The sequence below is a fragment of the Cottoperca gobio genome, chromosome 5, assembly GCF_900634415.1.
Source record: "Cottoperca gobio chromosome 5, fCotGob3.1, whole genome shotgun sequence".
Classification (NCBI taxonomy): Eukaryota; Metazoa; Chordata; class Actinopteri; order Perciformes; family Bovichtidae; genus Cottoperca; species Cottoperca gobio.
In genome coordinates, this window is record NC_041359.1 from 27055578 (window position 1) to 27127666 (window position 72089).

Sequence of the window (72089 nt, forward strand, 5' to 3'; positions counted from 1 at the left end):
TGAGAGCCATGGCCTCAGATTTGGAGGTGCTGATCCTCATCCCAACCGCTGCACACTCGGCTGCGAACCGATCCAGTGACTGTTGAAGGTCACAGACCGATGATGCCATAAGGACCACATCATCTGCAAAGAGCAGCGATGAGATCCTCAAGTCACCGAACTGCAACCCCTCTCCTCCACGACTACGCCTCGATATCCTATCCATGAAAATCACGAACAGGATTGGTGATAAAGCGCAGCCCTGGCGGAGGCCACCATTCACGGGAAACGAGTCCGACTTACTGCCGAGTATCCGGACACAACTCTCACTTTGGGCGTACAGGGATTGGATGGCCCTCAAAAGTGACCCCCTCACCCCATACTCCCGCAGCACCTCCCACAGTATCACCCGGGGGACCCGGTCATACGCCTTCTCCAGATCCACAAAACACATGTAGACCGGATGGGCGTACTCCCAGGCCCCCTCCAGGATCCTTGCGAGAGTAAAGAGTTGGTCTGTTGTTCCACGACCAGGACGGAATCCGCATTGTTCCTCTTCAATCAGAGGTTCGACTACCGGCCGAACCCTCCTTTCCAGTACCTTGGAGTAGACTTTACCAGGGAGGCTGAGAAGTGTGATACCCCTGTAGTTGGCACACACTCTCTGGTCCCCCTTTTTAAATAGGGGAACCACCACCCCGGTCTGCCAACCCCGAGGCACTGTCTCAGACTTCCACGCAATGTTGACGAGGCGTGTCAACCAAGACAGCCCCTCAACACCCAAAACCTTCAGCATTTCTGGACGGATCTCATCAACCCCTGCGGCTTTGCCACTGTGGAGTTGTTTGACTACCTCAGTGACTTCCATCAGGGAAATTTGAAGATGATCCCCCATCAGCTTCCAGCTCTACCTCAACCATAGAGGGCGTGTTAGTCGGATTCAGGAGTTCATCAAAGTGCTCCTTCCAGCGGCCGATAACCTTCTCAGTTGAAGTCAGCAGGGTCCCACCCTTGCTGTACACAGCTTGGATGGTTCTTCACTTCCCCCTCCTGAGGTGCCGGATGGTTTTCCAGAAGCACCTTGGTGCCGACCGAAAGTCCTTCTCCATAGCTTCTCCGAACTTCTCCCACACCCGCTGCTTTGCCTCTGACACGGCAGAAGCTGCCGCCCTTCTAGTCCTTTGATACCCTGCAACTGTTTCCGGAGTCCTCCCGGATAACATAACCCGGAAGGACTCCTTCTTCAGTCGGACGGCTTCCCTGACCACCGGGGTCCACCACGGTGTTCGAGGGTTACCGCCCCTTGAGGCACCTAAGACCTTGAGACCACAGCTCATCACCACAGCTTCAGCAATAGAGGTTTTGAACATCGCCCACTCAGGTTCAATGCCCCCAACCTCCACAGGGATGACTGAAAAGCTCCACCGGAGGTGTGAGTTAAAGATCCCCAGGACAGGAGCTTCCTCCAGACGTTCCCAGTTCACCTGCACTACCCGTTTGGGTTTACCAGGTCTGTCCAGAGTCTTCCCCCACCCCTTGATCCAACTCACCACCAGATGGTGATCAGTCGAAAGCTCCGCCCCTCTCTTCACCCGAGTGTCCAAAACATGCGGCCTCAGATCAGATGATTACGATTACGAAATCGATCATTGACCTTTGGCCTAGGGTGCTCTGGTACCACGTGCACTTATGAGCATCCTTATGTTCGAACATGGTGTTTGTTATGGCCATTCCATGACTAGCACAGAAGTCCAACAACAAACAACCGTTCGGGTTTAGATCAGGGAGGCCCTTCCTCCCAATCACGCCTCTCCAGGTGTCTCCATCGTTTCCCACGTGTGCGTTGAAGTCTCCCAGAAAGACTACGGAGTCCCCTACTGGAGCCCCCTGCAGGGTTCCATTCAGGGTCTCCAAGAAGGCCGAATACTCAGAACTGCGGTTTGGGGCATAGGCACAAACAACAGTTAGAGTTTTCCCCCCCATAACCCGAAGGCGTAGGGAGGCGACCCTCTCGTCCACCGGGATAAACTTCAACGTAGCGGCGCTCAGCCGGGGGCTAGTGAGTATCCCCACCCCGGCCCGACGCCTCACACCTTGTGCAACTCCGGAGAAGAATAGAGTCCAACCCCTATCCAGGAGTACGGTTCCAGAGCCAAGACTGTGCGTGGAGGTAAGCCCCACCAGATCCAACTGGTAGCGATCCATCTCCCACACTAGTTCCGGCTCCTTCCCCCACAGAGAGGTGACGTTCCACGTCCCCAGAGCCAGCCTCTGCTGCCCGGGTCTGGCCCGTCGAGGTCCCTGACTATCACTGCCACCCGTGTGACAGCGCACCCGACCCCAGCGGTTTTTCCCATGAGTGGTGGGCCCACAGGATGGATGGATGGGAGGCACCACGTAGCTTCTTCGGGCTGTGCCCGACCGGGCTCCGTGGCAAACCCGGCCACCAGGCGCTCGCTGTCGGGCCCTCCCTCTGGGCCTGGCTCCAGACGGGGGTCCCGGGCTTCCTCCGGGCAGGGTCTCTCCTTTCCTTTCCCTTTCTTTCATGAAGTCGTTTTTGAACCATTCTTAGTCTGGCCCCTCACCTGAGACCAATTTGCCTTGGGAGACCCTACCAGGAGCACTAGGCTCCAGACAACACAGCTCTCAGGTTCATAGGGACACACAAACCTCTCCACCACGATAAGGTGATGGTTCCCAGAGAGTGTGTTCTAATGTAAGTATTTCAGCCTCAATGTATGTATTTGTTCTTCTGTCCACTTTTTTTTCCTACCAGTCTGTTAAATAAAATGATTAATTTTATGTGTAGCCTATATATACTGTTCTGTACATTCTGCTGACTTAATGATCCCCAAGAGTTTACTGTTACATAACCGGATCAACAGACACACACACACACACACACACACACACACACACACACACACACACACACACACACACACACACACTGACACACACTCACAAGAGCAACAGTAACATGTGAAAAAGAAGTTAAAGTTCTAAGGGCCCACTATATATGTACATTTACACACACAAACTCACACACAAGTATTCACACTTCCACCAAGCAGTTCCACTAATGTGCAAACAAACAAGCCAACCTTGAAACAGATAAAGATGCCTCTGGCATGTACTACAAGTCTTCATCATCACCAGCAGGAGCACATGCTCTAAACTAGTAAAGGCATTTTAACTACATGCTGGGCTCAGTGTGAGCATGCCTGCAGTGAGCCCAGAGGCTTCCCTCATTATGGAGTGGTGGAAAGTAACTGAAGCTGTGGAAATACCTGAAAATCAGCTGAAACCTAACCTCAAACTTGTTTTTGACATTTTTACTGCGTACTAAACTATGGCTTTTTAGTTGTAAAACACTGACTGTTTTATGACATTTTTATGAAACATAATCTGACATTTTTTATTATACACTTTACTACGACCTTTTATTTGTATTGCATACTATTCTCTTGACATACTATAATATGACTTTATATATGACAGTTAGTATGGCATATATACTATACTATCAATTGTATATAACATTGTTATATGCAAACAATACTATGACTGTGTAAATATAATTATTGCATACTATAGCATGACTGTTTCATGGAATACTATATTTTATATATACTAAGACTTTTTTATGACATAATATACTAAGACTTTATTATGACATACTATACTAAGACTTTATTATGACATAATATACTATGACTTTAGTATGACATACTAGGACTTTATTATGTCATACTATACTATGACTTTATTATGACATAATATACTAAGACTTTATTATGACGTACTAGGACTTTATTATGACATAATATACTAAGACTTTATTATGACATAATATACTAAGACTTTATTATGACATACTATACTAAGACTTTATTATGACATAATATAATAAGACTTTATTATGACATACTATACTATGACTTTATTATGACATACTATACTAAGACTTTATTATGATACACTATACTAAGACTTTATTATGACCTACTATACTAAGACTTTATTATGACCTACTATACTAAGACTTTATTATGACATACTATACTAAGACTTGTTTATGACATACTATACTGACTTTTCATAACATGTTTTATGACATACGTACTAAGACTTTATTATGACATAATATACTATGACTTTATTATGACATACTATACTAAGACTTTATTATGGCATGATATACTAAGACTTTATTATGACATACAATACTATGACTTTATTATGACATAATATACTAAGACTTTATTATGACATACTATACTAAGACTTTATTATGACATAATATAATAAGACTTTATTATGACATACTATACTATGACTTTATTATGACATACTATACTAAGACTTTATTATGACATAATATACTATGACTTTATTATGACATAATATACTATGACTTTATTTGACATACTAAGACTTTATTATGATACACTATACTAAGACTTTATTATGACATAATATACTAAGACTTTATTATGACATAATATACTATGACTTTATTATGACATACTATACTATGACTTTTTCATGACATACTATACTAAGACTTTTCATAACATGTTTTATGACATACGTACTAAGACTTTATTATGACATACTACACTATGACTTTATTATGACATAATATACTATCACTTTGTTATGACTTTATATGGAACATACTCTGAAATTTTTGATGATATACTTTACTACAACTTTTTATTTGTATTTATCATGACTTTTTTCAAAGCATTTTCATGGCATACTGTACCATGTCTTGTTAATGGAATTTTTCATGACATACTATAATATGACTTTTAATATGACATACTATACTATCAATTGTATATAACGTTGTTTAAATATTGTTATTGCATACTATACTTTGACTTTTTATGACATTTTCTATGACTTTTTTGATTACATACTTAACTATTATTCTTTTTTTTTGTATGTATTGCATACAATCTCATGAATATTTTTTATGACATACTATACTTTGACTTTTGTGCGAGCAGGAAGTGGACATGCCAAATGGAAGTAAACGGGGGAAATATCTGCACAAGCACATGGAAAAAAGCACATATTTGGTGTCCCTGTGGCCGGCACCAAGTAACCATAACATCCTGGGATCAAAACTGGCCATTTTTTTCACATCATCCCTCACTTGCCTTACCCTTCCATTTCCTGTTCTATTTGTGACGGTAGAAAAAAAGACGAAAGTACCGAGAAACACTCGTCTTAAAAACAAGCAGATATGTTTTTGCTTTTTGCTCTGTGCGATGGCCAAAGAACTGTCATGAAGATGAAATGGAAAAATAAATTCTCAGCAGCGAAGTCTATTCTCGGAGTTGGCAGGCGGAGAATGGAAATGTCAGCGTTGTGTTTCTTTCTCTGGAGTGCTAGTTATTTAAAGCTCAGTCTGCTGCATACAACAGCAAAATTAACATTAGGCTATTCAACATCAGTTTCAAACACCCTCAGTGTTCCTGCTGAGCAAAGGGACTGGTGAGGGCTCACATGGGAGCAATAATAATTAATTTCATGGGGGTATTTGGGTCCCATTCTCATGGGTAAAATGATAAATCAAGAAAAAATAAGGAACAAAGACTTGCAACTGGATTATACTCGACCTGAAAGAGCTTTCTGTCTTCACTGACAACTTACTGTTTGGCATAAACAGTTCTTAAATTAAATTAGTATTTTATGTAGCACTCATGTAAATACTTTCATGGGAGTCAGTTGTTTTGATTTGAGGAGGAAAAAAAATGTGACCGCAGCCATTGAGGGAAAATTACAGTCTGGGAAAATTAGCTGTGTTCAGTACCCAGCTTGTATTAATCACCAGCACGTCTGAGCCTTTGTTTCCCTGTTGTGAAACGGATGTTTGGATCAAAATATTCCGTAAACTGCAGCTGTTTACAGAGCCGCTTACTGCCATTATGTCACAACATGCAGCTAAATTTGGGAGTGGAGGGAAGTTGTTTGTACTTTAGTTCTCCTGATTTCTGTCGTAAGTTTAGGTAGTGATGATGTTTGTCTTGGTTTATTTTCGTTTTGTTACGTAAGCACGTGTTGAATTGATTTAGCTCACGTTTTGTGGGTTGTCGTGCCACCATGAAGCCAAAACTAATCCCGGGGGGCTGCCTTATATCCTCAAAGGCTGGCATGGAGAACCAATCACCAACCACCTGGGCAACCATTCAGCCAATAAAAGCAGCTCACCTGCAGCTCATCAGACAAACAGCAGGTCCACAGGAAGAACCAATACACACGGCGAACTATACACAACGTTTATATGTTAAGTTTGGGTTTTAACAGTGAATAAATTATGAATTTAATTGAAGTGTCATCTGTAGAACATTGTTTTGTTTGCGTATATTTAAAAAAGTTTTTTTGTTGTTGGATGCAGAGTGCTATCTCAAATACAGTTATAGTTCAAATTAAAGTATTGCAATTATATTTCTGAGAATCTTTACACGTCTGTCTAAAAGTCAGCATAACCTTCTGGCTGCGTAGAAATTTTTTGTCTCATCTACAGAAGCAGCACATGTACAGTAATGTGGTGTTGTGTTGCAATTAAATATATTGAAATGTCCATCCATCCATCCATCGTCCACCGCTTATCCGGGATCGGGTCGCGGGGGCAGCAGCTCCAGTAAGGAACCCCAATCTTCCCTTCTCCGGGCCACATCCTCCAGCTCCGACTGGGGGATCCTGAGGCGTTCCCAGGCCAGTGAGGAGATATAATCTCTCCACCGAGTCCTGGGTCTTCCCCGGGGTCTCCTCCCAGCTGGACGTGCCTGGAACACCTCCCTAGGGAGGCGCCCAGGTGGCATCCTTACTAGATGCCCGAACCACCTCAACTGGCTCCTTTCAACGTAAAGGAGCAGCGGCTCTACTCCGAGTCTCTCACGGATGGCTGAGCTTCTCACCCTATCTCTAAGGGAGACGCCAGCCACCCATCTGAGAAAACCCATTTCGGCCGCTTGTACCCGTGATCTCGTTCTTTCGGTCATGACCCAGCCTTCATGACCATAGGTGAGGGTAGGAACGAAGATCGACCGGTATATTGAGAGCTTTGCCTTCTGGCTCAGCTCTCTTTTCGTCACAACGGTGCGGTAAGAGTAAAGAGTTGGTCTGTTGTTCCACGACCAGGACGGAATCCGCATTGTTCCTCTTCAATCAGAGGTTCGACTACCGGCCGAACCCTCCTTTCCAGTACCTTGGAGTAGACTTTACCAGGGAGGCTGAGAAGTGTGATACCCCTGTAGTTGGCACACACTCTCTGGTCCCCCTTTTTAAATAGGGGAACCACCACCCCGGTCTGCCAACCCCTAGGCACTGTCCCAGACTTCCACGCAATGTTGACGAGGCGTGTCAACCAAGACAGCCCCTCAACACCCAAAGCCTTCAGCATTTCTGGACGGATCTCATCAACCCCTGCGGCTTTGCCACTGTGGAGTTGTTTGACTACCTCAGTGACTTCCATCAGGGAAATTGACGATGATCCCCCATCAGCTTCCAGCTCTGCCTCAACCATAGAGGGCGTGTTAGTCGGATTCAGGAGTTCCTCAAAGTGCTCCTTCCAGCGGCCGATAACCTTCTCAGTTGAAGTCAGCAGGGTCCCACCCTTGCTGTACACAGCTTGGATGGTTCTTCACTTCCCCCTCCTGAGGTGCCGGATGGTTTTCCAGAAGCACCTTGGTGCCGACCGAAAGTCCTTCTCCATAGCTTCTCCGAACTTCTCCCACACCCGCTGCTTTGCCTCTGACACGGCAGAAGCTGCCGCCCTTCTAGTCCTTCGATACCCTGCAACTGTTTCCGGAGTCCTCCCGGATAACATAACCCGGAAGGACTCCTTCTTCAGTCGGACGGCTTCCCTGACCACCGGGGTCCACCACGGTGTTCGAGGGTTACCGCCCCTTGAGGCACCTAAGACCTTGAGACCACAGCTCATCACCGCAGCTTCAGCAATAGAGGTTTTGAACATCGCCCACTCAGGTTCAATGCCCCCAACCTCCACAGGGATGGCTGAAAAGCTCCGCTGGAGGTGTGAGTTAAAGATCCCCAGGACAGGGGCTTCCTCCAGACGTTCCCAGTTCACCCGCACTACCCGTTTGGGTTTACCAGGTCTGTCCAGAGTCTTCCCCCACCCCTTGATCCAACTCACCACCAGATGGTGATCAGTCGACAGCTCCGCCCCTCTCTTCACCCGAGTGTCCAAAACATGCGGCCTCAGATCAGATGATACGATTACGAAATCGATCATTGACCTTTGGCCTAGGGTGCTCTGGTACCACGTGCACTTATGAGCATCCTTATGTTCGAACATGGTGTTTGTTATGGCCATTCCGTGACTAGCACAGAAGTCCAACAACAAACGACCGTTCGGGTTTAGATCAGGGAGGCCCTTCCTCCCAATCACGCCTCTCCAGGTGTCTCCATCGTTTCCCACGTGTGCGTTGAAGTCTCCCAGCAAGACTACGGAGTCCCCTACTGGAGCCTCCTGCAGGGCTCCATTCAGGGTCTCCAAGAAGGCCGAATACTCAGAACTGCGGTTTGGGGCATAGGCACAAACAACAGTCAGAGTTTTCCCCCCCATAACCCGAAGGCGTAGGGAGGCGACCCTCTCGTCCACCGGGATAAACTCCAACGTAGCGGCGCTCAGCCAGGGGCTAGTGAGTATCCCCACCCCGGCCCGACGCCTCACACCTTGGGCAACTCCGGAGAAGAATAGAGTCCAACCCCTATCCAGGAGTACGGTTCCAGAGCCAAGACTGTGCGTGGAGGTAAGCCCCACCAGATCCAACTGGTAGCGATCCACCTCCCGCACTAGTTCCGGCTCCTTCCCCCACAGAGAGGTGACGTTCCACGTCCCCAGAGCCAGCCTCTGCTGCCCGGGTCTGGTCCGTCGAGGTCCCTGACTATCACTGCCACCCGTGTGACAGCGCACCCGACCCCAGCGGTTTTTCCCATGAGTGGTGGGCCCACAGGATGGATAGATGGGAGGCACCATGTAGCTTCTTCGGGCTGTGCCCGACCGGGCTCCGTGGCAAACCCGGCCACCAGGCGCTCACTGTCAGGCCCTCCCTCTGGGCCCGGCTCCAGACGGGGGCCCCGGGCTTCCTCCGGGCAGGGTCTCTCCTTTCCTTTCCCTTTCTTTCATGAAGTTGTTTTTGAACCATTCTTAGTCTGGCCCCTCACCTGAGACCAATTTGCCTTGGGAGACCCTACCAGGAGCACTAGGCTCCAGACAACACAGCTCTCAGGTTCATAGGGACACACAAACCTCTCCACCACGATAAGGTGATGGTTCCCAGAGAGGATATTGAAATGTGTTTCTATTTAATCCCATTTACAGAGGAAGACCAGGGTCCAGCACTGAATTGGAGATTTTTCACCGTAAAAAGACATGTAGATTGAATCTGTTTTCATGGGTCATTCCAGAATTGGAGGACACTTTTGAAAAATGAACCTTTTATTTTATAATTTATTAATTTATGTATTTAGGAAAAACAGATAAACAAAAATCTTATTTGCATACATGTTACAGTTGTCTAAGTTCCAAAAAGCAGTTTCCAACCCCATTTGACTATTTTCACATTTAAAAAGGAGAACTGGCAGCAATGAATGAGCTTGAATGCAGCCTCCTGCGTTGGCTTGAATACCTTAAATCTTGTATTACAGGATTTGTAGGATTAGAGTTTATTATGCTGTCGAGGGGATTTAGTTACGTAAATCCCACGAGTTGGGAAATTGAACTTGAATGGAACGATCTTTGTGTGTGTAAACGTGTCAGCCGTGGATGTCCGTGTAGAAAATGTTGAGCAAGACACATAAAAACACAAGAAATCATTTTCTGAAGACAAATTTTTTATTAAGAAATAAAAAAAGTTTTACACCTTTGTAAAACCTGTTCAAACACATATTAATTCTTTCTTTTTTTTATTTCTTTTTTTTACCTAGCTTACAGGTTGGCCATAGAAATAAAAAATAAAACCTTTCAAATTCTTTTAAAAATGTTTTTTTCTTCACCAAGAATTAAAAAACATTTTATCATGTACATTCTCAAAAAGGAAGGGCTGGCATACAGTATAATGCAGGAAAGACAGAGGCATTGTCATTGGAGACCATGATCAGAATCAGTCTGGGGACAGAGGGAAGGGGAGGGTGAGCGGGACTCCATTTCCCAGAGGACTTAGCGCTGAGATTACCAGCGTTTAAGTGAAAGGAGGAAAGATGATTTTACAGCCTTTTGTGTCATCGTTAGCATCTTGTCCTCACAAATCAAAACTTGAATCAAAGCTAAAAATGCCAAACATGTAATTAGGTTAGATAATAACTATGGTTCTCTGAGTAAGGATGACATCTTTTCAAAGCTTGAAACCAAAGAACGAAGATGATCTTTGCTTTAAGGAAATTAAACCCCATTTGTCTTTCTTCGCGGTCACGCAGTCGGGGCGACGTCAATGATAAAACATATCGTGTGTCACCTCTGCACAGCCCGAAGATCACATCATCATCATCACAGAAACAGCCGAGCAGACTATGAATCCTGCAGATATGGTGTTTACATACCAGTAATGAACATGATGTAGAGCACACAGGATTTAAATAAATCATGTCATCTGTTCCTGTGTAGATGTAGTTTGGTTTTTCACTTTCTTTGATAAAGCACTAAGGTTGCAGGGTTTGGCGAAGTGGAGTTGGATTTAGAAATGTCTGAATAAGCAGAATGAAGAACTTGCATACGAGATTTTAAAAGAAAAGCCCACGTTTGATATGGTGTCATTTGTATATTTATTTGATTTACTGCTTATGTTGCTAAAGGGGGGGGCAGGCCTCCTAGAAGCACCCACAACTACTCCAAGGTATTTGTTCCATCACAAGCAAATTAGACTTACAAACCTTACAGGGTACTGGCTAGATTTTGCAGATATCGCACAACAGTGGAATGGTGAACTTTGCTGGCGGCGTGCTTTTGGAAAGCTGCCTGATTTTTTAGCAACACAGCAGTACTGAGATAAACATAGGCAAGTAGTAAGATGGTGGACTTAGTGGCAGTGTTACTGTGTTTCATACCCCTTACAAACTCACAACTTAGCAGTCTGTCACGAAAATAAAAAATAGCATTTTGTCACTTAAATTGAGTTTGATGTGACAAAAGGTTTTTGTCTCAGTGCATTTCAAACCACAAGATATTTGATGGAATAGTGGTTCAGTTTGGTTTGGTTCCACACTGCATGTTGTGGCAGCTTTTTAATTTAACTGGACCCTGAAGATTCAAATTTACTCCAAGGATTTACAGGCTGTTGTCTGACTTCAGAGGTTAGTACCATCTCTTGGAAAAATGGCAAGAAAAATAATCTACAAAGTATTGCACGTAACAAATCGTAGCTTCTTTTTTTTTTTGATTGTTTCTTTGATTGACGGTTGTACATGTTACTCCAATGACAGAAGTTCAAATACACTATATTTGGAATACAAAAGGCAAATGTGACAGACACACAATCAAAAATCAAAACAAGAAACAGCTGAATTCAATAAAAATAAAAAGATACTAATTCTTTTTTTTTTACCCTAAAAAATAGATCTTCAGAAACTTTTACATTCACCCTCAGGTGACTTTCACATTTCAACATTCGGCGGTAAAAACTTGTGCATCGCTAATGCTTCAATTCTCTAGCAAATTCATTATTTCTGATAAAAAATGGTTAGCTTAGGTTAACATAAGGTTTACATACGCTAACTGAAGGGGAGTGTAAGAAGGCAGAGAGGGACATACTGTAAATATACACAGAATAGAGGCAGAATAAACCAATAAATGACTGCATTAGTTATTATTTCTGGCCCATGCTTCCCCAGAAACCAGGATCTGAGCACGAGGGAAAGGTTTTAGTAACTTTTAAGCCATAATAAAGTGTTTTTACTCTTTGCAACACATTTTTAAAACATCGCTTTTGGATGCTATTTCTTAAAATCTTGACAATATTTAATATTTATTTCAATTTTGTGCATTTTAGAAAATTATTAATCCAGAAATGTAGACATTTCATAGATGATCCAAAGCTGAAAAATTAAAAAAGGTAAGATTTAATTTAACGGTCCATATATACTTATATGCTATAACTAATGTATTTTTACTTAACGGTTTCTGATCTTTTTTTTCCAAACCTTAGTGCAAAGATCCTTCAGGGGAATCGAGAACCAGATCTGTACAAAAGTTTTAGAATAAAATGAACCCTTGTATCTGTATTAAAATGGGAGATCTGCAATGGGAGCTTAGCTGTACAAAGAAGACTTATATAGGAAACGTTTGTTACTGTATGAAAATAGATGTCTGCTGTGGATTTGGTTTCACAAATCCCTTTTAAATGATATGAACTACTTTATTCTATTTGAAGAAAATTAAATAAAACGGACAAAAACAATAATCAAAGCTTAGATGACACACAAAATGAGGCCATGGTCTCAAGATCACTTCTGATATGATGTTGTTGGTCAAATTCCTGCAATGCATGTGTACTGTATATTTGATGTGAATGAATAGTTTATTAACATTTTTGATCTATTTTAATAAGTCTGCTTTTTGGGAGAAAAAGAAGCACTTAAAGCTAAAAGCTTAAGGGTTTCCAGAGATTCTTTTTTTAGGGACCCTGAATAACAAGATGGCAGTGTTTTGTTTTTTTTGGACTCATTTGATATGAAGTCCAAATTATACAAATAAGGTGCAATAAAAAGTCACTTTGACTCACTCCTTCTGCCTTCGATTGTAAATAACAGCCAGTTAAGATGTATGATGTTCCATTCTGTGTGGCAAAGAACTGATCCAATGGCCTTTTCAAGATGAACAAAAACATCAATTTTTTGATTGCTACCATTAAATGCCGGCTCATTATCGCCCACAGTCAGAAGTCAAATGTTTTGGATGCTGGGTTAATGCAGCTATAGAGATGCTCCTGTGTGGATGGTCGCTGGTGACACACACACACACACACACACACACACACACACACACACACACACACACACACACACACACACACACACACACACACACACACACGGGAAACCCCTTGTTACACAGACAACTTAAAGTGAATGCAACAGTAAATGTCATACTTCTCAGATAGTCTGCCTTCAGCTGTTAACGGCTCACAGCGACAGGATTCTGGACGTCTAAAGTTCAGGCTCTAAATGCATTAACATATGTAAAGTACAGGTTCTGGGGGTGTCAGACTTCCCAGGTTCATCTTCTCATATAGTGCCCAATTTCACAGCTTTCATTTACTATATTCGATTCAAAGTTAAATTTTACTTCTCTTCATTTTTGGTTAGGCTTAATTTGAATTCCATGCAGCATTTTTAAGAGCTTACAAAGTGTGACTTCACACAACATTTCAAGTTCTTGAATGTTGCAAATAAGGTCTTATTTACTGCAAATGAGGTCTTATTTACTGTCACTATGCAACACAACTAATTCTGATAACCCTAAATGATGATACACAACCAATTCCCGCTAACTTGTAGGGAAGTTTCAATAGTCAGGTACCGTTTACCCGCTCTTTAGAACAGTTGGAGTTCCTCATTTGAAATTAAGCTCTTCAGCTCTCATTTTAAAAAGAGACATGAAGCAACACAGTAACTGTGGAAAAACACGGGACAAAACTATGTCATTCACTGGCTCTGATTTGTCTGCAGCCAGCTGCCACATTTCACAGTGTCTGGAAAGGAGTTTGACACTCAGATGAGTCGACAGACTGACGCTGGCTGTTTTGTCACCCAACCAATAGGTTTTTTTGAGTCACTGAGTTGGTGACATGTTTCACCGTTGGCTTCATTGCCCTGTCTGGCTGAATTTATCCAATTTAAATACTGTCCCCTAGTATTTACAGGAAAAGCTATAAACCCCCAACACCTACGAACTTACAGATGGAGCCATTGTAGAATTCCCATTTTTTTTTTACTGTACATTGAACTGCTTGCTGAATGTTTGACCCACACCACCACAAGAGAAAATATTTGGGAAAATCAGTTGCATTGTTTGGTTGTTTGATGATAAAAGACAAATGTTGGCAGGACCTACGCTTAGGGAACTTAAATGATGAGGATTATATCTACAATGGCGGCCACTGTAAATGTACAATTTGTATAATAGCTTAGTATGTTCACCCGATGAAAGAAGTGTTCCTTCCTCTATGAAAAACTACAGCAATTATCATCAATAGTGAATAGCAATAACATTATAGTCTTAATAAAAAAAATCTAAACATTGACAGAGGAAAAACTAATAACAATGTAACTTCCTCTGTAGAAAGTAAAATAAATCCAATCCAAAATTGTAAGCCAAGAGTGCCTAGTGCAGTTACTAAATGTACTGTAAACTGGTCTAGGACAGAGAAAGATAGATAGAGAGATAGATATAGATAGACTGATTAGCTACTACTGTACAGTACGCCACAGACAACACACTCAAGGGTTCAACCTCCACACTTCAAATCCTTTCAGATACCTCTCTCTTTGTGCAGGAGCGGGTTTCCCGGATGCAGTCTCAGTGCTAGTTGTCTCTTTGACCTATAGTTTATGGCTATGGAAGATGGGGATTTGTGCTAAGGTGCATTTAAAAACCAGGATCCTGGTTTGATTAGGGTCATTGGCTATCATGGCTGTGGCAATTCTACATTTATTTTATTTTTAGCTGCATCGGGCAACATTGTGTAGCAGTAGCAGCTCGAATTAAGAAAACAGAAGAAAAACCATCCATCTACAGGATGCAACGTTTGTGGGATTGAGACAATTTACCTGTCCCAGCCACATTTTGAGATTCAGGTTGCTGAGTTTGGTCATATTTCTGGGGTTTTTCAGAATTGCTGATTACTTTAAGTAGGCATGTGACTTTATACCCGTCTATATTTAATTAAAGATGCTGTACCTGCAGTGACTCGAGCCATTTCATCTCAACTGGGCCTCTACTGAACACAGTGGAACAGAATAAACCAGAATAACCCAATAGCACATGCCCTCAGATAAGCGCACCCAGTTCATAGTATCACAAACACAGTTGTTATATATTCCAAGAACAGCTAAAAAGAAAAAATATTTTGATGATCTGTAATCAATTTTGTGGCTACAAAAGGATGTTTGATTCCATGACTCAATAACCACTTCCGTCCATTTTTAGAACAATGGCTGGTTTTCTGCAAAAGTAGCTTGTGGAACAAACATAAATGTACCAGCGTATGACCAGAGGCTGGTGCTAATTTGCCACTGTGTCTATAAACAAGAAAATAGCGGGACATGTAGTCACATGGATATTACAAATAGGAAAAAAAGGACCAGCACCAGTAATTGTGAGTAATTCAGAAATAGATTTGAAATGTGATTGCTACCCTCTTAAGAAAATCCACCAAGAGCAAACTACTTCCAAAGTATTCCTACAAGATTTGAAATCAGGATTCTTTTTTCCTTAAAACCCTTATCAGTCCACCAGACAGACAGATAGACAGATAGACAGAAAACTAGCTAGTTTTAGAAGCATTTTAGAGGACAGAAGAGGAAAGGAGAGCGATCTCATGGAGAGCCTCCGCCTCATTCCTTTACATCATGGTTTCTACGATGGTGTGGGTGGGGGCCTTCATCAGTAGGCCCTTGTTCCCGTTAGGGTCCAGAGGGTAGGAGAGCTCCTTGAGGCCACGGTGGTCTGCGGGACGAGAGCTGGCTCCGCCGCGAACCGGGGCTGCCACCGCTTTGATCCTCTGCAGGAAAGAAGGAAGGAAGGAGGGAGGGAGGAGAGGAAATATAGACATGAAAGAGAAGTGACAAACAGAAGGAATGGAGTGAGCAATAATAGAGCGGGGAGATGTGATAGAAAAACATGGAGAAAAAAAAGATAAGATGGTGTACGCTTAATCATTTGACCAAAAACTAATTGCATACAAGCAAAATGAACCAGCCTTAAAAACAAAACAGAACCTTTTGAGAGCATATCATATGGCTACTCCACCCACCTCAATGAGCGGCCCATCAGACCGGAGGATCTTGATGACGACCACCATGGGGATACAGATCATGGAGGTCAAGGCAAGAGTCCAACCTATTCCAACAGCCCAGTCAGGATACTCGTAGACCTTGTTGTACGTCAATGGCTTGTATTTGACCAAGGAGAAGATAAAGCAGCCCTGGAGAAGGAAGAGGAACAAGTGTTTGAATATAAATGTCAGCCTTTCAAGGGATAGTTTTACATTAACTATGTCTGTATGTGAATGTCCGATCTACTCTTATTCTATGCATTTAATAATTCAACTGCGCTTGGGACGAATGATTTCTTGTAGACATTTTTGGTGGCTCGTGGCTGCTCCTTACTGAGGGAAGCAAGGAGGAAAGCATTGCCATCACAAGATGAGTCAACTTTGTTCGGCTCATTTTCTGTAACCAGCGTAGCATGAAAGCATGGCAGAATAAGTAAGCTAGCTAACTAGGCAGTGGTAAGATAGTCGCTAGCTAGCCAGCTAACCAGACAGCTAACTAGCCAGTAGTAAGACAGTAGCTAACTAGCCAGCTAACCAGTAGTAAGATAGTCGTTAGCTAGCTCGCCAGCTTGTTACTTCTGCTATGCTTTAATGCTATAGGGCCTACTGGTTACAGAAAATGAGCCGAACAGTGGGCTTACGTGTGTCGTCACCAAAGCAACTTACAACAATCGCCATTTTCATTGGAACTTTTCAAATGACCATGGAAAACAGTTCAATGTCCGTTTTACTCCTATTATATTTCTATGGTTGAGGGTGTATTAACGTGCAAGTACACCATACTATAGTGACAAGGTCTTAAGGGTGTCAATGTAGCATAGCCTATAGGCTATAGGCCTATAATTATTTGATTATGTTTGGAGGACATTTTTGTTTCACCTGCTGTAGAGACATTTATGGAAGGTTGAAGGCAAATACTGTAGGCTACATTGAATTTCAAGTAAATTTACCAATTTGAAATGACGAAATGTCTCTTTAAGAAACATGCGAGCATCCTGATGACACTAACACAAGTTAAAGAAAGCAGAATAATTATTGTGATAAAAGAGGAAGAAGAAGTTGAGCTCTAGTCTTTTTGATCATCATCTGAAAAATGAAATCAGGTGATGATTATGGCTGTTTATTACAATAAAAGCATGCTCTTACCATGCACAGTGTAGGAGTGATAAAACTCCAGCTCCATTTCATCCAAGGATTTGGTCTGTACCCAAGCATGTCCTCAAGTGCATCATAGAAATTATCAGCGCCTGTGGAGACAGTAAAATACCTTTCGATTAATTTTTGCAGGTAAACTCTTTACTCAGTAACAGAATGCACCAGGACTACTTATTAGAACACTTTATAGTCAAGGCAAGATTATTCTTTATAGCACATTTCAAGCACAGAGGCAATTCAAAATGCTTTACACAGGGCATACAAATGACAGAGTGAAGAGGGAACTATACCCTGTATCCCAGGGTACATCTATAATGTAAAAACCTATAGTATAAATGTATATGTACAGTATTAGCATTTGGTAAGTGGTCTGATACGATAGATTTGCAGTTTCTAATTGGACATATATGCTCTCTGAGAGACAACCAGACGTCCCACTCAGTGCATGGAGACATTACAAGACGATACATTAGAAGCAATAATTTCCTGTGCACTTAAGTCGGCGAGTAAGTTATTAAGTACACATCATACAGGCTCACAATATGTTATTATATTTCAAAGGATGGTACTCACCATAAACCCAGGCAACAGCTATACATTCAAAGAATGCCACCCACAGAAGGCACACACCACTAGCTGCATAGTAATCAAACAGCTGGAAAACATACATGCCACCCTGCGGAGGAGAAACACAGACAGGATTTAAAATCACATTTCTTTCCGCCAGGTACAGTTAGGCAATACTTTATATTATTCATCTCACTTTAAATAGAAACACTTATGCAGAGCCAAGTCATTGTGCCTTACAGTGCTTACACTTTAAATACAGTTTTATTTTTGCCTTCCTAACGTAACCAAACTTGAGCAGCCGACACGTCCACACGTGAGACTGCTACTGCGTGTGCGTACATGATTGTGTGTTCTCGTGTGTGTGTCCAGTGTGAAAAACTGTTTTAACAATCATGGGAATCCTAAACTTGAACCAGGCCACCGCAGCCATAAAAAGATGTTGTCAAGGGAATAACGTCGGCAGAGAGAGAGAGGGAGGCAGTTGGGGTAGAAAATAGAATGACAGTGAGAAGGTCGGACGTTGTGTGCGACCATGGAGTGCGAAATTAAGCGGAGGAATTGGAGACATTGGATGGACACAAACACTAAAAATATGCAAATCAACATTTAAAAGTCTCATTTGCTTTAATGCACCACAACTGAATCAAACTATAGGTATTTAATCTAATCAATTCCTATTTTTAAGTATGTTTTTCACTGGAAAAAAGCCTGTAGCTCAGCGGAAATTGGGTATTTGTAGATGCCAACTGCATTGTGTAACCCAGCAGTTCCAGTCAAGACAGTTACCCAATATTCATGTTATTCTGTCAAACGTTATTTTAAGATGTTTGTGCGCCGTGCAATGAATCTGGTAAAACCGGTGTAATCTTTTATGAACTTGAAGGGATGATATAGCGTCCCAACGTGCTCCAGTACGAGTCACCTTGATTGGTGAAATGTAGTTTGGCTGTGATTCAAGCTAAAGTTTTGTCTAAAGTCACAGAGGCACTAGGTGTGACAAAATGGCGGTGGCTTCTGCCTTTGAGACAGAAGATGGGCAAAATCAAACGATGCCATTGGTACGATGTTGACCAAAACCGTTTTATGAAACTGGATTCTGTCTCCTCTAATTTAACTAATATTTATTTCACTAAAAAGGTCATAACATCAGACTTTAAGCAACATCAATACTTCCTCACGTCACAACTGTGCTATGCTGGGACCTGCCATGAAAAGTTCAGATGTAACAAGTAACAGGGGAATTATTGTTACTTTGTGTAGTTGGCCTGCGAAGCCACAGTGAGCCAGCATGCACAACACCAGAGCTCCGGGACATTAAGTTAGACTTGCATTAGTGTCAAAATGTCCGCGAGTGAGAAGGGTCTATTGGTACAGTGTTGGGAGGATCACAATGATGCGTCTGAATAATTCATGGAAATGTCAAATTTAGGTTGCACAGAAACAAAAAGAGAGAACAAGACAGAAGAAGTATAGTCAAAGAGGAGATGTGAATCAGAGGACATGATGACAATCAGGGGAAAACAGACCAAAATAGGAAGAGAAAGATTTGGAAAAGCTAAGTCAGGTCTACTGTGTCTATTAATACCAGAGGAGGGAAGGGAAGTTCTCATGACTTGGCAGTATAAATAGCCCCCTGTCATCTCCCCATGGACCGAGACTAATAGCTGTATGAACACCGTTGTTCCTGGTGTATTGAGCTGTGGGCTAGGGCTTTGGACTGAGGTCAGCAGCCACACACAATTATCTATATGTGCATGTTTATACTGGATAAATGCTGTAATTGTGATGGACATATCTATCCAAAGTATTACACATGTTCCTACTTATGTCGTGGTCACAGTCACAGTGTTGTTACCTTGGTAACCATGGTGAGTCCAAGCAGGTAGCTGATGCTGCAGAGAATAGCGATGAAGATCTCCCTGCGGTAACCCTTCCTTAGGAAGGACGGATACAGATCCACCAGTGATGTGATCTGCCCTTCCACCTCCACAAACTGCAGGGGGACACAGAGATGGACATGGCCTGACATGTTATACTTTATTTTATTATTAGCTTCACTTTGTTTTCATACTTTTATTTTTCCGTCCTTAAAAACATGCGTAGTATCACGTTACAGGGTTTACTTCTCTTGCCGTTGTTCAAAGCCTCTGAAGTTGGTAGAAGTGGCTTTAAATTTATTTAAATGTGAGTATACATGATCTGACTGCAGGTTATGGATTTTTATTTTGTTCTTTTTTACTAAAAAAAGAAGACCGAGGCAGAAGGTTAAAAAGCCTTTAGACGGCAATTTAATGGGGAAATTCCCAAAACAGACAATGCTTGTATATGTTAAAATAAAGTGTTTTGTCTATTTTCTTCTTTTGCAACACAAAGTAGAAAGGCAGAGAAGTATTTATTTATAGATTTCTTTCTTGTTAGCTAATATAACATGTTAGTGGACCCTCTGTTTTCAAGTTCTCAAGAATTACCATCACATAAAACAAACCTACTTCTGTAAATTCATTCTTTGTTAGTATGTTTATTAGAAAATCTGTATTTTGTTTGCCTAGGCGTCTCAATAACAGCCATCTGTGAGTGTTAGAACTAGCTAGTGTCTCCATTAGCTGTGAAAATGTGGTTTTGCTAACCTGACTGTCGAGGCCAAGCAGCAGCAGCATAACGAAGAAGAGGACTGCCCAGACTGTAGGAAAAGGCATCATGGATACAGCCTTGGGGTAGGCAATGAACGCCAGGCCTGGACCTGCAGAGGAGGGGGATAGGGGGTAAGAGCAGAGAGAGGGGTATGGGGGGAAGGCAACATTAGTGTCACGATAGGCTTATCTGATCTGCCTCCCTGTGGGAAGAAAAAAACCCAAACAATGGAGATGCAAAACCAGATCTGAATGCACAATCTAAGCAGAGCTACAATACTGCAAATACACGTGTGTGTGTGTGTGTGTGTGTGTGTGTGTGTGTGTGTGTGTGTGTGTGTGTGTGTGTGTGTGTTTTATGTATTATGTATTTAGCTAGGTGTTGTCACTAAACAGTTATTAAATATGTCTAATACACATCTTTACTTACCTGTTACTTCCTTTTTTATAAACATTACTTATGACACATCACTAAGTGTATGCACTTAACACATGACACCATTTCATAGCATTTACAATAACACATTACAAGAAAAAAAAGGTAGATTATTGTAATAAAAGGAAAGCAGAATAATAAAAGAACACGTAGAGTATTATATTTAATGTAAATTACTCTGAGTATCATGTGATCACTGTGGAAGTAAGATAGAAATAGATACATGTACATTATGTAGTGGATCGTAACTAGTATAAATGTGTTTGTGTGGAGATGAGTTAACAGAAACACCGTAGCTCAAACATTGCAACAATTCTATGAAATATATAACCTACTTATGCTTGATTCACCTTTACAGGCAGCTGAAAGACAATCAACTGCTGGAAAAGGTAAATCAAGTGCATCTTGGTTTCTCAAATAATTTAGTTTTTAAGTATATCAACACCTATGTCACTCGAGCCATTTTGCATCCCTGACTGAATTAAGCATGATCCTCTCTATGGAGGGAATGAAAAATGGCCGTAGCAAAACAGCAGCAGATGCAAACTGGGATGTCAAATAAAAAGCAAAATGCTTTTTTTTTTTTTTTTTGTGAGGTCTAATTTGACGTTGATGCTACATTGGGGAACTGTAAAACAGAAGTTAAGAAACAAGAAAGCAGCCATAACAGCAAAACAGAATTGCAGCTGATAGCAACATATATAAGTACGTTTAGTTTTTCTTGCAAATTATGACAAGGCATCCAACCAAACACCGCGTTGACTACCAACTACCAACTTCCACTACCTAAGATGGCAAATGCTAGCAGAATGTTAATCAAGTATATTAACTCATGAAATAATAACTACATCAAACAGTGTGATAAATCATTACTTGACTGTACAAAACTTAAGTCTACAGATTAAAACCTATGTTTAATACATTTATTTGTATTTTTAGTTTGTGTTGGGTCACAGAAGCATGTGTGCTTGTATTACACTGTGAACACCACACTTTATTCTCTCCGTCAGCAAAATCTCTCATGCTGATAACATTTATTCATCTACCAGGTACATCGGAATCAAGCAGTCGCAGTTAAAGCAGACTTACTTGTGATGTTCCTAAACTTGCAATAACTCTATTGTTGGGCTCACAGAATAAAATGACCTCTTCATTAACAACTGAGTTCCATGTTGCTTTGTCTAGTTCCTCTGATATACACTTCTATTCTGTGGTAGCCTGTGGAGCATCAACCCACTCACCAAACACAACGTTGATATTGGATAATTCTGCTCAAATAAATTTGGCACCGGGTTAGTAAATTGGGGGACTGCCCATTGTTCGGACAGTCCATTATTCTGAAACCTCAATAGTCTGAAAAATGTCCCATTGGAGCAGAAGCCCATTGATCAGAAGAAAAACACACTCTCACCACAACAAACAGAAGCACATGGCTAATTATTATGCAGAATGAAGTCATCAAACCTGCACACTTTGCCTGTGTTGGTCGGTTGGTTAGGTTTAGGCATGAACATGGAGATTGGTTCGGTTAAAAGTAAGAGGATCAGACTAAGCCAACCATAGGCAGAGTAGCGTGGGTTATGTATTCGCCAAAGTAGGAACAAAAAGGGAATTTCCGATGACGCCATTCTGCAGAATAGTTAGCCATGTGTTTCTGTTTGTGTATTTTAGGAGTCGTGTGTCCTTGGAACAATGGGCCTTTAGATTTCTGGATAATAGCCTGTTGGACAATTGAGCTTTTGGGCCAATGGGACATTTTTGGGAGACTTGGGGTTTCGGGAATAACGGACCGTCGGAAAAATGATAAGGCACCGTAAATTGGAGACAACAGAATTGTCCAATATTTCGTACTGACTGGGTTGGCAGCCTGGACAGTGTTTGAAGTTAACAAAATGCGTTAATCTAAATTTGCTTTCGTCAACCTGAATGATCTTGGGGAAATAGATGAAGACTGAGTTTCACAAAAGCATTTACAATAACAACATCATTGTTCTGTAATCAGCAAAAATGACATGTTTCAAATTTGTGTCTCAACGGAAGCATGTCAAATCCAGAGAAGAGATTCAAACTTTCCAAAAAAAAAAAAAGCCCCAATAGTGGTTTTAGATAAAAACAGCTTTCAGTTATCTGTTGGGGCGTTAACGCCTTTCTTTGAGTGTAATATTGAGTTTACATTTTTTTAAATAACAAGCCAACATTCATCTTGTATCGGCTTTGGGATGTGAAAAACAAGCATTAATGAAATCCTTGTAGGATTCTATCGTAAAACCAGGCATTGCTTCCAGCTTAATCTGGGCTAACTTTGTCTCCTCACAAAAACAAAGCTTGCATTTGCAGCCTCATACAGTAAAATAAAATATCATAAGGTAACAATATATACTGTACAATATGTTTTAGTCAATAATGGGACTTATGGTTGAATGAAAGCTTTTCCAAGACACCTTTCAGTAACCTATTCCGTGTTTACCACGGAGTATTGTGACTTAGTTATTTCACGGCTATGGGCGCTAACATAAAATACAAAAAGATGAAGTTGCTAGTTCTAAAAATAACTTTTGTAGAAACAACTAATAAGCCCATATGCCAATGTGTCACTCCAACAGATAGGAACCGTAGCAATGATGACGTCAGTTAGTCACATGAAGGTACAAAAGGAACTTCTCAGGAACAAAACTCTGATAGCATGTTTAAGCTAGCACACTGGCTCAGGATGCACTGTATATCAACGCACAGCTAGTTCTAAGTGTAAACTCTTTATTTGTTTGAATATCTCTAACTCTCGCTCTTCAAAAACTACATGTTCTCAACATCTCTCTCTCTCTATTAGCCCTGATCCACCCAACTTGCTCCACTCGAGTCATGCGCTAACAAACCGATCTACCGATATATTTTTTCACATTCTGCTTTTGTCAAGTAGTGTTTGATTGCGGAAACTTCCATATTCAGATGCCGTCATTTGTAATTACTCAAGGAAACCCATTTAAATACCAAGTTACCATTCAATTAAAAAAAATAAACATATTGGCTAATTCTCTTTAGGGATTCGTTGCTGTTTTTCTTTGTAATAACTGTTGTTTAATTTTGTTAACCAGGAAGCAGCGCCCACCATCACTGCCACCTTTACAGAACCCTCGTACCTGACTCTGCCACATCAGCAATGTCCACCCCTTGCTCTTGTGCCATGAAGCCCAGGACGGAAAATATTGCGAAGCCAGACACAAAACTGGTACCACTGTTGAGGGCTCCCAGCAGCAAACAGTCCCTATGTCACACATATGTCATGAGGAGGATTTGTTAATGAACACACAACGATCCCTTCTCCCCCCTCTCTCCCCTACCGTTAACCCCTCACTGAAAACTGATGCCTCACCTGTAGCAGTTGTATTTGTACTTGTTGTAGCTCCCCAAGGACGTCATTGCGCCCAAACAGATGGCATAGGAGAAGAAGATCTGGGTGCCGGCGTCAATCCAAACCTAAGTAAGGGGAGAGAGTGAATACGGAAAGGCTGAGGCCTGCTGATGAGAGGAAGCACAGGGCGTGAGTAATGTGTGGAGAAGCTGGGGGGGGATTTAAAGCAACATTATGTAACTATTTTACCTTAAAAAAACAGCTTCAAAAATCATTTTGATGCTGCACTGTATCTTACATTATGTTGCTTTAAGTCGTGGGTAACACTAATATGGACGAGGGAAGATCTAGTGTAGTATTTCTAAACTACACCTGAAGTTACTGAATGTACTGACTCTGAAAGAGGCTAAATGTGTTGTATTCTACCAATAGATTGAATTGGAAACAGTGGAATCGATCAATCCTAATCTGACACTTCATGTGCAGCCAGAAAGACAAACAGAGAGCAGCATGCACATAGGTTTGGCTAGTAACACAATGACTGTAACAGGAGCAGCACAGGGACACCTACGTCTGGGTCCTGCAGACGAGCGAGGTCTGGGTACAGGTAGAACTTGATGCCTGCAGAAGCTCCGGGAAGTGTCACACCACGAATCAACAGCACGATGAGCATGACGAATGGGAACGTAGCTGTGATGTATACCACCTGAGGGAGATCACCATACAGAAAAGGCCACACATTATGGAAACAATCCAAATCCTGCAGTTTGTATTTTTCTACAGGGAAAAAGCTATTTAGTTGTTTGTTTTTTTGCCACAACATGAATGTTAATTTGTTTGGTCTCCTAGATAATAGCTTTGGAATCAGTATAGACAATTGTGTTGTGAAGATATTTTTGGATAATGACAAGAGCAGACCACAGGATGTCCCTTAAATCAAAGCAGTGAATCACTATCTGTAATTTGGAAAGCAGGAACCACACTTGGCCTTGCAGGAGTGATTTTATTACCAGATTTACAACTTTGAGCAACCAGAGAGCACACATCAGGCCAGGCCAATCAATAGCAAGTGTTGAGGTTATAAAAATGAGCCGTCTTGGATTGATTGAGCTGCCTGGTATGGGGCGAGTTGTTGTTGTTGCAGCAATTGAACATCGTCTGAAATGTTCCCTTTATGCATTCATCCGAAGCTACATCCATCCTGCAATACTGTGCAAAATGTAGCCACTGTTCCCCTCCATAATTCATGTTTCTTGCTTGTGCTTGATGTCAAAAGGAGACATGTGTATACTGTAATAAAGCATTATAATCCTCAAAATTGAATAATGCCAATTGTATATATCAGGCAATAAGTGACAAGTACAGATATATTTGGGATTTTTAAAATGTGGCGCCTTTACTGGCAAGTGTTTTCAACTGTAAAATGTCCCGCTGCTTATTGTCTTACTAACATACATTTAGAGCTACAACATTGCAGTCGACGGTTCCTCAGCCCAATCCGGCATCAAGAGAACCTTGCATTTCCCCTGCACTCCGTTTGAACATAGCCCCTATTGTTCTCTTGGTGAAACCACATCAAAAAAGTCATATGAGCATCATCCTGTCATGGTTGCCGGCAGTCATTATGATATGATAAGTGGACAAATCAGTTCTTGCATTCATTTTAAGTTCAGAAAGTTCAACAAGAGTCACTCTGGCTTAATAGTGCAAAAACACAACCGGTGATACAAAATAACCAAATAAACTCAGGACAGTAGTAGTTTAACGGAAATATATATTTACCTTGCCAGTGGACTTGACTCCCTTCCAGATGCAGAAGAAGCAGATGACCCAGACGAGCAACAAACACAGAGCCAGGTCCCATTTAACAGGACCAATGTCCTCTATTCCGTTGCTGATACCGAGCACGTTATGTCTGCAAAATGAAAAGGAAAACTCTGTAAGCGTTTGGGTCCGTATGTGCAACTCAGTCACAGCACTTCATGACATGATGACAAAAAGCAGGATTTCATCGATTCCAAGTGAATCAAGTGGGTGGATCACACTTGTGTAATGACCAAATAACTGATGTGTAAGCTACTTACTATGGACAGTTGAATAGGTTGTCTTTGGCGGGGGTCGCCCACCACACTGCCTGCTAAACATTTTAGATTTAAATCTAGTAATCCTTCAGTCTTTGGTAATCGCCTTTTTACAAATGTTTCCACGTCAAACGAAAGAGGAAGTCCCTTAAACCTGCATTCTTTCTAGTGACCAGCAGGGGGCGACTAACGTAGCTGCAAGAAGAAGTCCGATGGTTGAAAAGCCTATGACATGTTCTGTATGTCAAATGAGCCAATCGGTAGTTTCAAGTCTTCTTCAATACAGCATGATGTTCATTTTAGAGTCCAATTTAGAGTAAAAATAGACCACGCTGATGTCCGTGTGTGGTTAAAACTTCAACCCTTTCACAGAGTGTTCTGCTCATGAAAGTGAATTGTTACGTTGTGGTCGCCTAAAAACGTCTTGTTCAGTGTTCGCTTGTCGTGTCACTTCTGGTTTAAAAAAAACAAAACGTCCGAAGTTAAGGCTTCAAAACCAGAGACCACTTCGTATCTGTGGTCCAGGTCCCTTTTAGTTTGTCTGACTGCTAGCCAATCAGATTAAAGTGAATTAAACGTTATTAAATGTCCTTAATGTCTGCCTCGGCCTACACAAAGTCGTAGGTTACCATATAAATGAGTAGGATTAGTCGACTGCGCTTGTCCGCTGTTTGTTGTAGAGTCTCGCCTTGTTGTTTGCTATATTTGCGTTTTTCCAGGCGCTTTGTGGATTTGTGTAGCTTCCTCTTCGATAAGTTCTTACACATGGTGAGGTTTTTATAACAAACAGAGGCAGATACAGAGACCATCATACACTTCTAGTGGCTCATAAGGTTCTTCTATGAGTCTATACATACAAAATTTTACATGACATGTCATATATGTGCGCTCTTATGTAACTTACTCCCAGAACTCGGTGACGGGGGACGTGAAGTTGGAGGCGTTGGCAGCCAGCCAAAACGTTTTGTTCTTGCGGTAGCTGTCCTCGATGCAGTGATCTGTGTTCCAGGGCTGATTGCACTTGGCCCAGGGCAGCTCCGGCTGAAAACACTGGAAAGCAAAAAGTTACATTAGAGGACAACTTAGCTTGGAGACATGCTTGCTTCTGATTGGCTGGAAGGTGTCCTCATAGTTCCACAGTTTTCAGAGGAAGGACTTAAAGAGACAGGCGCTAAAACGCAGCGTTTCAGACGGACAGTAAGAGAAAAATAATGTTGTTATTTATATTATATTACATTCATATGTTTGATTGGCTCCGTTTATACTCTGTTCCTCTTCATACATGCATCACACATTATAATAACACCCATTTAGCATTTGACTGGAGGCAGAATGAGATACGATAAGCTGTGACGTTATTGATTTGAATCTCGTATGCTTCGACCTGACACACACACACACACACACACACCTACAGAGACACTATTGACCTTCATACTACTGCGTGCTGTAGTATATATCATACTACTACTATATAACATTAGAAGAAGCAGAAATACTCTGGTTGTTTCAGATCAGTGGATCAAAAACAAAATTCATTCAATTTGTTCATTACATATTTAATTGCATCATCTCTGTACTGCGGCGTTGCCCGTGTGCTAATCAAGAAAAATAACAGAATTAAAAATATATAATTTCCCCAAGGAGACAAATAAAGTAAATAATTATGAACCAGCTTCGTCTTACATTGTGTTCATGGGCTGGTAGGAAATGAAGATTTATTTTGGACCAACTACTCATTTGACTTGCTCAGTGTTTCTACAACTGACATCACGTACAGAACAGAGCGACGGCTTTTCTATCGCCGTCACAGTTTCTTTTTCCTAAACCTACCTGGAACAGGTAGTAGAGACCCCAGGCCAGGATGACGATGTAGTAGATATTCAGCAGGGACACGATCACAATGGAGGCGTAACCAATACCTAGGAGAGGAGAGCGGTCACAGTGAGGATACGAGAAGACGTCAACAGTTCAGTAAAATGTACAATGTGATCAAACTTTCTGGCAGCAGAAGAGATGGAAACAAAAACAACTTAAACTCTGTTTTAAATAAATACATTCTGGGGGTTGAAACAAGACTTTTCCCTTTGTCCTCATGTGAATAAATGAATGTGCGTGTGCGTGTGCATGTACTATACAAGAGCATACAAATAAGAAAATGGGAACAGGTATACTAGTTGGGATTTGGGTAAAGATTTGAACATGGATTAGATTTTAGGTTAGAGGTTAAGTAATTATTGAGGTCAGCGAGGGTCCTCAAGTATATTAGTACAACTAATGTGCGTGTAGCATCAATCACACAGACAGAGGCCTCTCATCCAAATTAATGTCCTTCAATATCATTGGCCCTCTCTGTGTGTGTGTGTGTATGAACTATTTTTAATTAGCAGCTACCAAGCATCCACACACACACACACACACACACACACACGGTCACTTGCTCGAATCACATGGAACAGTGCTGAGCAAACAAACAGATGCGTCCTCCATGATGTCATTTCTTGTGCTCATCTGCTGACCTCGGCTGACCTCGCTCTGTTTACATTTACGACTGATCCTTTAACAAATAAAACGCTCGAAAGCAAAAAAGTAAAAATTTTAAAATAGTTTCACTTCACATGTGATGATTCCCGGAGGAATCTGGAACAATAAAGTATCTCTGGTGGAATAAGGCTCAACAAGACACGATTAGATGAAGGCGAAGATACACATTGTGAGCGGTATCACAGGATTCTCTCGCTGTCTTCTGATCTCGTCCTTCATTAGAATTACGATATTCGCCTGAGAAAACATTTTTCTCCAGAAATTGTGTTTGAAAAAGTCGTATGATATGATATTCCAGCTTTACGTATTCACAACGACAGCAGCTGTTCTCCTTGAATCGAGCAAAACATGTCAGATTTTTTAAGACTGGACCTTTGACATCATGTGAGCAATGGGAATAAATAAAATGAAGAAGTTATTTAAAACAGCAAGCGGAAAGTAAACTGCAATGTGCTTTGAGTTTTAGCGTCACAATTACTTTATAATCCACTTCATCCATTCTATTCCAAAATGTTGCATGATTTTCCTCCAGTTTAAAGACAAACTGCTTTTGATAAATGTGTCGTTTCCGTTCTAATGAAAGAGCATGTCGAGAGCGCGACTTCGGCAGTTGCCAAGCGACACGACTCTAATAATAGTCTACCTGTCGCCAGGTGCATTAACTCAAGACATTCAATATGTGCTCCTTCCTGGATGACTAACACAGACACGTATGTTGGTAGAAACCGTGTGTGTGTGTGTGTGTGTGTGTGGGATGTAGTCTTTGTCGGTGTCAATAATCTTTAAACCCGTTCCCAGCTTTAGGAGATCAGATTAATCACATGTTGCCTGGTGATTATACGGCTTTTTGTTTCCTCTTGATGGTTCAGTCTGACATTGTGTTCATGTTGTGAGAGACACTTTCAGTTTGGGACGGGGGTATTCTGCCCGAACTTTAGATATTTGGTTCAAAGTACACCGGAGCACACAGAAAATGTTGATTTAGTAGTTGTTATTGTTGTAGGTCGATGTATCCTGTACAATACTTCATGTTTCTCTTTGGAACCAACACACACAGCTCTGATTGGTTCGGATCTGGAAGATCTGTTTCAATCCCTGAACAATCTCCAGAAGCCTTAAAGCTATATTAGCACTACAAGACCATACATTTATATTACCAAACCAATGTTTACAAAAACATAAGAGGTGCTCTCTCTCTCTCTCTACCTTTTCCATTTCTCTATCCTCCATCTTCGCTTAATTCTTTTATTTCCCATCCTCTCAGACCAATTTCCTCCATTCTGTCTCTCCCTCTTCAGACATCTGACTCCTCTCATCTGTCTCACTCCGTCCATCTTCCCTTCCTTCCTCTGCATTTTTTTTTTCTTTACCTCCCTTTCTCCTCTCGTCCCTCCGCCTTCATTTCTCATCTTTATCAAACCATCTCACAGCTCCTCAGATCTCGCTGCTCTGCTTCTTTTCTTTCTGTGTTGCTGCACTGTTGCCTTAGCAACGTGTGATTTGGGACACTCTGTACACCGTTTCGGTTGTGTGTGTGTGTGTGTGTGTGTGTGTGTGTGTGTGTGTGTGAGCGGAGAGATAATGTGTCTGAAACAAAGAAAGAAACGAACGTTCGTAGATGTGAAAGTAAAAACCGCAGCGTTGGTAAATAATTGAATGGAGTTAATGAAACAAACGGTTACAAAAATACAATTATTTAACTAAATGTACAGACATGAGAAGAATTAGAGGGGATGTTTATGTATGTAAGGTGAGAGCGAATTATCAGTATGAATATTAAAGAGAAAACAGAAGCGAGCAAAACAAACAGATGAAAACATCTTAAATCAGCTGGTAGAGAACAGGAGAGGTGAGAACTACTGAAATGAAGGAATGGAAGTAAATATGATGAAAGAGGAGGAAGGTTAGATTAAAGAAAGAAGTATGGCTCGTCAAACTTTCAGTCTGATACGTGAAGTAAATGCAGGGACACGTGTAGGAAGTCTACATGTGCCTTCCTAACAGAGCAGGTTTGCACATGCGAGGAGGTGAGAGCTGCAGAAGGTTGAAGCAGAATAGAGGCCTCAGTGTGTCGGTGTACCCGTGCAGGCCTGGCTGCCTGGTAACGGTTGCAGAGTAAAGTCTCAGCGGTCTGATTGGACGAGAGTCTGGTGTGACTCAGCCTTATGTTGCACAGCCATTCCTCTGTGAAAAACAGCAGAGGTCTGGAAAAATTCAAACCCAGGAGCCGGACAGGAAAAGGGGGCTGCCGACACCGAGCTGTGTGCTCATCAGTCATCGGTCAGATGGTGCGAGAGCGCGTCGTGTGATATCTTACCAGAAGTTCTTCATTATGTGTCATTTTCCACTCGTTACAATGCATACAGTATTTTCATTATAAACTTCCGTCTTCACAGTTTATGCTACTAAAGTAACATCAAAATGACTAGGGGGGGGGGTTAGCAGAAGTTATGTGACTAATTAGAATACGGAAGTGGGGTTACATAAGTATGGTGTCACATGGGACACGAACAGGAGTGAATTTCAGTTTTTCTTCACAAATAATATTTCTTTTTTTTTTTTATAAAAAAAAAAAGGTACATTATTATATATTTTTTTTTTATATATTTATTTACACAAATAATTATTATATATATATATATATATATATATATATTTTTAAAGGTATATTATTATTTTATTTTATCATTATTATTTAATTATTCTTTTTTTATATACAAACCTGTAATACAACATTTATTTGGCATCTTCGGGGCAGCACATACAAGCTAAGATGGAGAACCTTAGGATACAGTTATGCAGCTACGGACACCATTATCATTGATTTGTAGTCGTGTTTCTGACCAATGGATCAAATTCAGTATTTAAACCTTTAAATGTACTTATACCATGCCCGTTCCAGATAAGTCTCAATGTGTGTAAGTGGTCATGTTACCTTGTGAATGTACATTTAAAAACATAAAAAAGTGTTAAGTGACGGGTTTGCGAAGTGCAGGGTCTAAGAGCCCCCATGAGACAAAACACACCAGCGACACTGAGCCATTCCTTTTGCTGCTCTTTAAAACCATTCATTTTATGACCAACACTATGCTGGCAGCATTGTATTTTGTAGGAGCTACATACCAGTAAAGATGGGGCAGAGCTTCTCCCAGCAGGTGATGCCCCCCTCAGAGGTGAACTGACCCAGGGAAACCTCCAGGAAGAAGACCGGCAGACCTCCGCCAAACAGGAAAATGAAGTAGGGGATGAGAAATGCACCTGGCAGGAGTGAAAACAATTGTTGAAATTCAGAGCATGTTTGACAAGTAAATCTTTCCGATATGTAGATGAATAGTTGATCTGTTTTAACGCCTTACCTCCACCATTCTTATAGCAGAGGTACGGGAAACGCCAGACGTTCCCTAAACCAACAAAGCCACCAGCCACAGACAGAACAAAGTCCAGCTTGCTGGCCCACTTCTCACGCTGGGGGTGTTTGCCCTCCGCCTCGTCTTCAGGTCGGGTGCCAGGGCTTTTACCAGGAGATGGTTTCAGAGTGTCCTTATGGAAGTCCTTCAGGCACTGAAGTTTCTCTTTTTGAGCCATTCTGTAGAAACAGAAAGAATCCAGTGAGAATTGGTCTGAAATTGATCCACAGCAGTCTTGAAATTCTGTCGTTAATACATTAAAAGCTTCAGTTTCAAACAGAAGCAGTACATATAAAAACAATGCTAGTTGTACTGGGAATCAAAGGAGCAGCGTAATGCTGACTTTCATGACGTCAAAGAGAATAAAAAGAGCTTTTGTTTCACTACATTTTAAGCAATGATGACGTTTGAAATTATTATTTATAACTTTCCATTGCTTCCAAACTGCCAGAAGCCTGTTCCAAGAGTTGGAGGGCAATCAACATTTAAAAGCATAGATCCTCAATAGATTAAAATATAGCCTCCGATGTCACACTTTATAACATTTTCTTTACCGTCAGCCGCAAGCTGATACTTGTGGCGCGGCTTCTCTGATGGTCTCAGGGTTGTAATGTGGGGTTTGTGCAAGTGGCGGCCACACACACACACACACACACACCTTGGCTTCACTGGTGTGATTCTTGTTAGCAAAGAAAGTATGGTATGCAGCCTGCGTTTCATTAGCAGTTTATAATCAATGGACTCCACTCTAAAAGGAGGCAATTACACCAACTGTGGAGTCGCTTTCCATCGCATTAGAGAAGCTTATTGTATTTGTAATACTTGTTGAGATATGGTGCTATATGGTGGCTAGGCTGAAGGCAAACCAGGCAAACTTTATCTAATGCTTTAAGTCAGGACTCTTCAGTCTTGCATGTGCAAGAATAGAGGTGAAATAGAAAAAAACTGAACTTAACATTCTCTTCCCTCACTTCCTCATTAAAACTATTAAGTGTGACATGTCTAGAATGTCTGAGCAGCGTGATCAGGGCCACAGTGACACAACCAGAGCTGTACATTTCCACCTGACAATGGCTTTGAGAGAGTCAGAGAGATAGAGAGAGACATACTTAGTAGTCAGCAGATGTGTGTCATTGAGGAAAATGTCACGTCCTTATCTCTTCCATCTGCCAGGCCGCTGTACCCTCAGCTTCTCTTTCTTTGTCTCTCTCATTCATTCACTCTCTATCTGACATTGTGCACGATATTGACACAGGGCAGGACCGAGGATGAAGGATGAATCCCGTCGGGTTTTTCTTTTTACGATGCCCAGTGATACTTTATTTTCCATTACTCCTTTCCAAAAATAATGTTTATAACATGAACATATTCTAGACACAGACGCTACTTTTACCCAACAATTAAAAAAAACATAATCATAAGAAAAACATGCTTCTTTCAGTGAGAAAATATTTCCAGAAAGATCTTCTTGTATATGCACAAAGATTGTAGTGTGTATATGTGAGTATATGTAAAGTATATCTGCCATATATCTCAGTGCATCTAAGGATCCTTAAAGCTAGTTAATGATTTCACAAACACACATTTCTCTTCATGACTAACTTCCTAGACAGTTCATTAATAACACTGAGGAAACTGAAAGCTCTTGCTGTGTGTGTGCATGTGTGTGTAAGTATTTCCTGCTTGGAAAGACAATGGACTCCATTATGTCTGATAAACTGTTAACAGCAGTAGATAGAAATGGCGGTGAGGGATAGGAATATTACTTCCAGTATAGAAGCGGACTGGAATGTATATGTATACAATGTGTAGTCCCTTTCATGTAGTCCATCCCATGAAGTGTTCAGGAACATCTCCTGCATGAGGTCTTGTGTGAATGGGAACAGGGATCGATATATTCAGGGAGATCCGAACAAATCATTTCCCACCTTTAGAAATGAGTCGAGTGTGCAGGAAATCCCTCTTCTCTTGACACTGGACTTTTCCTCTAACGCACCCGTCTACTAGAAACTGAAGATGTGCTCGAGGCTTCAGTCAAGTTTTCACCCTCAAGACTTGGTAACAGTACAGTTAAGTTAACAGGAGTGACTTGTCTTGCAAGAACTTTGGTACTGAACAGCTCCTCAGCCGCCATGTTCCTGAAAGTAATAAGAGACGTCTGCCGCCACGTACACATACATCTTCTGTTGAGCTTAATGGCATTTGGCATCCAAGTGTTGCATTATCCCCATCTCCTGTACCGTCCTTTGACCCATCTATTCCATGGTATGTGTGAAAAGGCGCAAAACAGAAATGTTCGTGAATGTAGTGCAAGTGTGAATACTGAAAATCTTTAGCGGTGAGCCCCAGTGGCAACACAAATGATTAAAAAGTTGAGGACCCATGATTGTGCCTTGTGGAACTCCATGGAAACGCTTAACTCAGCTAACACTAAAAGTGCGGGTGGAATGTTACAAATGAGACTTCTCCAGGCTTGGTAACATCTCTAATCCATTTATATCCAAGGAAAACAATCAAATAAAGCAAAAGATGCCATAATATTAAACAAAGGTTTCCAGGACTTGAGCCTTAATGTATTCTCTCATTGAGCTCTTTGGTATGTAACAATATCCATATTGCTGAACAAGAGGAAGAAGAAAAGGAAGATACAGAGGAGGAGACTTGATGAGATCCAAAATCAATACATGATGATGCACATTAATATAAATTATTGAAGAGGTAATCTGTGTGAGTTAATATAAAAAAGATATTTGTTTCGCTACTACATGTTTCTGTATCCTTCAACCATGTCGACTTCATGAAAGCTAACAGAGTAACACATTTACGCTGCTATTGCTTTAAAATCCCTCGCTGCTGTACAGGAAGTGATGCTTTGTGTATTACCAGTTCTTATGGAAAATGCTAATGTAGGTCTTCCGAGCAAAACTGTTCTCAACAGTAACATTCACCAACTTCCTCGCAACACTTAATATGTCATCATGGGTGGTGGTGGGTAAGCATAATGATGATATACACATGTAATGTAGTGTCTTGTATAAACCTAATTAGACATAAGACTACTACACTTCCTGTAACCGTTGCAGGTCTTACATTTGGAAAACCAAAAAGGACACCTACCATTGTCAACACATAGCATGCTTCTATTGGGTTCCAATGAGCCTTGTGATAACAAGTGGACCTTGCGCCATCAAGTTGTGTGTTGACTTGTGCATACAAACATGAACATCTGCGTGATCAATGCTCATGAGCTTTGGGAAGTGACATAAAGAATTAGATCATGGATACAAGAGACTAAAGTGAGTTTACTCCACTGCGGGGCTGGGCTCCCTCTTAGAAATAGGTTGAGGAGCTCAGACATCCGGAAAAGATTGGCTCCTCCTTTGCATTAAAATTAATTAGATTTAAATGCGTCCTTGACGGCTTCCTTTTGGAGTTGTTCCAGGCCGACCAACTGGGTGGAAACTCTGTGACACCGTGACTCTAGGTGTGGAAGAGCTGGAGGACGACCCTAGAGGACGCATGCGCTACCTTGATTACTTCGCAGCCATGATGGATGGAACTAAGAAATGAGCATGAACAGAAATAGCTGTCATGGCTAATCTGCCACACAAAAAAAAAAAAGATTGCAATCCAGAGAAGCTCCATCAGAAGACCCAAAGTAGAAGATGTCACCATACGGTTATAAAGCTCGATTGTCGGACAATTGGTAGATTGACATGTTGAGTAAAGAGAGCCGTTTGAAGTTATGAAGGCAGTGAAAGTCGTCTCAGATGACAGCCGTGATACATTTGCAGGAAATGTTGGTGTCGCACGGTCGCCTACAAAACGACCTCCAGTGAGCGAGCCGTGGGAAGAGCAATTAACAGTGAGACGATTTAAAGCTCAGACCAAAAGCTTGGTGTAAAAGATAGAGACTCAATGTCTGGTGTGTGTGTGATTTTTTGGCTGAGACTCATGTAGTGACTTCAGAACCCAGCGAAACACACACACACACACACACACACACACACACACACACACACACACACACACACACACACACACACACACACACACACACACACACACACACACACACACACACACACACACACACACACACACACTTTCTTACCACTTACATAACACTCCTATTTTAAGACCATGTACATTTCCACTGGGCTGACCACCTATTAAAATCACTCCTCTCCTCCACATTTCTTTCACTTCTTCTTTCCAATCATCTTCTATCCCTTGTTGTGTTTTTAGCCCCCTTCCTCTTACTCTCCCTTCTTCTCAATGATCCTTCTCTTTACTCCGTCTACTCCACATCTTCTTGTTTTTCCTCCACTTCAACCTCCCATATTATCCTATTGTCCTCCTCTAATCTACTCCCTTTGACGTTCCTCCTCCCTTTTTTATAACTTTGATTTTAGAGGAATCGGAAGAGGCAGACTTTATTTTGTGTATAATTGTGTGAGAGAAAAGATGGGACAAGAAAGGAAAGGGAACAGAAAGAGACAGAGAGAGAAAGAAGAGTGAAAGGGGTGAGGGGCAGAGAGAGAGAGAAAGTAAAAAAGGGTGCAAGAAAGCCATTAAAAGTGAACTGAGAAAAGGGAGTTGAAAAAATAACGGGGAAGTATACAGTTAAAGACAGGGGTTACTAAAAATGAAACTAACAAAGAAAAGAAAGTCACACACAGAAAAAGACAGAAATAGATGCGACGCTACAGATAAAAAGCAAGATTATAGACCGACAGAACGGACAAAACAAAAATGAGTATGTGAGCGATAGAGGCACAAGGGGGAAGTATAAAAAGTTAAAGAAAAAACATATCCAAGTAAAGTCAACAGTCACGGTTATTTTTGGGTTTATAGGTCAACAGGGTTCATTCCTGCAAACATTAAGCTCATTATCACAAACTCCGGGACTTAAACTAACATTTGTATCTAGACTGAGTCACAATATGACTTGGCATTCATGAATTATTCCGAAACCAATCGATCAGACTGTAATATCAATATCACGCTCAGGTCCAAATCTTCCAAAGGGGTTATTGTAACTGCTCTTGAGTTAGTTTAGTACTAAGCTTGGGTTTATCATTAATTACGTGCTGGCTGCAAGCATGCACAAGCTTTTATTATTTAAACAATGCATAGAAGTCATATCACATCTGTAGGAAGTACCGAGTCATAAGATTGTACGAAATAAAGAGGAATGACTCTTAATTTGAAGGGCAGACAGATGACACATCAACTGCAGTTCATGCAAAATGATGTACCATCAATAGAGATGCATACAAATTCTGAATTGTTGGTCAAATCATGATCGTTAGTCAACTGCATGAAGCTAAACATTTTCTCATAGCATATCTTATAACAATGCATTGATTTCTGTTTTTTGAAAACCTGCAGTAACACACATTTGGCCACTGGGGGGCAGTAGGGAGAGGCTTAAAGCAGATGTCAAAATTAGCCCCTAAATACCAGACGAACCAAACTTCTTCAGCATAAACAAATATAAAAATATGCATAGTCAAGAATAATTGACATATCTTTTGTAAACATGAAATATTTCTGACAGAAACTCCACAAACTGGTTTCCTCCGACACGTTGAGTTTTCTTAATTGTAGATAAACTTTCCAGACTTCTAAAGCACCCATACCGACTTAAAGTTGAGCTTGACATTTTATCTTGGTGTTGGAAACAGCAGCCGACAAAACCACAACCCAAGGTTCAGCCGCTCGCTTGTTGTTGAGCTTTTAGACCATATCACAGTCTTCAGCAGATTGTGTTAGCGCAGCTGTCGTCAAACTCTAGATACTCAAAACTTTCCATGATATCTTTCATTTAAAAAGCTGTTACTTCCCCCTTCTGGTTGCTCTAATGATCTATGAAGAGTTTATAAAAAGAACACATCCCTTATCTTAACCCAAAATTCACCGGGTGCTAACAGCTAACGTTTAACTAGCTTTCCTCCTGCAGATTTTAACCTGGATTTGTTGTTCACGATGAAGCACTATTAGCGGAATATAGGGCGTTTTAACTGGACATGTGAATATTGAGTTTACTGCATCACTGCAAACACATATTCTATCATATCTGGTTTGTCAAGAGGCTGTCAGCCTTGAGCCCTGACTACAAGTACATGCAGTACTTTAGAAACAAGTCGTGTCACAGTTTCAGAATTTTGTCAGCAACTTTTACCAGAAGTATCGGTTCTTGTGACATCCCTAGTGCAGCTGCATGTGGGTGAGTGGTGCATGCTGGTTAAGATGTACAGTAGCACATACTGTAAGTCTGACAGCAGCTCTCGCTGTGTAACTGGGTGATGGTTTTATTTACTGTCTCACTGTTGGCTTTCTCTCCCGCTCTCAATTTTCATTTGTAGAAACTACTCTGGGAATGATGACAAGCTTGTGGCTGAGATTTCACCAACTTCAGGTTATCTAATAAATGATTTAACAGCAAACAAGTCTGCAGTTAACAGAGCAGCTTTCACTGCTGCTTTGACAGACTGACAACAAGACAACCATTTCTCAAAAACTACAAAATTCCTAAATTAATCAATTCGGCATGACTATCAAATCTATCCAAAACACGTAAAAACTTACATTTACAACTGGATACTTGAAAATACCCTTGGGCACACAGAAAGCTATGCATTTTCTTTGTTAAAGTGATGCTTTTTTTCTGGTTAAAACTGGTTGACAAAAGAAAGTGCCCCACCTACAGAAGGAGGATTTACAACCTTCAGTCTTGGATCACGACTGTGTACCAAGGTGCTTTCACACGTCAAGAATTGATCACGGATTTATCGCAAGTCATAGCATATATTCATATCACCAAAAGACACATTCAACCACAGAGACAAAGACGGCATTGTAGTCTGCATAACAGTTCTGATGCGATCCCAAACTCACAGTGAACGAATCAAAAGACTTTCAAACATCAGCTGGACGAGAAGCATTCAAGATTAGATGAAACTCGTGGCCAAGAGCTCACAAACGCACATAAACAGCTTTGTCACACTCAAATGATAATTAGTAGACACAATCGTATGAATGATAGTCCACTAAGAATTTAGTCTAGGACAGCCCTAGAATTGAAAGCTTTAAATTAAATAAAAAAATAGTATCACCCTTCAAAAGCCCATATCAGTGTAACCTTGTAGGATACGTACTGTGACACCAAACAAGGTCATCCTCAAAACTATTTGGCTGGAGTTTGATAACAATGTGTTGACTCTTAATCCTGGTTATAAAACAGCTTATCATAACTGTCCTGAACTTTAGCATGGTTATAAATTTGAAATGGAATAAATGACACATAATAACTTCAAATTCAAAATGTGACGTTCAAAGATCTGAAACGGAAGTGTTGCCATGTGTGTTCTGTCCATCGATACCTGCTGTCTGGATGTTTTGCACAGTGCTCTTTGCTCACCAGAGGAAAATCCATTATACTCCTACTTATGTTGGACTCTGAGCGTTAACAACTCGGGGTCATTTTCCAACATTGAAACTGATCCAAAATGAACTGCTATCACAAACCAACCACACTAAAGAAACTTTTTGCACGCATTAAACCTTCTTTCTCTTTCAGCCATAAGACATGCGAGCCACATTTAAACTCAAAAGACACCACAACAGATCAAAGAATGGGAACCCAATACAGCAACCATACTTCAGACAATGCATGCATTTATAATGTGAGGTGTACTAGATGTTTGAACTGGCTATACTTCCCATGCACCTTCAACAAGGCTTAGACTATATAAAAGCATCTAAAATATACATTATTGCATTTGTTGTGACAATAAAGAATATATTTTGGTTTATGTTTAGAGCACAAGTGGTTAATCACTGAGGCTCTTCACCACAAAACACCAAATTAAACGAATAGATCCGACAGAGACAGAAGAGCAAGACAAAAGGTAGAGACAGGCTGAAGACACTGAGCGAGGCAGAGAGACAGGGGAGCGGAACTAGAGAGAGCGAGCGCGCGCGAGAGGAGGCTCGTGGTAAGTAGCGCACGATGTGCAATGTGCGACTGACGAGCATCTCCGCCTGCTCACCGCGCTGAGAGCTTCACTTCCCTTTTCTGGTATAGTCCAAATTACGGAATTAAATGAAATAAAGTCATAAGAATAAAGAAAAAATAAATGACATGACTATTTACTAACGTTTGAATAGCCTACAAATATACCGATGTGAAAAGGAGACAAAGACTGCAAGGCTGTAAAGACAATAACCACCAGAGACTTGAAAGTGTAAAAAAAAAAATGGACTGCTCGACAAACAAGACGGAAAATGAAAAAATAAATTATTAAACTAAAACATCCCTTAAAAGCATTTTCCGCACGCATGTGGAATAAAGTCTGCACACATAAGGATGACTTGCATGAGGTTGCATTTAAAGCAATTTAAAGAAATGTGCAAATCCACCAGCGCACGAATCCACGCGCAGAAAGAGAAGAGCCTGTATCTAAATCCACATCGCTGCTTCCCCACCAAGCTTCACTACCTGCACACACAATACCACCAGTAAAACCACCATTAGATTCAACAAAACACTGCTAATTGATTTATCCATCCACAAATGCACAAACACTCTTCCTAATTGCTCCTCGTGGTTTGCGAGGAATTGTCATTCAAACACAATACAGATACGAATAAACGCTTTAAAATCATAATTAAAATATAAAACATAATAAAATGACTGAGAGCGGCACAGTCATCCCCACCCCCCAGCTTTAGAGGTGTGCAACGAGGATGTAGTGTTTTTCCGTTACCTGTTCTGTTGACGTAATATTATTTATTATGTTGCCCTTTTAATGTCCTTTCAGCGCAGTCCCTTGTACGTTTCGTCTTGTCGTGTCCGTGTCCTCCTGTGTCCGTGAGAGCGACTGAGAGCTGCACGCCTATATTTTAGCCTGTTTATAAGCCTCTCTTTCTGACCTTTGTCTCTCAAAACGGGGGGACATGAGACATCCGCGGCAGTGGAAAAACACCGGCCTGCCTCCTCTCAGAGCAACAGGAGTGCAGTGTGACGCTGTTAAGACCCGCCTCTCATATCTGTCAAATGTGCCATTACACGAGCGAAGTCGAATTGAAAGTGATGAAAACGGTCGGCGCATCATTCCAAATCCACTGGATGAACTCTGAGGTGCATTGCTGCACTATTTCTCCTCATCATGCTGCCACAATGCATCTCAGTTACAGAGTCCATGTTTATCATCCTATGCCCACCATATGCACTTAAAGGCTCCTCCAAGTCATACAGAAATGTTTTCAGTTTTCAAAGTAGGAAGAGGAGATTTACGAGCAGCACTTGAATGCAACATTGAGGGGAAGTTCCCCCCAACCCATTTCACGATGGTTGGTTTGATTAACCGACTCTCACGGGCACACACTCAGATTCTCAGCTCCTGCAACCCTCACCCGCCCATCCCCATGACGCGCGTGCCCGTGAGCAAGCGCTAGAGCGCACGCGGTGGTGGAAATAAAGGAACATAGTTTGAGTCCATGCAGCTAAACTACCATGCTGAGAAACAGCAGCAGCTGATTCTCACTGAAAGAAATGGAGTCAAAGAATCATCGTTGAATGGCTGCAGTTTATTTACAGGCTACAGTTTAAAAACGAAGTATTTAGCTACTTTAATCCCACCATGACATGTATAGTATTGGGCGTACATGCAATCTATGTTTATGCAATCACACATTCAAAACTACTTCAGAAAATGGAGGTGCTGATGTTATTTGGTCCACCCCTGGTACATTTCTTACTTACTTAACGAGTGTCTGTTATGTAAGTACAGTTGATCTGTCAGTGTCTTGACATCACTTTAGTATCTCATACAGACTCTGACTATGGTGCTTAGTGAGTTTAATGGGTCTCTATTGCACTTTATATTACATATATACACATAGTTATCACACTATTATATTATTTATTTCATGTTTTATCACTATCATTATTTAAGGCACTTACTTTGTTGTACTATGTGTAAGTTTCAGATTATTGTCCCTATTCTCCCAGTGGAATTCGTAGTTTTATGCTAATATTCGTTTACCGACAACTTTTCTGAATAAACCTTAATGTTTCGCGGGTGATGGTTTTCCATCCATTACTATAAGGTCATATGTTATCTTTGACAAATCTCTCGAAAACTAATAGTTGGATTTACATGATATAAAGTAACAAGGATCCTCGGAGGATGAGTCCTAACGGTTTGGAGGTTGTCCTGGTCTTTCTTCTAGCTCTACAGTAATTCAAATTATATTTCCACACGAAAATCTCAATTTCTAAAGGTGCAGATTGCCAATTCATTAACTGAGCACAATTATTATGTCTTGAGTCATGCAGGTATTAAAAAATAAAATAAAATAAAAACAAGACCTTTAGGAAGGTCAAGGAAAGGAAATGAATGATCTGGATGTAGACTGACACGGTAATGTTGAGATGTCTGATGAGGAAAAGAACAAGCACTTACAGTCACATAAAAGTAATCCCCCAAACTATCTTTTGTCCTGTGTATGGACATTTTGGATATGTTAACTAAATGTTTTAAATATCCTACGTTTGATCTTTGCTCTAATTCAAAATGATGAACTTTTCGCTCCACCTTTCTGCCTCTTGGCTTTTACTAAATGTATTTTGCTGATGCACTTTTAGGCAGTTTTGATAAGCGTTTCACTGAGGCCATTCTGTATATCTAAGTATTATCTTAAGCCCTTGATTGAAGGTCACCCCTCCACTGTTTATCAAACACTATCTTACTATTGTGTTTGTACTGGCGTTAGGCATTGACTGAGAGTAACCTCTCAGATGTAGCTTGTGGATTTGGGAGGCACAAATAGGACATGAGAATAATGCAGCCTGTTGAAATGTACAGATTCAGGCGTTTATACATTAATCTAAACATTGATATTAAGAGAAGAGGCAAACCTGGATGTTTAAGACCAATATTTGTTATAATAAAACCACAAATACCTTTCCTCGCCCAAGGTTAAGAGACAATAAATCGTATAATCTTTTAGAAACTTGACAGTAAACAACCATATGTAAATATGTAGCTACCAGTCAGTCTCAGCTAATATTAATTTAGCTTTTCATTCAATTACACAAAAAACTATTCAAGAGTCAGTTTAACAAGATAAAGTGTTTCATTAATAAGATATCTCAGAAACTATGAAATACATTAAATGTGTTGAGTCATTAAAGAAAGCCTAGACATTTAAACTAATTCAGAATTTGCCTCGAGAAGAAGTGTGGGAAAAGGTTTTTTGAGAAACAAAAAAGTGGGTACCCTCAGCGAAAAGAAGCAGAAATATAGACGAAGATGCACCGACCAAGCATTAACAAAAATAACTGCCACTTTTTCTCGTGGGGGTAAAGTGTATTCTCCATATGACCTGAGCCGACCCCCGACCCGGCAAAAGCTTCTTGAAAGGGAGGAAGAAAGATTTCCTGTCACTTCAGTGAAGCTCTAATATTATCACAATGGAATTATTCATTTAAATCTTGATTTTAGAAATCCTCCCGCTGTCTAACTTTGAGTAAAATAAATTATTGTTTATTACCGCTGCCAGTTCATGTGCATGGGCACCACATGCACCCACAATGGAGCGTTATCTATTCAGAGCAAATGAGCAGAGACCATGTGCTGCTAAAGTTATCCAAGAAAAGGGTGCGACGTCGCTCACAGGCCAAAGAAGCGGGGCCAAGATAAGGATGGGGTCGGATGTACTGGTTTGTGATAATGTAACAATGTCTCATAATATTTATAAAAAGTAAGGAACAAAACAAGCTCGTGGTTTGATAAAACTTAAGTGTTATTTGTTGAAATCATGTGGTGAATCCTGGACCTTCTGCTCCTTCCTGCAAGCAGCTCTCTCATTAGACAGCAGCTTTTCCTCAGAGGGCAGGGACAGTTCATTTCCACCACGTGATGATGAAAACATATGACCTTGCACATTCTGTGAACACACTTTAAACTACCACTATAAAGCATGGTCTAGAACAGGGCAATTTATTTGATTTAAAAACATCAAATAAACTTCTGATCGTACCAAATAAGCAAAACATTTTCAATATTTTATGAAATTGTATACATTAATCGAGAAAGTTATCTGCTGATTAGTTGCTAATGAATATAACTGTCAAAGGTAAATAAATACTGATGTATCGGCCGATATTAGCTTGTCGCAGATACAGCGTTATTTGCAGTGGCGGGTCGTGCATTCCTCTCTGGGAACCATCACCTTATCGTGGTGGAGAGGTTTGTGTGTCCCTATGAACCTGAGAGCTGTGTTGTCTGGAGCCTAGTGCTCCTGGTAGGGTCTCCCAAGGCAAATTGGTCTCAGGTGAGGGGCCAGACTAAGAATGGTTCAAAAACAACTTCATGAAAGAAAGGGAAAGGAAAGGAGAGACCCTGCCCGGAGGAAGCCCGGGGCCCCCGTCTGGAGCCAGGCCCAGAGGGAGGGCCCGACAGCGAGCGCCTGGTGGCCGGGTTTGCCACGGAGCCCGGTCGGGCACAGCCCGAAGAAGCTACGTGGTGCCTCCCATCCATCCATCCTGTGGGCCCACCACTCATGGGAAAAACCGCTGGGGTCGGGTGCACTGTCACACGGGTGGCAGTGATGGTCAGGGACCTCGAAGGACCAGACCCGGGCAGCAGAGGCTGGCTCTGGGGACGTGGAACGTCACCTCTCTGTGGGGGAAGGAGCCGGAACTAGTGCGGGAGGTGGATCGCTACCAGTTGGATCTGGTGGGGCTTACTTCCACGCACAGTCTTGGCTCTGGAACCGTACTCCTGGATAGGGGTTGGACTCTATTCTTCTCCGGAGTTGCCCAAGGTGTGAGGCGTCGGGCCGGGGTGGAGATACTCACTAGCCCCCGGCTGAGCGCCGCTACGTTGGCGTTTATCCCGGTGGACGAGAGGGTCGCCTCCCTACGCCTTCGGGTTATGGGGGAGAAAACTCTGACTGTTGTTTGTGCCTATGCCCCAAACCGCAGTTCTGAGTATTCGGCCTTCTTGGAGACCCTGAATGGAGCCCTGCAGGGGGCTCCAGTAGGGGACTCCGTAGACTTCAACGCACACGTGGGAAACGATGGAGACACCTGGAGAGGCGTGATTGGGAGGAAGGGCCTCCCTGATCTAAACCCGAACGGTCGTTTGTTGTTGGACTTCTGTGCTAGTCATGGAATGGCCATAACAAACACCATGTTCGAACATAAGGATGTTCATAAGTGCACGTGGTACCAGAGCACCCTAGGCCAAAGGTCAATGATCGATTTCGTAATCGTATCATCTGATCTGAGGCCGCATGTTTTGGATACTCGGGTGAAGAGAGGGGCGGAGCTGTCGACTGATCACCATCTGGTGGTGAGTTGGATCAAGGGGTGGGGGAAGACTCTGGACAGACCTGGTAAACCCAAACGGGTAGTGCGGGTGAACTGGGAACGTCTGGAGGAAGCCCCTGTCCTGGGGATCTTTAACTCACACCTCCAGCGGAGCTTTTCAGCCATCCCTGTGGAGGTTGGGGGCATTGAACCTGAGTGGGCGATGTTCAAAACCTCTATTGCTGAAGCTGCGGTGATGAGCTGTGGTCTCAAGGTCTTAGGTGCCTCAAGGGGCGGTAACCCTCGAACACCGTGGTGGACCCCGGTGGTCAGGGAAGCCATCCGACTGTAAGAAGGAGTCCTTCCGGGTTATGTTATCCGGGAGGACTCCGGAAACAGTTGCAGGGTATCGAAGGACTAGAAGGGCGGCAGCTTCTGCCGTGTCAGAGGCAAAGCAGCGGGTGTGGGAGAAGTTCGGAGAAGCTATGGAGAAGGACTTTCGGTCGGCACCAAGGTGCTTCTGGAAAACCATCCGGCACCTCAGGAGGGGGAAGCGAGGAACCATCCAAGCTGTGTACAGCAAGGGTGGGACCCTGCTGACTTCAACTGAGAAGGTTATCGGTCGCTGGAAGGAGCACTTTGAGGAACTCCTGAATCCGACTAACACGCCCTCTGTGGTTGAGGCAGAGCTGGAAGCTGATGGGGGATCATCGTCAATTTCCCTGATGGAAGTCACTGAGGTAGTCAAACAACTCCACAGTGGCAAAGCCGCAGGGGTTGATGAGATCCGTCCAGAAATGCTGAAGGCTTTGGGTGTTGAGGGGCTGTCTTGGTTGACACGCCTCGTCAACATTGCGTGGAAGTCTGGGACAGTGCCTAGGGATTGGCAGACCGGGGTGGTGGTTCCCCTATTTAAAAAGGGGGACCAGAGAGTGTGTGCCAACTACAAGGGTATCACACTTCTCAGCCTCCCTGGTAAAGTCTACTCCAAGGTACTGGAAAGGAGGGTTCGGCCGGTAGTCGAACCTCTAATTGAAGAGGAACAATGCGGATTCCGTCCTGGTCGTGGAACAACAGACCAACTCTTCACTCTCGCAAGGATCCTGGAGAGGGCCTGGGAGTACGCCCATCCGGTCTACATGTGTTTTGTGGATCTGGAGAAGGCGTATGACTGGGTCCCCCGGGTGATACTGTGGGAGGTGCTGCGGGAGTATGGGGTGAGGGAGTCACTTTTGAGGGCCATCCAATCCCTGTATGCCCAAAGCGAGAGTTGTGTCCGGATACTCGGCAGTAAATCGGACTCTTTTCCCGTGAATGTTGGCCTCCGCCAATCCTGTTCGTGATTTTCATGGATAGGATATCGAGGCGTAGTTGTGGAGGAGAGGGGTTGCAGTTCGGTGACCTGAGGATCTCATCGCTGCTCTTTGCAGATGATGTGGTCCTTATGGCATCATCGGTCTGTGACCTTCAACAGTCACTGGATCGGTTCGCAGCCGAGTGTGCAGCGGTTGGGATGAGGATCAGCACCTCCAAATCTGAGGCCATGGCTCTCAGTAGGAAACCGGTGGATTGCCTACTCCGGGTAGGGAATGAGCCATTACCCCAAGTGAAGGAGTTCAAGTACCTCGGGGTCTTGTTCGCGAGTGAGGGGACTGATGGAGCGAGAGATTGGCCGGAGAATCGGAGCAGCGGGGGCGGTATTACAGTCACTTTACCGCACCGTTGTAACGAAAAGAGAGCTGAGCCAGAAGGCAAAGCTCTCAATATACCGGTCGATCTTCATTCCTACCCTCACCTATGGTCATGAAGGCTGGGTCATGACCGAAAGAACAAGATCACGGGTAGAAGCGGCCGAAATGGGTTTTCTCAGACGGGTGGCTGGCGTCTCCCTTAGAGATAGGGTGAGAAGCTCAGCCATCCGTGAGAGACTCGGAGTAGAGCCGCTGCTCCTTTACGTTGAAAGGAGCCAGTTGAGGTGGTTTGGGCATCTAGTAAGGATGCCACCTGGGCGCCTCCCTAGGGAGGTGTTTCCAGGCATGTCCAGCTGGGAGGAGACCCCGGGGAAGACCCAGGACTCGGTGGAGAGATTATATCTCCTCACTGGCCTGGGAACGCCTCAGGAGCTGGAGGATGTGGCCCGGAGAAGGGAAGATTGGGGTTCCTTACTGGAGCTGCTGCCCCGGCGACCCGATCCCGGATAAGCGGTGGACGATGGATGGATGGATGTCTTCTCTTTAGACTCTTTGTGTTTTTTTTAACTACTATAAATTGGTATTTTATGCTGCCTTAGAATCCATTCAGTAGTTTTATATAATTATAATTATATTCACATTTAGCAGCATTTCATGCACCACAAACAAAGACAACACACACACACACACACACACACACACACACACCTACACACACACACACACACACACACACACACACACACACACACACATAGACAATCAGGCAGGCGGATGTGGAGCACATCATTTTCCATGCTTTGGCATTGTTTATCTGCCTGTTATATAAGCAGTACAGACCAGATCTCCATAAACACACACACACACACACACACACACACACACACACACACACACACACACACACACACACACTCCTCCACTCTGCCTTTACACTGAACACAATTTCCCTCATTCAAATAAAAGACACAAACATGCACATACTGGTTTCTAAAGGCAATTTGCATCATTCAAATGAATCAGTCCGACCACTGAAATCTGCTCCAAACATCCTGCTTACTTTCCTATCAAATGAAGTGGTCTGGTGTAGATAATAAAGTAGCACTGAAGGATTTGAGTGTTGTGTTGTGTTGCAGTTGCACATGAAATGAGACCCGCTGAAGCAGTTTAATTGCACATATCTGCACAGAGATGAGACTCCATAACAGGTGCAATATGGAGATTTTAGACAAACATTGTCAAATTGATTGTGACACCATGGCAACAAAAGTAAACTCTCTGTAAGTGTTGCCATTACATTGTTTTCATTTACAAATGAAAAGAATAGAGAAAGTAAATGAAAACATAAATGCAGGATAGGAAGGAAAGATCATTCATTGAGCATTTAAGATTCAGTCAATATGTTTATAATTAATTTACAGTTATGACCTCTTGAGGGTCAAAGGCAGCGCAGAACATAAAAATTATTAACCAAAGGAAGTCAAAGTCGGAGTCGAACAACCTCTAGAAGTTCCTTCCAGCTCTTTGTTGCACAGTAACCAAATGCTTCTCCACGTTTAGTTGCACCGTGGGAACAGTCAGCAGGCAGAGAGGGTTCATATGGTAAAAGACAGTCAGAGACGTATTTCTGTCTTCAGACATTGAGAGATTTATGGACAAACAGCGATACTTCAACCTCTTCTCTCTGACACAGTGGAAGCCAGTGGAGAGACCTGAGAACTGGAGTGATGAGTTCACTGTTTTTGGTCTTTGTTCGGACTCCAGCAGCGGCATTTAGAATGAGCTGAAGTAGAGAACTGAGAGTTCTTCAGGGGGGAGACAATAAAGAAAACACTTTAAATTACATTACAGTCACAGGCGCCTGAGCAATGGAGCAAGCAGAGCAGCTGCGCCCCCACTATTAGACTTGGGGGGAGAAAACGTGTGTTCTCACCTCCTGCAAAGTTTGTTTTAGTTGAAGGGTTTCAGGAGTTTTTAAGATTTTCTCAAGAAATAAAACAGCCTTGTGAGAGATCACAGGAAGTCCTCTCTCCAATTAGCACTAGCTTCACAGCGGAGCGTTCAGGCCCAATTAAAACAATACTGCGGTCAAGCGCTGACTCTGCACTTTTGAGATAGGTCCGTGCTATAACTCTTACATCTGAAGAAAACATACATATTTTTTATAAATATTTTCCCATCTGTGTTGGTTTGACTCACCATTCATATCTATACAGCCAATGTGTTTATGATTCAAATGTTTACTAGAGCACGGTGTGCCGCGGGACTTTGAAACAATTAGGCCTATTGCATTTAACTGTACAAAAGGGTATGAATGATTTTGTATTTACTTTATCGGTACTTTGTCCTACACACTTATTGCACAATATAGAAAGAATAGGCCTTATATGCTTTGGCCTAAATATAAATAAAACAATCGTAAAAAAAACCCAAAAGGAAATCTGTCAAAGCAAACCCCGTTTTAGCAGTGGTGGGAAATATTAGAGTGTGACACATCATTTGTCTGTATTGTCTGTTAATTTTCATCTTTTTTCTTTACAAGTTTAGTTGAAAACGTTTCCTTTACAACTCATTTCATACTGTTGTATGTCAATATAAACGTACTGTTTGTACACTAACTAGTTGCAGTGCATCTCTCTTATTACTTTGGTAAAGATACATTTTGCTCACCAGGGATTAAATTGGTGTGTTGCTGCTTTAATGTGGCCTAATTTTACAATGAATTGATTCAACGGATTCTTAAATTATGTTGTTAATAAATTATTAATGAAATAATATAGTTGTCTGTCATTCATACTAATTTAATTAGTAAATAAAAGATGTTTTTCACAGAGTGATAACAGTGATACTATGTGTGTTATAGAGGGTATTCTTCACTGCACTAGAGCACAACGTTGTGCTAATAGTGAAAGAGCAGCTTTGTTGCCGGTGATTGAAGGCTCCATATTGCAGGAAATGACAGCTTTCAGGATTAATTCAGTGAAAAACATGTCTGCCTCTCCTTGAACTATAACTATGGGAGCCCGTGATTACAGTCTAACCTGCCGGACATGAAAGCATGTATTGTTTTCTCGCACGAAGCCTCCGATTGTTCCAATGTTTTTAAGATAGTAGAATGCAGAATTACTGATTCGACATGGCTGTTAATGTTTACCTTTAGTCTCGTCTAAGATTACACAAAGTGTGTCCTCCCTGCATAATCTAGATGATCGGATGTAAAATAGTGTTGAATATGTCCGTGCAGATGTATTTTTGTTGAGCAATAGCACTGCTAACGAAGCTCGAAAACAAAAACTTATCACAGCTCATAATGCGACTGTAAGTGTGATCAATAAAACCTTTTAGTTGCTACTACAGTCGTTTATTTCACATGTATATTGAACCAGTTCAGCTTCAGACATGGCTCGTCATGATGGAGGGGAAGGAGGAAAAAACCCAAGGGAGATCGGCACTTTGTGACACTTAATGTAAGTAAATCATATCAAGTTTTACAACCATTTCATATTAATTAGTAACTTCCTCTTGGAGCTGCTCTCACTGGAGAACCCCTGGTTTCTAAATGGAAATCTCCACTACAAGCTCCTCCCTGATTCATCTCCAATCAAACTTATCATGAAGCTTTTTTATTGGCTCATTTGTCAAATGTTTCATCACTTCATCTCGTCTACAGTACATTGGTTGATAAATGGTTGTTAAATAAAGGTTTACACTCACTTCAACAGTCTAAAATGACTGTTTGTGCAGCATATACTGTATAACAATATAACTATAATATATAACTATACTATATAACAGTGAGGCACAAGATGTATTGTGACCTTTGCTCTCACATTTTTATTGTAGAACAGTGTTTTATGATGCAAACATTTGTTCTATATGGTGTATATATAAATATATATATATATGTATATATATATATATATCAGTGACTCTACATAGTCAATGGTAATAATTGTTATTATAATGTATTTCTGGTTCATGATTTCTAATATGGACACAAGCTTGTTGTTAACTGCTGACAATATAATGAAAACTTCCCTGATGGCTGTATCCTGCTGAAAACTCTAATTAAACTTAATATCACATAATCGTCTGTAAAACCTCGGCTCTTGCTCCAAAAGGTAACTGCTTACGTTTAGTTTTTTCTTCAGCCCGCTGAAGACTGCAGGCCTGGACCGTCCCTCGCCAACATGGACGTCATGCACAGCAGGCGCTCGTTCAGACATCTGCTGTAATGCAAATGGTGGTTGATGGCTGTCCAATCGCTAAACTGGATGCAAACTATCCGGAGCAGCGGGGAATGAGTCTCGTTTACTCTTTGCTCTTATGCAAAGATGCAATGAAGTTCCCTTCCAACGTCTCTGGCACCATGTTGCAAATAAATGTTTTCACTTTACAATGTTATCCTTTGGATATGTTGTTGTTTCTTTGACTGATAATCCATAAATAAAATCACCGATCAATCAATAATAATAATAAATGACATGCTATTCCTGCTGTATACTTGTGATTGATAAAAAGGACTAAAGGTTATTACAAGTTATTTTTGTGGTGCTGACCATCAGTTCTATCAGTAATAATAACAGATTATTATCGTAGACCTTGGACTACATTGCTAAAAGTAGGTCATACAGGGACAAACACTAGCAGTCAGACATCACACAGGTTGTAAACAAAGGAGGTCAAAGGTGAATTTAACTTGAACTTCCACCAGAGTTCAAACACTTGTTGGTTCATAACTGCAGTAAGGGATTATATGTGAAATTATACGTGTTCTCTTTTTAATTTTACTTCCAGTTAAAGGGATGTAGATATCTGACCTGATAGCTTTTTTTCCCAGTTGGACTATTATGGGATGTTGTAACATTCTGAGCATTGATTGTAGGTGAGTAAAATGGCTAAAGTACAGAACGTAGTGTCTCCTCTGTAATCAGCTTTAAACTGGAACAAGCTGCATTTAACTAAAAGGATGTAAAGTATTATGAAGGTTTGCAGGTTATTAAATGTAGATTGCAGAATGTAATGGCTGTAGAATAATGACACCATCTGCACCTTCGGGTCGCAATCTCCCTTTCAAAATAAAAGCCCTAGACATACACACTTTACATATTACTACAGCAATGCTTTTCTGGTTCATATGAACAAAAAGATCAATCTGTTCTATTTTTTAAATCACATATTTAGTTTTAGGAGGACGTCGTCCTCTATATAAATCTACACACTAAAGACAACTGTGATGGTGACATGCTAATTGTGATTAACGTGTTTCCAAACTGCTTCTTATTCAATCTTCTTATCTAGATCATCATTTAAATTAGAGAAGCGTAAAAAAGGCAGATTAGGATTATTTATTTTATGTGTAGAATGCTGTTTTTTCCCCAAAATTGAATAATATGAAGTCTATTGTTCACAATAAAAACATATTAGATTTATTAGATTTATTTATTAGATAAGCAACAGAAGCTACACTAGCTGGGCTTGTGGCTCTGAATTGTTTGTAGTTTATGCATTTCTTCCCATTTTCCCATTAAAAAAACAAAACAAAACAAAACATAATAACGTATTTAACCCCTCCTGCAGCAAATCTGTTCATATTATTATTTTAAAATCCATTTTTCAGTCATATCAGCAATTACTAAATGCATAACTTCCATTGGCGTTCTTTGCAGAACTCACACGCAGCTGACATATCGATGGACAGTAGAAACAACATCTTCTTAGAAATGATATAATCTTTTAAACCTCATATACAATATCATTCATTTCCAGTGGACTTGCCAGATACGTTCATTAAATGTGTCCTAGTTATGTTCTTTAAAAACAAGCTGCAACATATTTTCTGCTGCAAGTTAATAATATATAAGATTAATTTCATGCTTTGTTGGTAAAGATATATCTGGAACACAGCGAGCCCCCAGACTGCAGAGAGGTGGATTATGTTTCTGTAAACTTCTTCTTCAATCTGAAACTCGCTCATTATTAGAATTCAAACCGCAAAACGTTTCCAAGTCACACTTGTTGTTGCATGTCAAGTGTTGGACGTGTGAAGAAGGCAGAAGAAACAGCTTTTGAGTAAGGAATGCAAAGTCACTATTGTTCTGTCTTGTCGTGCAATTATGAGACAAAGAAAATCTAAACACAAAGGTGTGAAAACCCCCGGCTCCTTTCTATCGGTCTCTCTTTGCATTTGAGGAGAGGTGTTTGCACAGCCGCCGCTAAGAGTCGTTGGATGGGAGGTCATGTGACAGGAAGCAGGACAAACATCTAGATGGTAGACTTCCTGAAAGAGGTGAGAGAGGAAGAACAACAGCACGGCTGTGTTCAATGTCAAATAATGTCAAATGTACTCTTCATATCGTGAACTATGTTTATGTTTCTGCCGTCAGACACAATTTTAAATCTTGATCAAGTCACATGTGTTGCTCAATAGTTTCCATCTCTCGTACACAGAAGGTGTGTTGTGATGGCAGGGACAGGGTTGTTCAGAGGTTTGTGATGGTTCTCTAAAGTTTGATGCAAAGTGTGAAACATGTTCAGCTTTACAGGAAGCGAAGGTGCACTTTTCAATGTTCAACTCAGTTCCTCAAAATGATTTTTGATGTCTAATCCCACTTGATACAACACAACTTTAAATAAAGAGGAACATAGTTTGTAAATATAGTCATCGTTTCTGATCCCACAGATTTCTTCGTACGTGCTATTACTTACTAATTAGCAGTTTGCATGTTTGTTCATTCAGTAAACGTCTCTCTGTAATTATAAATACAGTTAAAGTTTGCATGTTATCTCATTTAGTGACTTTTAGCAACATTTCAAAGCAAGCATTTGCTATTTTCTGCAGAATGAGACTAAATGTGGAAGTTCGCTCCCATTTGTTTTCAATGGGACTGCAGGGAAAATAATGCAAACAAATGAAGTATGCATTTTACAGTATGAACTCACAGTTTGTCATATACCTGCTCAGGTTTGCTCGTACGAATGTGTTGCATCTTGCTAGACTTGCAGCAGGTTCTTCAGGTTTAGTAATACTTTGGTAAATGATGATGATGATGGTGATGAAGTCCTTGAAACATTAGAGAAGAGAAAGAACAGGAACAGATACAGGGAGCGAGGGCTTAGGGAGAGTCAAAGTGGTCAGAAAAGATGACACATCATCTGCCTGCTCCAGTTCATCAGAGTCATCATCTCCCCTGAGCCCAGCAGTCGAGAGGCTGCTACGTGGTGGAGGAGATTTTAATCCCACATTAGTGAGCAGGCAGTCAGGCAGTCCAGAGATTAGCGCCTGTCATCTGACCGCCCGGCCGGCCAGGCGGAGGGATTAAACTGAAATAAATGCACCACGTCCTCGTAAACAGCAGCATTACAGGGGGGGGGGGGGGGGGGGGTGATGGTGGGGTCAGGGGGGGTGTTAGTCTCTCAGCAGAAAATAATGTTTTATAATTAGACGAATGCTGAGTGGAGATAACTTTATTTATTTTAATCTCTATATCTTGTTCTGTATTTGTCATTTGGTAGACAGACAGACAGACAGACAGACAGACAGACAGAGAGACAGACAGAGACAGACAGACAGACAGACAGACAGACAGACAGACAGACAGAGAGAGAGAGACAGAGACACAGAGAGAGAGAGAGAGAGAGAGAGAGACAGAGAGAGAGAGACAGACAGAGACAGACAGAGAGACAGACAGACAGAGAGACAGACACAGACAGACAGACAGACAGACAGACAGACAGACAGACAGACAGAGAGAGAGAGACAGAGACACAGAGAGAGAGAGAGAGACAGAGAGAGAGAGACAGACAGACAGACAGACAGACAGACAGAGAGACAGACAGACAGACAGACAGACAGAGAGAGAGAGACAGAGACACAGAGAGAGAGAGAGAGAGAGAGAGAGAGACAGAGAGAGAGAGACAGACAGACAGACAGACAGAGAGACAGACAGACAGACAGACAGAGAGACAGACAGAGACAGACAGACAGACAGACAGACAGACAGACAGACAGACAGACAGAGAGACAGACACAGACAGACAGACAGACAGAGAGAGAGAGACAGAGACACAGAGAGAGAGAGAGAGACAGAGAGAGAGAGACAGACAGAGACAGACAGAGAGACAGACAGACAGACAGACAGGCAGACAGACAAATAGACAGACAGACAGACAGACAGACAGATGGACAGACAGACATACAATCAGACAGACAGACAGACAGACAGACAGACAGAGGAACAGACAGACAGACAGACAGACAGACAGAGGAACAGACAGACAGACAGAGAGACAGACAGACAGACAGACAGACAGACAGACAGACAGACAGACAGACAGACAGACAGAGGAACAGACAGACAGACAGACAGACAGACAGACAGACAGACAGACAGACAGATAGACAGACAAACAGACAGACAGACATACAGACAGACAGACAGACAGACAAATAGACAGACAGACAGACAGACACACAGATGGACAGACAGACATACAGTCAGACAGCCAGACAGACAGACAGACAGAGGAACAGACAGACAGACAGAGGAACAGACAGACAGACAGACAGACAGACAGACAGACAGACAGACAGACAGACAGACAGACAGAAAAAGTAACAGAAACAGAAGTATCTGCTTTGTTCGATCACTTCCTGTAACACAGTGATGACAGTGAAAGTGGGTCTGAAACAGAAGCTGGACTTCACTTAGTTCAACCTTTAGAGAGTGTTTAAAGGTTGGAGCTTTTATCCCCTACGGAGCTAAACCCATCTCTCATCTCTCTTCCCACAATTTAGCACACAATCTCATTAGTCGGCCCGTTTCTCTGTCTCCATTCATGTGTGGTTTCATGCAGCTTTGAACAGTCAGACAGCTACCTCTGGTCATGACATTAGGATTACTTAAAGGACCATACTACTGGGGTTTTTTGTGCACATTTGAGCTAAGAAATCATGCATGATTCATAGAGATGCCAAACTGAAGAGCATTTACAGTACGAGTTACCACTTTACATTACATTTCATTTCATTTAACACTAACATTCATAACTTCATGAAGTGAGTGTTGGTTGTACTCGCTCAGGTGAACTGGTAATAGAGACAATTAAAGTGTGGAAAGAGATGCAGTTGGTGGAGCCTGAGTTTTATCGTTGATCAAACAGAAAGCTGCAGGATGTGCTGTCATGATGTTGCTGCTGCGCTGTGTTTTATGATCCAATGTAACTCTGCAGCAGTGTTGAACCTGCAGTTATGGAGGTGTTTTGTTTATTGTTGCCATATTACCTTCATGAGTTGTTGTAAATATAATTAGAATGGAAGCAGTAATGTAAAGGCAAAAACATGGCGTCATTACAGCTACGGCTACATCCTGCATGTTATCTCTTCTGTTTCCTCTGTTGCTGCTCACTAAATGAATCCAATGGAGCATTTACATTCTGTGTTCATCACAGCCTGCAGATAAATACTTTAAAGTTAAAGACTTTCTATAACAATAAAGATGTGAGAAGTTAGATTGGGGACATGTGATGTTAAAGCGTGGCGTTATCATTCTCTTTGCATATAATAAAATATATTAAGGATAAGTGAAGGCACTGTTCAGATCTGTCTGGCATGGTTATGATTGTTGCCATGCAACTTTTGATAATGTTGCCATGGAAATAATCATTGCTGCAGAGCGTATGTGTATCGGTTACCATGGCAGAGGCTGTGTTTAGCAGAACGTTCTGGAAGAGAGCTGTGTTCTCCAGTCCATGCATGAAACATACATGTACTGACATGTACGGAGGGCATCCGTCACAAGGCTTGGAGGTGTGTGTGACATGTTGACTTTAACTGTGTTAAAGTCAACATGTTCCTGTGAGGAAACTTAGAGAGGCAGGAGCTACATGCTCTCAGCAGCACGTGAGAGGTCAGAACTTCATGCACGAGAGAAAAGATTCATTTAGTTTAATACAAGAAACCTTTTGAAACTTGGACTAAAACATTTCTTTATGTAACGAGGAGGCAGTGTGGTGTCGGACACTGTGTGGCAGGACTTGTGGAGAAATGTGTTACGTTTGATTATTGATCAAGTTTTGTGACTATAAGAAGTTTCTTTTCTAATTCCTAACCTTTTGTAAAATACACTTATTTGCTTTCTTGGTGAGTTAGATAAGAAGTTCTATACCACTCTTATCCTAACTGTGTATTATTATTATTATTATTATTATTATTATTATCAAGAAGTATTTTAATGAAGACATGATTCATAATTGCAGAAATGTCCACCATATGCATCTTATGTGTATTTGATTTCTCACTTGTTACTTAACAAAAGACCTCATTATTCTTATGCGTCTGGTGGGGGATTTAGCCGGCGGGCCAATCAGCGTCTCCTTAACGAAGCATCATCCGCTCGGCTGTGCTCCCGTTCTGCTACTCGCTCATTAAACGCTCTGAGTCACTTATTGTTTTCTCCTTAGAAACAGACGACAAATCTCCTCATCACTTGATTTAAGGGCTAAACGCATTCTCAAGCAAATTCTCTCTGGAAACCGCACGCGTTTTCACTTTACCTCTCTCTCCTCTCTCTCTCTCTCTCTCTCTCTCTCTCTCTCTCTCTCTCTCTCTCTCGCTCTCTCTCTCTCTCTCTCTCTCTCTCTCTGGAAGCTTTGAAGATACATGTCGGTTCTCCCTTATGGATCAAATGTTCTCTGTTTCTTATCTTTCCTCTGCCCTCCCTCATATGTTTCCTCTCCATTACTTCTCTTATTAATAGAAACATTTGCTTTCTGTATTTTACCTCGTTCTCTCTCAGATAAACACATGTCCTCTGGAATGTGTTTATCCAGCTCACCTCCTGGTCACTTTGCTTGACTGCTCGCCTCCCCCTCCCCCGCCTCCTCCTCCTGCAGGCGTCTCCCCTTTCTTGACTATAAGGCCATGACTAACATTATCGGTGCATTCCAATACCCACACTACTTAGTATACCAGAAAAATATTTAGTATGTCCCAATACATAGTATGTCAAAAGCAGTACGCCAAAAAAAACATCAGGATGTCCGACTGCATCCGGTCCCATTCTGCACTTTGCAATTCAGCAAGTTGTTTAGGGCTATTCTGCCCCACAATCCTTTGCACAGTGGATATATGAGCAAGAGGGTCAAAGTTCAAGGCGCAATGTTATGACTGCATGCAACAGTACGAACCTTGAATGGGCAGCTGCAGAACATACTAAATACATTTAAATACTAAAAGTAAAAAGTGAGAAGTATGCAATTTGGAACGCAGCCTTGAAACACAACCCGCTCATTCATTTCAATGAGACCTGTGTTTACTCAGGGTCTTCTGTCATCTGGCAAGAGTTTAAAGCTCAATTTATACCACAAGAGAAATGCAAAGTCATACAACTGGGTTTGGTACTTTATAAGCCGTCAGTCTTTACTGTTATGTTCTTTGTTTTTATTACATTTCAAACAAACCATCTATTTTCACATTTCTTCTCTTTCAACTTTATCTCTTGAGAAGATCTCTCTTCCATCTCTACATCCTCTCCTCTCACCGATCCTCCCAACACGTTCTGCTACTTTGCCAAGGCTGGACTACCTACCAGGGAAAGCAGGTTCATTTCTCATGTGAACGTCATTTCATTTGTTACATAAACCTTTTATTTTCCTGTTTTGACGACTGGTGTCCTATTTGTCTGGTTTTATCTTTTTACTTTCACTTCATCCTCCCCTCTCCCTCCCCCATTTCCCTTCCGTCCTCTCCCTTTTCCTTTCTTCCAACACGTCGTAAACGCATTACAGGCAGGAGGGAAAGAAAGCGATTACAGGTTAATTTCTTAATTAAAATTGGCAGCCAAAGCCACATCTTCAGTCATGAGTCGCTGAAGGGGCAGGAGTCTCATGACCTCTAGGAAAAGGGAGTAAATGGCACCGCTGTTGCATTATGGGCATTTTTCTAACAGGGACATTGGCGGGAGGTCATTCACTGATTGGATTGTAACAAAAGAGAATCCAAAGAAAAACAACAAAGTACGTAAAAGGGAGTATTGACACCACAACAGAGATTAGCAGACAAATCCGTGTCAGGAAATGAGAGCGGAACCTTCTATAAAAACACCAGGAAGCACCACTTCTTCACCCTCCTCTGACAGGTAGTTTAGGAAGGTTTTGGGATGTTTAAAGTCCAAGCCAATTTGTTTGTTTAGCCTTGTCTCATGATAACTTATCACAGTGATGACCCAGGACATACAGTGGATGAAATCAGGAAGTGATAGATGTTGAGACAGGAGATAAACTACAGAAGATCTGAGGTCTGAATCCTGGACCCAACATGTCCAAGTACAAACCCCAAAGTGTTCCCTGATGAGCAGGTGGCACCTTCTATGGTAGCCGCTGCCACCTGTACATGTGAATGTGTGTGTGAATGAGTGGATACTGGTCGCTAAGATTAGTAAAGCCCTAAATATAAATGCAATCCATTTACCATCTTCGAACTTGGCCTTCATGTTTATCTCAAGTGCAGACCTGTAAAGTTTTGTGACTGCATCTTGCACGGTTAAGACGCTTTCGTGGTGACTAAATAAACACCTGGCACATAAAGTACTCAAAACTGCTTATTTGGTAGTTCCCAGGACAACCATGCCACGGTGACACACACACACACACACACACACACACACACACACACACACACACACACACACACACACACACGATGAAAACAATTCCAGGGTCACAGTTGCGGCTGGTAAAGATGAGAGGAAACTCAACAATATCACATATTACAAGAATACATTCAAGAACAGTTTCCACAGCCGCAGCTTGGAGTTTTTTTTCCTTTCGTTTCATCATTTGCTTTGTATCTATTTGGAAACAAATGCAGAAAGCATTAGTAAATGATACATGAACACAGACGGCAGATTAGTTTTCTCATGCACCAGAAAGAGAGAGATAAACACGAGGCAAAGCCCCGCGCAGAGCGAGAGAATATAATGTGCAGAAAGTAAACAGACATTAGGAAGGATTAACACAGTGAGATGGGGATGCGTGCACACACGTACACACTTGAGCACTTTGTACCATATGGACAGAATAACAGCGAGAGCACAGAAGCCTTCTTCCTGTTGTTGCAGTTATGAACTAGAGAGAGACATAATGCCCAGCCTGGCATTGATGGACAGTTAACTGGTAATGTTGTCTGATGTCGGTCTTCCTGGAAGCTTTCCTCACTCTTACATAAGCATTTATATTCCTCTGAAGGCTCTTGGGTGGAGGCTTTTATCCAGACAGTGCACAGATCAGTTATTTTGGTAAGAGCTGACCATGTGGGGGTTGAACCCTTAACCCTAGTGATGGTAATGGCCAACTCTTGGACTTAGCAAATCCATAAATCAGCATCAGTGGAAGCAGTTTTTGGCTCGTTTTGTGCTTAATGCTGCCTTAAGAGATACCCTTATTCCATGACCAGGTGCTCAATGTGTATAAATCAAAATAGTTCAAAATTGTAAAAAATAAATTAGGAATCCAGCTCGTGTTTAATCACTTTCTAATGGTTGACTTCATCTGGCAAAGTTGAAACTGAACAATTTGTCTATCTGCAGACGTCAAGCTAGACCACATCGTCTGAGCAGTGTGCTTGTTTCATTTTAATTTCCTTTTTAAGACAGGACGGCCGACAAGGCTGATTACCCTTCTACAGACTTGTTTTTGTGTGCATGTATTGCTTCATGATTTGGAGGTTTGACATTTGTCCAAAAGGAGATGACTTTGAGGAAGCACGCAGCTGTGACTGGAGCCGATAAGTCGAACTATGGCAAAACGTTGTGAAGCTAAACTGTTGACGTCACGCACGCCCTACGGAGACTCCTTGGAGAGAGACGTCTCCATCAGATCAGATTTGATTTAGCAGAGAGGAGGAGTGTGAGGGCAAACTGAAGGATGTGAATTAACAGATGGTTGGCATGGAAACAAGGCATCTTCAGAGCCCAGGGAGACCCTGCGTCCTGACAGACGAGATCCCTGCACTGAAAGCCTACATGACACTGACACACAGACGGGATGAGAAGGAGGAGCACAGTGTGGATGTGTGTCTGTGATCGTCTTTGTACGGAACATCCTGACAAAGGATGGAACATACTATGAGAAAATAATCGCATTTTCAGTAAAGTATTATTCATGTAAGTCTATAAATGTAAAGTTGCTTGTTTCAATCAATGAATAATCCGGAGAGGAAAGAATGTTTTCTTCGTCCCTCAGTATCAGGGAGGTCACAGAGGAGGTGTTGTTGGATGTGTGTTTGAGCAGTTTAGTGGCAGTTCCTCCAAGCATCTGTCCTGTCCTGCTTTAGGTGAGATATTTAATCACACTAATCACATTCTCAAATGTTTTTGTCGTACGTGCTACCTGGGCTGTTTCTTTCAGATAAATGTTGAGGGTAGATAAGACAGCAATACACCAATGTGTCATGGAAAATTCCCATTTTTGTTTTATTTTGAAATCCCTTCCCCTTGTGTCATGCCTTGTATCACTTCCTGCCCTTGTGTTTTTGCCTTCTCTCCCCAGCTGTGTCTCGTTCCCTCGTTTAGTGTCTGTGCGTATATATCCCTGTCTGTCCCAGTGTTTCTTGTCTGTTCGTCATCCATGTGTCACCCTTGTTTGTTGATGCCTCCTCGTGCCTCCTTGTACCTCCTCGTGCTTCCTTGTGCCTCCTTGTACCTCCTCGTGCTTTCTCGTGCTTCCTCAGTGCTTCCTCGTGCCTCCTTGTACCTCCTTGTGCTTCCTCGTGCCTCCTTGTACCTCCTTGTGCTTCTTCGTGCCTCCTTGTACCTCCTTGTGCCTCCTTGTACCTCCTTGTGCTTCCTCGTGCCTCCTTGTACCTCCTCGTGCCTCCCTGTGCTTCCTCGTGCCTCCTCGTACCTTCTTGTACCTCCTCGTGCCTCCTTGTACCTCCTTGTGCTCCCGTGTGCCTCCATGTACCTCCTCGTACCTCCCTGTGCTTCCTCATGCTCCCCGTGTCAGTCCTGGTTTGTCTTTTCAGTTTTTACCTTTTGTATTTTGTAAGCTTTTTGAATAAAGCCCTCTTTATTTTAACTTCCTCGTCTGCCGTTTGCATTTGGGTCCTCACATTTTCCCCACTTGACAATATTACTGCCTTACTTTGATGGGCCATGTGGCAAAATGTACTTAAAAAGGTTTTGATTACTTTATTTAAATGTTGGATGAATGTCAGCAGAAACTTAAAAAAAATTCAGTTACATTATGTCTTGTATTCTACTTCTAAATGTTCCTTTTTATCTTATTTAAATGTATTTTGGGTACTTTGGTTCTATTCTATATATTTTATTTGAATGTGTTGACACGTCTGTGTACATCATATGGTTTAATCATTTATGAATATATGAATAGAAACACATGTGTGTACTCATCTAACCCTCAGTGGTCAATTACGATGTAATACAATCTTTCTAATTTTTTAAGTAATAGCAACATCTACAGATTACATAGACATGCACCACAAAATACAACAAACGGAGAAAGAAATGGACGAGGAATTTGTTAGTGTACAAATTCCTCCTGACCAAGGCGATGGTGTGCAGCATGACCAGTCTATCCAGTACATGCAACTCACTGTGAGCTCTTACTGTAAGTCATTCAGGCAGCTCAGCTATCCATCACACTGTCCCATGAATAGAGATCGAGTCACAGCCCGGAGCATCGACTTCAGCTATAGATAGATGAGGAACAGGCAGAGAAAGGCAGTTGCACACGAGAGCTCTTGCAGCAGAGAGAGGGAGACACTGGCTGCTGTCAACCTGCCTCGTCTACTCTAAGGGACAATGCGTTGGATTTGGCGGCGTAGCGTTGCAGATTGCAACCAACTGGATACTCCTCCGCTCAGGCCTCCCTTTTCCAAGGCTGTGGTAACAAGCAATGAGTGCAAAACCATGATAACGCCGTGGTATCTTTCAAGACCTTCACCTCGCTCGGTTCATCCTTACCATAACACTACTTTAGGAGCCACGAAAGCAGTTTTCTACGAAGAACTACGGTGGCCTTCAAGTAACGTAAAAATGTGAAAGGCCGTATCTAGAGCTGTGTTTGGTGAAACTGTTCTGAGCTACTGTAGAAACATGGTAGCATTGAGGAGAACCTTCTCCGTATGTAGACATGGACTCATTCTAAGCTAACAAAAACACAACAACGCTTCAGTTTCAGTTGATTGTACACTAATAAAAGCATAGAAATTAATATTTTCCATTTCTGCTAACAGATCGTCCTAAATACTACACACTGGCCCTTTAAGTTAATGACAATCATATGTTCCCCAGGATCCCTCTTACAAGGGATGCATATTATTCTTCAATCAAAGTATAAATATCCAAAAGAGACCATTTTCATTTGAAAATGTAAGACAAGTAAGACAAACATTACTTGTCTTCTGGATTTCGGGTTATGTGTGCATCAAAAGAGTTGTAGTGTTGATTTATTGCAGCAAGATTTTAAATCCTTAGTGCAAGTTTCACAGTCGCACACAAATTCAAGCTCATTTAAACACATTCATACTTGCTGGCTTGACTAAACTTGACAATCTTTTAGTACTGGCATCAAATAAGGTACTGTATAAGGAGGATTAAAATAAGTTTCATTTGGCAACCTGCTTGTTTTCTCCCTTTTGTTGTAATGGAACTCTTGCATCATGTGATGGTTTCCAGAAAACCAGCTGATGCGATATCATATTATCTTTGTATTGCTCATTGTTCCGGGAGAATAGAACGGACGAGCGAAGGAGAGAGGAGGAGGAGAAGGACACATGTAGAGTAGTGAGGACAGAGAGGTGATGGTAGAAGAGATGTTTGTCAGGAAGAAAGGAGAGGAGTTAGGGAGCCGAATGAGGAGGGAGGAGACAGAAAGGAAATACTTAAATTGGGTGTGGTTGGATGAAAGTGTTGAAAGAACGGTGTGAATATTACTGCGAGTAAGCAGTGTACTGGCGGGGGGGGGGGAGGGGGGAGTAAAGTTCTGGGAAAGGTTGTGAAACAGTTTTGTTATGAAGGAAAGACGGAACAGTGGTGAAGTGGAAAGAGACAGACCCGAACAAAAAACACCTTTTTTTATCTACGATCTCTTTTATAAGAGACGTGAGAACAATTCAGATCATTCAGTCACACAAAGCAGTGGTCACACACATCAACACATATTGTTAGAAATATCAGGAAGTTTAATCTTTACTTTCGTCAGAGGAATGAATGTGAATGTTGCAGGTGATGTTCGATGTTTCGACAACTTGGATAGCACGGCCTTATAAGTGAAAACACCGATATGCAGATGCCTTCTGATGTCAGCGATGGCCATCAGTCACAATAAATACCAACATGTTGTCTTGGTAAAGGCCCTGTCACACACGTTTTTGAACATGCTCAAAAAACGTTTCACAGCCTCAGCGTTCAACAACGTACACCAGCGTATTGTCGATATTCCATATACGGTGGCATAGTTTCCGCCATACGGCAAAGGAATACGCTAGAAATGCGTTATGCATCTGTTGGGCAGTCGTCGAATATGTTTTGTATAAGTACGTGATGCGCTATCAATAGGCTCTGTATACGTTCACATACGTTGTATTTGCTATATTTGCATATGCGCCAGAATCTGCCATAGGGCACTGAGTGACAGGGCCTTAGCAAGCTTTAAATGAATAAAAGATGCATCGCCTAGTTTAGCGTACAAGATTGTATCGTCAGCATAGAAATTGACTTTGCAATTCTCAGTTAGAATAAATATAATTTATGTATAGAGTAAATAGCAGGGGGCCTAAATAATGATCCTTTTAATCAGTCAACTTGTTTCAAGTATTTTCTACAAATAGAAATCTTGAAAAAAAAACACTGGATTTAATAACATTTGTGGGTTTGCACAGGAAACAGGTTGGACGATTCCAACAAGTCCTCTGATTAAACAACAAAACAAAACATTTTGTTTGTTACTGTACTCCTCAACAACTCATATAATAATTTTCAAATTTGATGCCACTGAGGGCTTCTAAAACTGTTGTATAGGACAGTTTTCTGATCTGACACCACTATGGTTTAGACCAGGGGTGTCAAACATGCGGCCTACGGGCCAAAATCTGGCCCTCGGGATGACTTTGCAAAGTGTAAAAATTAGTTGTTTTGATCATAAAGTAAAAGCCTTTGTAGATATACTGTGATCAGTAAGTTATAACACACATGTGTAAATTATAAAAAATTAATTGGAGTTGTTGTTATTTACAGGTTATTATGTTGTGATGTTACTGGTCCGGCCCACTTGAGATCAAATTGTGCCGTATGTGGCCCCCGAACTAAAATGAGTTTGACACCCCTGGTTTAGACGCTAACAGGCTGGTTTAGGTCAGAATAACTACTTCAAACAGATTGGGGATTGATCATTGTAATGTTTAAAAGAAACTTACTTTAACAGTTCAAAATCTGACATTTTGTATATATATTTAAACACTCAGACCTCCTCCCTCTGTGGATTAATGGAACTTGTCAATTAAACGTTACGATACTTCAGCGATTGATGCTATCGATAGCCTTTGGAGAACAGTAAATAGATCATCGCTGCAAATACATTGAAATCATTTGATTTCCCGGCACAATTTCTGCTTTTTTTGTTACTGTTTACTACTGATAGGTTTATATTTTGGGGGTATTAAACAACTACCACGTCTTCTAACCCCAGCAGATTTCACACAGTAAGAGAATGTTTACAGTCAATGTTGTACGACATATTACAAATAAATAACACTAACATGAATTTCTCTGAAATCTGTTTTGCAAAGAAAGTTTTAAGCTCATTTTCCACTGCGTGTTGGTGGGAGGTGTTCAGGGCTGCTGGAGGGAGAAGAAGGAGGGGGGGGTTGGGGGTATCTGGGTCCTGACAATGATTCCACCCCCGCACCAAACCTGCCACTCCACAATATGTGCTGGATTCTTGTCGTGCTCTCTGTGTGGTGTCAGAGACAAATCTAGTGGAGAATGCCGCCGTGCTTAGGATTACATTTTCCATCCGTGCATTCCTCGGAGCAGTGCTAGAAAGCTGCTGTCACAGAAAGTGTGCTGAAGACATACTGACATTCACAAGCTCCGAGAAATAGACTTGTGACAGTGGATGAAGTTTCTTATACGGCAACTTTATTTTATTTTATCAAAATTTCACAACAAAATTGGAGGAGAGGGATTCTTCTTTTGTTTCTCACAATGCCTCTTTGTTTCTAACATGAATACAAATATATCTAACCCGACCAGAAAACATCCAACCAGATAAAGGATCTTAGTGTAAATCAGTATCTTGTGACCCTTTAATACGAATGAAGGCCTTCTTGACACCCCTCACCACAGTGTGCATGACAACAGCTTATTTAAGGAATAACTTTCCAGTTTCATTGTTTAGTTTTAGGCTTGAAAAAGTAAAACCATCCACTATTTTTGCAAGATAAAAGTCCAAGAAATATATATAATTACGTGGATGTTGTCTCTTACGACCCCCATGTTGGTAACTGCTGGTGTAAATAATGATGATGAGACTGTGTTGCCACTGAACCTAAAGCCTGGGGGTGTTGCCTGTGAAATGAACATTTCATGTTTAGCTTTACACCCTTTAAAGCCATTGAATCAGGATAAGATCAATTGAATTAGTCTTCGCTTCACTATAAGTAATGCTTTTCAGGCGTAGTTGTTGCTCCACCTTAATAAACAGCCCCCAAAAAAAGTAAAAAGATTTTCTTATCATTTAAATGAAGTGACTTCTTTTAAAGGAGCATCCTCGCAGAGATTCTGTGTTTTAAAGTCTATCTCTGAGTTCTTTGCACGAAGCGTTTCTTCCGCTGAGCTTGCAGTTTGAGCTCTGCGCCACGAAGGTCACATGATTTTCCTCGTACATTTAATTGCTCACTTCCCACTGGAATGTTAATCCCGTTTCAATGAATGTTAAATCTGCAAATACTGAAGTTTACAGCCCTGATTGGAAACTAATTGGAATGCATGAAATATTAAAAGTCACAGCAGAGGGGCTGCGATGGACCAGGGACGTTTTTTGACCATTTTTGTGAGTCTGTTGTCGACAGTGATGAAGCCTTACTGCACACCACGGCCCAGACTCACTGGTATCAGTTCATTTATACAACTATCATTGGCAAAAAAAGCCTCCATATCTCCGCTCACTCCTCAATATCTCCAACAGCAACAGTAAGTATGAACTTTCCTAAATACCGCACCTTTTTTGGGCTTCGTTCTTTCCAGCTTGCCACTCCTAGTAACTGGAAGGAAAAATCCACACTTTGGATCCGTTAACCTCCCTTAATCCTTCAACTGAAACAAACTTGACATGGTCCAACTTGTTTTCAGTCTTTATGATATTAGTAATACTTTATACATTTCAAATTGAGCTTTTCTAGCTTGCTGGAAAATAATTTGGGGAGTCTCCTGTTGGACGTGCACACTTTCTGTGGTGGGAATAAAACCTTAAACTCTTGCTGCTAAACTGGCTCTGACATTTACATACTTGTACGTGCTGCGTTTCTTCCCTGTTACTTGAACATATTTTAAGAATCAGCAGATCACAAGCCGTCTAGCTGCTTATCTGATAACTCACTGTATTGTAAATATTACAGTTGGACTGTAAGATAACAGGCAGAGAGGTGAGACAGGAGAACTGTGTGTTTTACCTACATGACAGGAAAACAAAGCTTTGGAAAATCCTGGTTACGACAGACCCGTGACTGTAGAACAAAGCCGAACGTTACGCAACATGATGTTAGTTAGTCACCTACAGTTTCATGCAAAAAAAGTATATCTTGTGATTTGTTGTCATTGACAGCTGCTGCGGAGAAGTTATAAAGTTAACAAGCTACAAGCATTTCAGAGCCGCCACTCTAGAAATAGATTTTGGGTGGAGTACCATTTTAACATTTCACCATTGTGCATGTAGCTGTTGAACAGTTGAATAAGTTCACAGGCAGAGCACACACACACACACACACACACACACACACACACACACACACACTCAGAGTGCAGTTCACTTACGCTGTAAATATGGCCAGCTGCACACGTGCTGTTGTTATGATTACATTACTTGTTAATGATCATAACTAGTGAGGCAACAACACAGACACACATCAAGCAAGTGCAACAACACCTGTGAAGCCAGATAATATCATTTATTTTATCCAGCATGAATCGGTGCTGCACACTGTGGGGACTGTGTGCGCTTCACAGCTGGGTTAGCCATGAACTAAAATACAAGAGACAAAAACAACGTGACCTCGACCTCCGAGAACTTCCACAGCAACACACACGAAACCACACAGACAGCAAGTTAAAGCCTCTTTCACTTCGACCTTGTCAGTGTTTCCACACAGAAGACAGAAAGGCGGCAGTAAACACATTTAGAGAACACACGCAGGGAGCTGGAATAAAAAACAAGAAGTCAAAGAAGGAAATAAAAGTGATCTGCTGATGGGAGAGTTTAACCATGTGGGGAACAGATGATGAAAACATCTGAACGCTGAAGAGGATGTCGAGGGGACGCACGGTCAATCGGAGAGGAAAATTGCGAAATTAGGGACAGAGGAGCAGAGCACCATGAGCTGTCCATGTGTGCTCCCAGCAAAACTGAAAATAGAAGCGCATTCAAACACCTCAATATTACGTAATATACTGACCTTTCGTGCTACGTCATAACTTGAATAACACGCATGGAGGACCAGAGGCTCTGCGGCTTATTTACTGCGGAACAGCGGGTTGGAAGAGACTGGTTCCTCGTGGAACCCCAGGCGTCGTCAACATATCTCAAATGACTAATTAAACATGTCTGGCATGTTCTCAGCAATGACGCACCATCCGTGTTTTGTTTATTTGTTTATTTAGTTTTGTCTCGAGCATTCACATGAGGACGCCAATGAATGCAGGCGATCACGATATGATCCGCAGTCGGAGGTAACGCACCATGAATATAGAAGTGCACTAACAAAGGCGAGGAAGACGAAGACCGTTAGCCAACCTTACATTCTGCATGCTACATGCTCAATGGGTATGTACTGCATACTGCATGCTGCGTACTAAACGGATGTAAGTTTGATATTACTGAAGCAGTATGTATCACATGACTGACCCAACTCCGTCATTCACAGTTTCATTTCCAAACAGGCGTTATTCAGATAAACTGAATGCTTAATTTCTCACCTGAAACATCTCACATGACTGACGACCGCTCTCAAGTCACCCAGACGCAATGCATTGTGGGGCAGTATGTGCTCTCGCATACTCCAGAATTGCTAATGTAGCATAAATCCAGGCGTTTCTCGTCCTTGTTGGAACTCACATAACACATTATGCAATGAGGAAGGTAATGCACTATAGTTTGCATCATGAACACACACAATGAAAAACATTGGATGTAAACATTACTTTGTTCAATCGCCAAGAAGCTCGCGCCGGAGAGAACGTGCACTCTGTTCTGAATCTGCCCAACACCAAAAGATAGAATCATGTGCAAGTGATAGTTGCACCTCATAACCCTCCTTCTGCACATGAAAAGTAAACTATCTTCTAATCCTTCTTATCCGCTGAATCTTTGTTCATTATGTTCTCACAGTTTTCTCATCAAAGTGTAGGTGCAGCATAAACCACAGTGTTTGCATTCAACATACTTCTCCTCTGCAGCTCTCAGTCGGACAAAAGACTCAAAGGCTTTTTTTTTATTTGCACAAAAGCCACAGCGTAGATGTTGGCAATGAACATCGTAAGTCCTCCAACAAGTTTAATACAGTATACTCAAGACATATAGAAACACAATCGTGCAATAAAATAGTGAAACAAACAAAGTAAAACACCAAAAGTGTTGGAGAGGAGCTTGAGCAACACTTTAAAGTTCTCCTGTATCTGTAACTTCTCACAGCCTGTAAAGCAGCACCTGCCTTGTTGAAAGAGATTCTACACTTCACATTATCAACATGTCCACACGCACTCAAACTGTTTCATCAGATTACCGTCACGGCGTGGAGGGAAACATTCCTGCTTCATGTGGAGCAGGATGTGGAGCCCTGGAGCCAGCAGTGGACTCCAGAGGCCGGATGCAGACACGTCTGTGTGGATCTAAAACCGTGTGTGTGATCAAAAATGCAGACGTCAGATTCTTAAAGCCGAATCTTAAACATTGTGGAACTGGACGAGTATGCACAAGCCAGATTTCCACTCCCCCGGGTCACTGCGAACGGTTGTAGAAATGCTCCTAATCAGCAGTTTGCATTAATGGATGACAATAAGTGCAAAGAAGAAGTGTCATCTCACAGATTGAGTTGCTTCCGCAGCGCTGCCAGAGCAGCTGCCCGGTACACATAGCTGGGGATATTTATAGTGCAGATACGATGAATTCATCCTGTAAGCTTCATCGCTCGTGATATCATATAACTATTAGATGTCAGAAAGACGATCAATGATAAAACCACAGCGCTCATATCGAAAACAACTTTGCAAAGTGCTTCACTGTTGAAGATAAAATAAAAAGAGCATTACAGGAACCTTTAAAATCTTTTGAAAATATACCTCCATCAGTGAAATTGGCATCTCATATCTCCACCATCTCGCTGCACATTCTTCTTGTATAATCACCAGTTCAGGTTATATAAAGGGCGTCTGCAGGGTGCACACATCCGTCTGGCCCTGGAGTGACTGGTGTTCTACTAAGACAGGCCATGAATCAGAGTACAGTGTCGTGTCCAGGTGAACAAGTCCAGTCTGAGTAAATAGAGCTGGAAAAACAATCCTGGTCAAAATCAGCAGCTGAAATCTGTGTCAAACTCCACTTGGAGTCAAAGGTCATCGGCATGCATCTTGTCGGAGCTGTGACGTGTTTACATTTGTGTCGACCAAATAATATTTATAAAGAAAGGTTTGACAGCCTCAGACTCCCTGATGAGGGGAAGAAGCCAAACGTGTGAAGTTCACACTGAACAAGTGGAGGAAGCTGCTGGATGGTGGAGACTTTCTCACAACAGAGAACTGAACTGACCTTATTGTCCCAATGCTATGAACACTTAACAACCTGTGTGTGCAGACTGCACCCAGGAATCTTTGAGCTCAATAAAACAAACACAAGATATTTCTAAATGCCTCGAATACCAACTGTAGAAGAGAGTTCCAGCTTTTCCATTCAGGAGAGAACAAAAGCCAGAACACAGTTTGTTCTGAAGCTGAACGCAGAGTTTGAGGTGGACGAAGCATCTGTAACATCACAGCTTCACGTGGAGGGACGAGCTCAGGAAACACTGCAGCAGAGAAACGGTCAGAAGCATAAGTACGTCGCCCTTATATCATCATAATATCACGGAGATGAACGCCTGGGAAGAGAAGCTGCACACATCAATATCAGTTAACTGGTCATGAGGTCATGAGTGTCCCCTGTGACCCTGGAAGAGCTTTGTCCAGTCTGAGAAAATAACCCCCGACGAGTTGCACTATGGGAATTATACAACCCCGTGTTTGTGGAACTTGAACTATACTAAAGGCAAAAAGCATTTCTTAAACGCTGCATCAATGTTTACTATTCTTTTTTAAATATGAGTTATGTAAGTCCTGAGTGGGTTTACAGGTCATGGAGAGATTATTCATCCAGTCTCTTTTTATTTAAATGTGAAAGTCTGTTTTTGTTTTGCATTGTATGTATGAATTGCACTATATATATATATATATATATAAAACATATTTTTAAAAAGGTTTCAGAGATTTATTTTTAAATATAAAATATTAATTACATTTTAGAGGGTGTTCGAGCATAACATTTAAACCTGCTTTTGCCTTGAAATGGTCAAAATCAAAGTACGAGTCTTGATTATTGACTATTTTAGGTTGAAACTAATCCC

General features: G+C 41.7%; 1 protein-coding gene across 1 annotated transcript; it reads right to left on the reverse strand.

Moving 5' to 3' along the window:
• Positions 1 to 9834: 9834 nt before the first annotated feature.
• Positions 9835 to 41203, reverse strand: LOC115008206 (sodium- and chloride-dependent taurine transporter-like). The gene is made up of 15 exons (XM_029431636.1): positions 40957 to 41203; positions 32132 to 32361; positions 31899 to 32033; positions 28065 to 28153; positions 27136 to 27281; positions 25933 to 26065; positions 24722 to 24856; positions 24172 to 24275; positions 23939 to 24063; positions 20363 to 20475; positions 19591 to 19728; positions 17739 to 17841; positions 17157 to 17257; positions 15990 to 16160; positions 9835 to 15737 (listed from the first exon to the last, which is right to left on the reverse strand). Exons 2-15 carry the CDS (start codon positions 32358 to 32360, stop codon positions 15579 to 15581), a joined length of 1881 nt encoding a protein of 626 aa, XP_029287496.1. The 5' UTR covers position 32361; positions 40957 to 41203; the 3' UTR covers positions 9835 to 15578.
• Between the last annotated feature and the right edge of the window lie 30886 nt (positions 41204 to 72089).

Excerpts from the sequence above, each read along its gene's own strand:
- LOC115008206 (XM_029431636.1), bottom strand. The coding sequence starts at position 32,360 with ATGGCTCAAAAAGAGAAACTTCAGTGCCTGAAGGACTTCCATAAGGAC. Across the intron at positions 27,282-28,064 it reads GTCTCTACTACCTGTTCCAG|TGTTTTCAGCCGGAGCTGCC; the intron begins GTAGGTTTAGGA and ends TTTGCTTTCCAG. Across the intron at positions 19,729-20,362 it reads TGCTTGGCCTCGACAGTCAG|TTTGTGGAGGTGGAAGGGCA; the intron begins GTTAGCAAAACC and ends GTCCCCCTGCAG.